The 50,826-nt window shown below is 36.9% G+C and overlaps 1 protein-coding gene and 1 long non-coding RNA gene across 2 annotated transcripts; one reads left to right on the top strand and one right to left on the bottom strand.

Moving 5' to 3' along the window:
* Positions 1 to 5,829: 5,829 nt before the first annotated feature.
* LOC119778168 (integrin alpha-2-like) lies at positions 5,830 to 40,745 on the bottom strand. Its single transcript, XM_038277302.1, has 30 exons — positions 40,642 to 40,745; positions 38,921 to 39,044; positions 32,230 to 32,330; positions 31,736 to 31,827; positions 31,039 to 31,153; positions 27,904 to 28,031; positions 27,646 to 27,794; positions 27,388 to 27,538; positions 25,388 to 25,553; positions 25,179 to 25,255; positions 24,889 to 25,027; positions 21,790 to 21,935; positions 21,570 to 21,713; positions 21,288 to 21,485; positions 19,481 to 19,611; positions 18,331 to 18,494; positions 15,964 to 16,115; positions 15,750 to 15,860; positions 15,371 to 15,456; positions 13,782 to 13,920; positions 11,252 to 11,335; positions 11,081 to 11,157; positions 10,921 to 11,004; positions 10,731 to 10,833; positions 10,530 to 10,640; positions 10,286 to 10,393; positions 8,719 to 8,832; positions 8,518 to 8,607; positions 8,283 to 8,399; positions 5,830 to 6,915 (listed from the first exon to the last, which is right to left on the bottom strand). Exons 1-30 carry the CDS (start codon positions 40,685 to 40,687, stop codon positions 6,832 to 6,834), a joined length of 3,531 nt encoding a protein of 1,176 aa, XP_038133230.1. The 5' UTR covers positions 40,688 to 40,745; the 3' UTR covers positions 5,830 to 6,831.
* Positions 40,678 to 43,301, top strand: LOC119778169. The gene is made up of 3 exons (XR_005280026.1): positions 40,678 to 40,795; positions 42,868 to 43,124; positions 43,192 to 43,301. It is a non-coding gene; the product is annotated as an uncharacterized LOC119778169 (long non-coding RNA).
* The last annotated feature ends 7,525 nt before the right edge of the window (positions 43,302 to 50,826 follow it).

Genomic DNA, 50,826 nt, shown 5'->3' with positions numbered 1-50,826 from the left:
TTTAGTGGACTTGCACTTGGATTTATTGTGGGTGATACCACTGAGGCTTACAGCAACAGGATTAGCTTAAATCTAAATTATTACAAGTTATTTGAAGCTTGTTTTTCTTTTATGTCATGTCCCTCTAAAAGCCTTTTTGTCACCTTTTTCCCATTCCCCGACTACAGATTTTTGAATCTTTACTGGTTTTAGCAGATGTATTGAACATTCAGATATGGTAAAACTACTACTGTGATTGGTGATTCAGTTTCCACTCCTTTCAATGGTGCAGGTGACCACATAATCTCTGTATAACTGATCCTTTCTGTTTGCCTACAAGAAGCCAATGTTTAATGTTTTGCTTTGACCATCAATCAAATGTGAAGAAAATTAAGTTGTTAAGAAAGATTTACAACAACACTGAGAGGATAACAGCTTTTAAATTTAGTAGTTCAATAGTTCATCAGAACTTTTAACCTTCATCAGTGGTAGCGTTCTGGTTTGGGTTTCTTCTTGTTAAAGAGGAGTTTGTCTTTCCACCTTTCCTGCAAAGTCAACACCACAATGCAAGAGCCTATCCACTCCCTGGATATGGTCATCTTGAAAGGAAAATGCTGCAGGCCAACGACTCAATGCAATCTAATGGGTTTTACTGCAAAATAAATTTTTTTTTAACAAATCTGCACAATAAACTAAAATTAACTACACTGTTTTAACTTGAACAGTTTGGAATTTATGCACTTGGACTCTTAGACTGAACTGACTTGGAAATACATAACCCATTTCAACCCATAAGGCCATTTCTCGTGTTCATTATCAGAATCTCTAAAAGAATTAGAGATTTTGGTTATCTCTAAAAATCTTTTGATGAACAAAAACTGATAGTCCTTTTTAAGGCATTTTGACATGTTTTTATCTATATTTGCTTCATGAAAGGGTTTTAAGTTTAAATGTGTGAATCTAGGTCCAGAAGTGTTGCACATATTTCATGCAAAGTGAGGGGCTCTTCACATTAATTTCAATATCAAGTAAAGAAGAACACTTGATTGCTCTCCAGGATTTTACTAATACCTTTAACCACAAGCACATAAGCAAGACTACTGTTGGGAATTATCTTGTTGAGGCACAGAGAGAGCTTATTTGATCAGCGTAGCTGTGGGAAGTAACTTTATTTCCTGCTGATTTACTTGAATGGAATCATGGAAATAGAGAATAGCACTTGGCCTAGAGATTAAAACCTAGAGGAGCATAATCACTGACTCAGCTGAATTTGGTTGATCCTTAATAGTGGTAAAACATAGCATCATAAACAACTATGAAGAAAATGTGTTTATTGTAAAAAGAAAAGCCCAGATATTTACATTAATATTCCCTGTTGACGAAGACCCATTTATCCTTTATCCTGATTTTTACAGGTGGACCTTTTCTACAGACGGACACAATATTAATTTATGCCTGTTTAGAGGAGCACAGGAGAAACTAAGAAGCAATACTAATGCTTAATGACATATTGATATAAAAGGTTGTAGCAGTAATAGAAATCTAAAAAAACAAAAAACCCAACCCAACACATATTTTGGCTGCTGTTTGCTATACTTATTGGCTGCATTTGCTTCTAGGTGGACTTACTGGATCATTGTTGTGATGCTTAAGACACGTCTGCTTCACGTTACAGAGGTATGGTTGGGAAATATATATGCTTAATCTGAAGTTGGGCTTATACTCCATTCCTACTGATAAATGAATTAGCTTAATTTCCCATCAGTTCTTTACATTTGGACATGACATTTTTCTTGTTCCTTCGTTAACAAAGAAGGATGCAGTTTAGCCCCTCTGACCTCCTGCGTGAGACTCTAAGGCCATGGTTGTACCTCAGGAAAATTATCAAAAGATCAAATCAAGTGTTGTGGACTTTATTAAAATCAGTTGGATAGACCTGAGCTCAAATTTTAAATATTTGTCATGTGATGGAATTTAAAACCATTACAATGAGTTTAAAAGTCCTATAAAACTATAAAAGTTGTTTTTTCCCCAATGGTCTGAAACTTGTTTCGCAGTAACAGTCCTCTGAACCCAGCATTGTTACTAAGCCAGACTAACCAATTTTGAGTAAAAGTCATTTTAACCAGAAAAGCTTTATAAAAGTTTGAATTTCTTAACCTTGATAAAATTTTTGTTCACTCACACAAATGACTCATGATATTAAAGTCTTTGTAATATTGAAGGTTTTTAAATGCTTTCTAATGTCCTTACACATCTTTACCCTGTCATAAACGGAGTAGCATATAACAAATGTAATGGCTATTTTTTTTTAGCCCCACATTAAAAGGCAATTCCCAAAACTTGCAGATTGTATAGTTAATTTATGCCCCATGATTATCTAGCGGCCCTTTAAGCACCTTCTGGAACTGCCTCAGTGAAATTTGGCTTTTGAACAGAAATCATGAAAAACATATAAGCAAATGGAAGATCAAAGTTACCTGAGCATAAATCAAGTTGTAACTGCACTGAAAGTTAGGCGCTCCTAGTCCTAGTCTAATACCACCTACTGTTAATTTTCCACAAAAAAAAACAACTAAATATTTAAAGTTGTATGGTTGCAATCCATTGCAAACTTGTAGGGGATCCATTGAGGGGTGCTGCACTTCTCTGGTCTTGGCTGAAACTTTTTTTCTTCATCTCTATCTTAAAGCCACGTGTTTGACTCACTGTTCCTCAGTTCTCAGACATAATGTATGATACGCCATGTTAAATGTGAGGCAAGAAAAACGACTGTCAAACCCTAAAACAGCTGATAACTGCATATTTAAATATATGACATGAAAGGATGAACTTCATAACAGATCTGGAAATCCGCCGTTCCATTATTGCGTTTACATTTCGACAGTCTTTTCCAGCGGTGACAAGTTCCTAATGTGTTCCTAAAAAAAGAGGGGTATAGATCCTCTTAACCAACTACTTTTGATGGAAAAGAGTACTGGCTCTACACTCAACTTCCTCTGGGGGAATCAACCACCTCCTTACTCTGTTCCCTGTGGAGGGGAGTCATGTCTCATTACTGAGCTTTGCAAGTTTGCTTAGATCTTTATTAAGGATGACTGACAAAAGAAGTGTCAACATTACTGAAGATGAAGTCCAGATCTGCCCAGCCATCCTGTTTCACCCCATTTTTGGTCTGGTAAAAGACAGCAATATACTTAATCTCTTCTGCTTGTAGGAGAAATTCACATTAATCATCTGCAAAAAAGATGAAACCTATTGTGTTAACAATAAGTTAGTTCATTTCCTGAAAGCAATCTTTATCTTAGAAGCCTTAGAGTAAGAAAAATGTGGATTAACTTTGGGAAAGTACAAATGAAGGTCAACGTAAAAGAAAATCATGGAATAACATCTCTGATTTACATTTATACTGCAGCAATTCAGCAGCAATCATTCCACTGTAGTGGGGGCCGTTTTCTTGGCCCCATAGCTGCCAGTCATGTGAAGAAAACCCCAGAAGGATGAACTCGCCAAAGTGCTCAAAAACATTTGCTGTATCTCATTTCATCAAGTATTTCCTCATCGCTCCCTGTACACCTATACATAGAAGCTAACAGCTGTTTCACAACACTGCACCGTGTGAGTAATTGTGAAACATTGCAGCTTAGCAGTTTATCAAACTCTGCATACCCCCTCTGATGAGGAGACACTCCAAACCCAAGCTCCTACAGAAATATGCTATTTATTAGAGACAAATGGCATATTCCATTTGCCTAGGTCCAAAGAAATTAATGGTAAAGACTGCTGGTTGCGGGTGCTGACTTTATGAGAAGGAAAACAGTCAGAAACACATTCCAGGCGTGTCAAGGGAGAGAATAACCCTTACAGTAGGAGAACATGGTAATCAATTTTAAAGAAATTGTTAGTTTAAGATAGAAATGTCAACACGGTGTTCCTAGAAGACACACGGCTTCTAAAGAGGATATTCCAATGATAAACAGCAGAGGCATAAATTACACTGGAGAAAAATGGCAATATATTATTTAAAAAGTGTATAAAGTTACATGGATCAGTGGTTTCTTAAGTGAAACTACTGCCTGTTTTTTGCTGCCACCTTGTTTCAAAACCCTGCAAATACAAATACAAGCATACATATAGTATACATACACTATATTGCCAAAAGTATTTGCTCACCTGCCTTGACTCACATATGAGCTTAAGTGACATCCCGTTCCTAATCCATAGGGTTCAATATGACGTCGGTCCACCCTTTGCAGCTAGAACAGCTTCAACTCTTCTGGGAAGGCTGTCGACAAGGTTTAGGAGTGTGTTTATGGGAATTTTTGACCATTCTTCCAGAAGCGCATTTGTGAGGTCGCACACTGATGTTGGACGAGAAGGCCTGGCTCTCAGTCTCCGCTCTAATTCATCCCAAAGGTGTTCTATCGGGTTGAGGTCAGGACTCTGTGCAGGCCAGTCAAGTTCATCCACACCAGACTCTGTCATCCATGTCTTTATGGACCTTGCTTTGTGCACTGGTGCACAGTCATGTTGGAAGAGGAAGGGGCCAGCTCCAAACTGTTCCCACAAAGTTGGGAGCATGGAATTGTCCAAAATGTCTTGGTATGCTGAAGCATTCAGAGTTCCTTTCACTGGAACTAAGGGGCCAAGCCCAGCTCCTGAAAAACAACCCCACACCATAATCCCCCCTCCACCAAACTTTACACTTGGCACAATGCAGTCAGACAAGTACCGTTCTCCTGGCAACCGCCAAACCCAGACCCGTCCATCAGATTGCCAGATGGAGAAGCGCGATTCGTCACTCCAGAGAACGCGTCTCCACTGCTCTAGAGTCCAGTGGCGGCGTGCTTTACACCACCGCATCCGACGCTTTGCATTGCACTTGGTGATGTATGGCTTGGATGCAGCTGCTCGACCATGGAAACCCATTCCATGAAGCTCTCTGCGCACTGTTCTTGAGCTAATCTGAAGGCCACATGAAGTTTGGAGGTCTGTAGTGATTGACTCTGCAGAAAGTTGGCGACCTCTTCGCACTATGCGCGTCAGCATCCGCTGACCCCGCTCCGTCAGTTTACGTGGCCTACCACTTCGTGGCTGAGTTGCTGTCGTTCCCAAACACTTCCATTTTCTTATAATACAGCTGACAGTTGACTGTGGAATATTTAGGAGCGAGGAAATTTCACGACTGGATTTGTTGCACAGGTGGCATCCTATCACAGTTCCACGCTGGAATTCACTGAGCTCCTGAGAGCGACCCATTCTTTCACAAATGTTTGTAAAAACAGTCTGCATGCCTAGGTGCTTGAATTTATACACCTGTGGCCATGGAAGTGATTGGAACACCTGATTCCAATAATTTGGACGGGTGAGCAAATACTTTTGGCAATATAGTGTATATGTATATGTAAGCACAACACACACACATACCAATATATATGTAAAAATCATTTATTTCACTTTCTCAATTCACAATGTGAAACATAGATGTATTACACGGAATCTGAATTTTTCAAATGTTAATGGTTTTTGTTTTTTTTGCTTACAGTTCATAAAAACAAAATGTTTGGGATTAGAACATTAAATCATAAAAATGAAAAAGGAATTCAATAAAAAAAAAAACAACACCTAATAAAAAATATGGGCTAGCTTTACACAAATTTGTACCGTTTTCATACCAGTAAAATAATTTTACAAGTATAGCCATCTAAAAAAAAAAAAACATTACAGATAATATACACCTGAAGCTTTAAGCTTCGATATACACAGTTTGCATGGAGAGGAGTGAAACACGAAGTGTAGATGATGCAGAGCTCAGCGCTGCAACAATAGAAGGGATTACTTTTTAATAACTATATTATTAAAATATTTTTTGACTACTTTAATAATCAGTAGCTTTATTAACTTAGTTAAAAAATATTATCAAGACTCATCAACAAATAGATAAGTTATACCACTGATGATTAAAAAACAAGTACCACAAGTATGACCAATAGCAGTATGTTGAGCTCCAAATCTGCATTTACGAAAGAAATAATAAAGTTAGCTCTTAAAGTACAAAAAGTAAAAATAAATATAGGTATGACATAAAGGGTGTGCTCATTATAAAGTTCTAAAATAAACCGTCTTTTGTAGCAGAAGCTTGAATCTTAAACTGAATGTGTTAGAAAAATACAACTGCTACTCTCAGTCCAAATGTAATTTTTTCAAGGAACTGTTATTAAGACTCAGTGGTTAACTCATTCTGGGGAATAAAAATATGATGTGACACAGGCTCATTCCTCTTCTCTTGAAAACGAAAAGACGATATAAATGCAATTAGATTCATTTATTTAAAGGCTTAGTTTTTTGTATTTTTATTCTCAGTCTTGCTTATTAAACCAATAATCTTAGAAATTTAATACAAAAGTAACCCTGAGAGTCAGATGTTAAGTTTTATTCCCAGATATAACCAAACTTTGACAAACGTATAGAAAAATAAGTAAGAAAACAAACAATAAAAATCATAAATAAGAAGCAGCTACAGTGTAAAACCCCAGATGCCTTATTGTAAAATTCACCCACAGCCCTCAAAAATGGACTGTAATACTTATACTGGGAAAAAAAAACTGTGAACGCTTTATCAGAATCAGTGCATAGTTATTAATGATTGCTATAGTTCACAAAGGAAAGTAAAATACCAAATAGACCTCTGTAAAAGAAAAAAAAAACTGAATCTCATTCATCCCTAAACTTTCAAGCTTCTGTTTCCTTAAAGTGCCTGAGATCCAGTGACTGAGTTGTGATCTAACTGCACTCAAGATGTGTCAAACAACACCTGATCTGTGCAGAGAGAGAAGGCTGAGGGGTTTCTCTTTACAGAACTTCGTCAGCATGGTTCTGTCTGTCCTCACCGTCCTCCTTCTGAAGCTGCTGGTACTTTCTTTTGAAAAATCCAAACTAGAGAGTAAAAACATGGAGATTAATTACTTTCTTTAAACTTAACTCAGTAAAAATGCACTTTATTTCAGTTTTAGTACCAAGCCTCGTGAAACAGTATATTATATATATATATATATAATATATATATATATATATATAAAGCGACAGCAACATCAAGAAGAAAGAACACGAGAAGCTTGAGAAATACCAAGGGCTGAAAGAGGAGCTAGAAAAGATGTGGAAAGTAAGAGCATATATATATATATATATATATATATATATATATATATATATATATATATATATATATATATATATATATATATATATATATATATATATATATATATATATATATATTATAATTTGCCTCAACTGTATTATATTTATTATAGCTATTATGGATATAGGTAATCAAGGAACATTATATGCAGAGATGGCAAAAGTACTCATTTTCTGTACTTGAGAAAAAGTACAGATAGTTGTGTTAAAAAATACTCTGGTAAAAGTGGAAGTACTGATTAAACTTCTTTACTCAAGTAAAAGTAACAAAGTACAGGCTTGTAAATTTACTTAAAGTATAAAAGTAAAAGTAGAAACCACTTTTTTCATGCCGTTGCCTACATTTTAAATGGATGTCTGCCAATAGGACTAGATCTCCGTTGTTTTCATTTTCAATCATCTCGTCGTCCATACTACTATGCTAACGCCACCGCCACCAAGCTGCAATGATTTGCCGCGAATGAATACCGCCAAATATTTCGATTCATCTTGTAGTGGTGCGTCAAATGCAACAGATTCCCATCCAATTAAATTGAATTTGGTATTGATGACGTGAAAAATAATAACGGTAACTCCATTGAAATGATTCAAAACTAAAGTAAGGAGCCAATTTTTTTAAATGTAAGGAGTAGAAAGTACAGATATTTGTGTAAAAATGTAAGGAGTAGAAGTAAAAAGACAGTATAAAAATAAGTAGTAAAGTAAAGTAAAAATATCAGAAAAATCTACTTGAGTACAGTAACGAAGTATTTGTACTTCGTTACTTCCCATCTCTGATTATATTAGTAGCTCCCAATAAGAAGTACATGTCTAAAAATTGTTTTATCCTTGATCATTTAGCAAAATGTAGTTCTAAAAAAACAAAAAAACACTCCAACACTAAAGTAAATTTCTGAAATTACTTTTAGAAAGCCCTGAAAAGAAGTTTGAGATTACTTGAAGAGCTAATTAGCAGCTCTTGGCCATTAGGTGTAAAGAACACTGCGAATTGTGGAATGTCACTTTTTTATTTGTTTAGAGAATTATTTTGCAGAAATATGCACTGTTCTATGAATACTAATTTGTTTCATACCATCTTAAATAAAATGAAAATGAGTGTTTACCTTATAAAGCAGTCCAACAGCCAGAGCCAGCAGCACTAGTCCACCTATGACGCTACCTACTATGACACCAACTGGAACATCAGCTTTCCCTCCAGGTTTGCTGAATGTCACCCCCACCTGTACACAGAGGGTTTTTATAAGGTCTCTCTAATTTGATCTAACAGACTGTGGGCAAATAAGCAACACTTGATACCACGTCTCTTTGACAATGGATAACATGAAATTTTGAACTTACATCGAGATGCTTGTGCTTGATCATAAGCAGATCTGGGTTGGAGGTCTCCACATCCAGGCTGGAGGTCAGTACAGTGCTCTGATAGGAAGCCTGTCATGGCAAAAATAATGGGTTACAGAGGTCAGTAAAATGTTAGTTAACAGAAATGTAATAAAATCAAATTAATTTAAAAATGGTAGACAAAAAAGACAGAAGTTTTACCGTTATAAATGTCCCGTTCCAAATTCTTGTTTTAACCTTTACTAGATAATCTCTGTTGATTTCTATGTCTTTGAGGATGCACTGTATTTTCTCACATTTTGCACTTTTACAGTCCTGTCAGGTAAGAAAAAAAAGAAAATAAATATAAGTAAAATATTTAAATAAATGGAATAACAATGAGGACTAAATTGGGCCAATTTGGAAACATTTACAAGCAAAAAACAACAAACAGAATCCTGCAAGCCAAATATTGAGATAATAAGCAGATTGTTATTGTAGCACCCTCTAGTGGTAAAGTTGCCAGGAAAAAAAAAATTGACTACATTTTCTTTTTAAATTCAAACAAGTCAAGCTGTGTCTTCTGGTAACATTTTTACACTGCAGTAAATTTTGATTTGATACATCCCATCTCAGCCGGTGTTTACTTTCAGATTAAGATTTACAGTCCCTAAGAACATGTCTGGCTTTCATACAGCTAGAGACTGAATTGATTGCGATTACGTGTTTTTTTTTTTTTTTTTTTAAGGCTTTACCTTGATTTGGCCACTCAAATATCACTGTACTTTGATCTGAACCACTCGAATGTAAAGCAGGCCTTTTTTTTTTTGCCCTATATTTGGCTTTATCCTTTCAAAAACTCCAACCTTCCTATACCGGCTGACAAACAATCCCCTCCACAGCATGATGCTGCCACCATCCGGTTTCATTGTAAAAGTGGTTTATTCAGGGTGATGTTTGTTTGATCAGTAAAAGCAGAGCCATTTATGGCCTACTTTCAACAAATCAATTATTTTTTTTTTTTTGTTCACTAATATCAATTAGGAAACATGTTACCCATCAGAAAAGAGCTAGATTTTTACTAGATTTTATAGTAGTGGATTCAATCAAATCAATGGGAAATAAAGTTAAAAAACACTTTTTCCCTTTGTTTATAACTATACACTAAGACTGCTAGAAACGGTTATTTTACTAGTCAATTAATTTGTTAATTTTTTTCTGTTCAATTGATTAATAACCAGACAGCAGAAGACCTTTTTAGAGAATTAAAGCAGGTGAAACACATTTTTTCCCACTCCAGGAGTAGTGGGTACAGTAGAGAATATTAACAGATTAATTTTTTTTCCTATTTTTAAAACTATGGTATAATTACCCTCTAAGCGGGTCACTCTGTCAGCTTAAGGCATGTTTTAGAGTCTCTACACTCCAGTTAACCATGAATCGATTACTAAATTAGTTGATGCTTATTTCAATAAGTCATTAATCACAATTAATTATTCAATTGTTTTAGTCCTATCATGCATTTTTTTTTGCCTTTTAAAAAAAAATCCCAATAGAACAAATTGATGCTTGTTGATATAAGCTGATCAAATGCGGACACTAATACTTTTGTACACAAGAATTGAGGAAAAACTTCTATTTATGGAAGAGATGTTCTATTCCTGTACAACTAATCAGAAAAGAAGGCAGATTTAGACTTAGGTAGAAAACACAACCATAATTTTTTTTAACTACAACTTTGAGACAGCATAAGCATTGAGAGAAATATATAAAAGATGAAATGACTTACCAGTTTCTTTATACCTCCGAGACTCTCATCTGAGAAGGTAACCGGATGGTTTTTCACACCAATCTGCAGAGGATCCACTTGCCTGGTGTCACAGCTGAAAGATCCTCCCTGTATGCGAAGATGGTATAGTTATCAAACTCTATCAAAATACATAAGTACAAAAAATATATAGATTTTTGTATACATTACTTTAATAATATTGAAATCACTAAAATTTTCTTAATTGTAGAATCATAGCACTCACAGGTTGTGTCTCCACGCTTGTTAGATACAGGAGATGATTACCACCCTTTGTTTCTATTGGCAGATTTATATTAAGATAAAGGAGGCTGACAGGGAAAAGACCTGTTGAGACCTTTGAACACAGTTTGCATTAGTTGCTAAATTAATACAATAAAAAAAAATGAGACAATATAACTTTGTAAGGTGGATCTGGTAAATTCACCTTGACTGAAAAATTAAACTCTGGGCCAATGTCATCCAGAGTTTTCACCGTTGTGACCACTTCACTGGTTGAGTTTGCCACATAAAAGTTGATATTTGACCACCTGCAGAACAAAATGAAAGAAAAATAAAATGCTTCATGCTACCGTTCTCTAAATCCATAATACACTGAGAAAAAAATACAGCCTTACCAGGATATTGCCACCCCTGTGTCATATCGCACAGGGAAGGATATATGAACAGTATTGTCAGAAGGATTTTCCTCCTTGCCATCACTGCAAAATATACACACATCTCATCATTAGCTTATAGAAAGTCATTTAAAGATTAAAAGGCTTTCAATCTTTGTACCTCTTGGCCTCAAATGTCACTTCTGCCTTTTCTTGCAGATTATCAAAACTGTAATCAAATGTGAGCTTAAATTTAACCTGTAATGAGATAACATGGTGTTAATCTTTGATGTTTGAGAAATTTAAACTGATGCAAAATACAACCAGATAGTAAAACAGTAATAATATTTACCTCCTGGTCTTTCTTTAATACTGGATATCCCACCTGACAGCTGACTGTATCTTTCGGTGTTGATGTGCATTTGACTCCATCTATCTGGAAATAGACGGTCCATTACCAGAATATAAGGGATACACTTTTACAGAACGTGACTACTAGTTTAATTAATGCAAAGTTGATTTCAGTTGTTTTGCTCTTATCAGTATAAACATGATTAAACAACTAGTCACTTATGATTAGTGAGTAAACTTAAACACTCAATCATTAGAGAGCGAAGGTTTTCGAGCTGAATGATACAAAATGTTTAGGAATGATTTGATATCAATCCTATATAGATATTAAAGCTGCACCCTAAAAGAAAATTCAACGCCATCATTGTGGTCTAAAGCGATAATATCTGTTATTCCAAAACCAGGTAAAAACAAGGACTGCTGTGCTAATTATGGTCCAATTTCAGTTTTAAACATGACATTAAATTAAATACATCAATTATTTCCAAAAGAATAAATACATTTGTATCAGAGTTAATTGATGAAGATCAGAAAGGGTTTATACATGGACGCCAAACACATGATAAAATTTGAAAAACTCTACATGAAACAGAGAGGGCACAGAGAGAGAAAAGGAGAAGAGTTTTGCTCAGTATAGATGCAGAAAAGGCTTTAAACTATTTTACTCTGAACTTTTTGTATCAAGTCTTGGGAAAAACAGGGTTTAATGATCAATCAATTGGAATAGTTCAAACGTTTTACGGTCAGCCAACTGCTAGAATTAAAATAAATGGAAATCTTACAGATAAAATCAGTCTACAAAGATCCACTAGACAGGGATGTGGGCTCTCTCCTACACTCTCCTCAGTTTTTATCGAATCTCTGGTGCAAGCAGTATGACAAAGTCAGGAAATAAAAGCAGTTTTTAATAATGGAGTAGAACATAAAAAAGGGCTTTTTTGCTGATGATGTGATTGTATTCCTGGAAGAACCAAACACTTTATGACCTAAATTTATTCATCTCTAGGATTATTTTAAACATATGTGTCTGGATATAAAATAAACATGTCAAAAACCCAAATTCTAAGATTCAATTAAGTATCTTTAGAAAGTATAAAAACAGCCTCCAAATTTAATTGGAAATTGGAATAAATCAAATACCTAGGTGTTGAAATAACACAAGACCTTTTTTGATATTAATAATAAAAACTACATACAAGTCCAATATACAAAAGGATATCACAAGATCGGCCAGATTATCATTAGATTTTAGCTGAATGATTGAAATGAAAAAATGAAAATATAACCCAGATATTTATATCTATTCCAAGCATTGCCAGTAGAGGTCACTCAAATACAATTTGTAACTTGGCATAGAATAATATCCAGATTTATTTGGAAATGTAAGACACCTCGGGGAAAGTATGGAACTCTTTAGCGACCCAAAAAGGAAGGAGGGATGACATTACCAAATTTAAGAGACTATTATTATGCAGCACAACTTAAATATGAATATTGTCAGTGTAATCCAAATTATAAAGGTAAATGGAAAGCTATTGAAACAGGATCTATGAAACAACCAATTCAAAACCTCATTGGAGACAAAGACGCATATGAACAAAATAAAAGCTGCCTAATAATAATAATAATAATAATACATTTTATTTAACAGCGCCTTTCTTGACACTCAAGGTCACTTTACAAATAATACAAAAAAATAAATAAAAAGAGATGAAAATACAAAATACAGATACAGGAACATAAAAAACAAAAAAACAAAAAAACAATCTAGATCTAACAATTATACATACATTTAGTGTATGGCATCAAATGCTCAAGAGATATAATCTTCAAAAACATGCAGCAAAATCAAAATGAAAAAAATTTATACCAACTACATTAGACTACAGTTTTAAATACTGGATAACTAAGGGAGTCACAGCCTGGTGTGTTCTGGAGAACAATAGAAGGTTAGAAAGCTTCCAAAGTTTGACACAAAAATACCAATTAGGCAGTCATGATTTTTTTTCATTAACTACAAATGAGAGACTATTATAGAAGAGAAACTCAGGTGGGTCCCTCCATGGAAGAGAGCAAGAATTAGGATAATCTCTGCATTATATGAAGCCATGTACAATGATAAGCACACAACCCAAAAAGTGAAATCAAAAAGGGAAAGGAATTTAACACGAAGATTGATTTATGGATTGGCTAGACATGTGGAAATTCCATCCTACAACTACAAGGTTTCTGACATGGAAAGAATTCGCCTGGAAATTCCTTTAAGATTTTTTATTACACCAAAATTAAAAAGCAAACAATTAAATAAGCAACATGAATGCTGGAGAGAATGTAGAGAGACAGATGTTGATCATTCACACATTTTTTGGAAATGCCTGGAACCTCTAGAGTTTTGGAAAAATGGACACTGTTCAAGCAAAGTAATAAACAATTATGTATACCCAGGTTAATGTTGTAAATGTTCGCTTTTAAAAGTTCAATAAAATATCAGTAACAAAAAATTTAAACACTCAAAAATGTTAAATACTTACAGGAGACACAGAGGAGTAGTAGAGGTTGCTGGAGAAGGTGGCTGTGACCTGTGTGTTGTACGCATTCTCTTTTTCATTCTTCACAACAACTTCGAATTTTAGTTCTCGATTATTCGCGCTAACCTGAAACGGATTAGAGCTACAACAGAAGAGAAAAGAACACTTTACTCAGTATTACTGTGAAGTTGGATTGCAAAGAAAAATGTTCCTTTTATTTTACAAGGATAATTTATTTTAACTGACCTAGCTTTGCACCACACTCAAAATGCTATATAGAAGCGGATATAGCTATTGTATTTCTAAAAGCTTTGGTACGGCTTACTTTATTTATTGATCTTCTTTGATGTGAGTTTAGTAACTTAATATGCATATTTTGAAGTTTAAAAGTCTGACCAGACCACTTTATATGTTCATTTAGTGGCACTTGAAACAATAATTAACAACAGTCATTCTTCAGATTTCACGTTTGCAGCTGCAGAAACCTTCAACAGTTCAAGTTTAGTTTTTTTGACTGATTTTGAATTTATTGGCCGGTTTCTTTGTTGTTCTGACCAGATTATCTGGATACTTTTTCCGCTGAAAGATTCAGTAGCAATCATTGTTTCCAGGCACTTTTTTATTGCTTGTTTTACGTCAGTCACCATGAGTGAGTAGTTTCATCAAAGGAAAGTGTATTTTCCAACAAAGTCCCAATTGCACTCAAAAAATCCACCACATATATTTTGTAACAGTAGAAGAAACTAGACAAGCGTTTTGTTACCCTTCCTTCCAAGATGAGCGTTTGGAATGCGAGTCAAATTAAATCAATGACATAAGATGGCACTCTTTTTCCATAAAACCGAGTAGTGCATGGTGCTCAATGCATGTGGATAAAATTTGCACATCAATTTTTATCACAGTAGTTTGTTTATACAGTTTTAACTCGGACTGTATCTTTGACTAATTAAAAAAAACGCCAATTTTTTTTGTTACAATTTGCTGAGATAAAGGTTTTTGCGCTGATCCATTCATTTACATATACATGAATATGTGAGACATTATGCAGCAGCAATTTATTTTTATTATTAAGTCCATTTTCCACATCTTTCCTGGGGCTGAAGGTAACTGTGGAGGGTGTTTGCATGTCCACAATGTTCTATGACATCTTGACACTTAATAAATGGTTCACACTTGTTGCTCTGTCAGAAAATTATAGGGCTTTAAGGTTAATACTAGAAGAGATGTTGCGATTTGCACCTGAGGAAGATGCAAACACAGTGTTTTAACACATGACTCATCCTTACAGTCAGCAGTTTAAATGGAAACATCTGCTGCATGACAATCATGATGGAACAGGGAAAAATTACACATAGATCTTCACAAAACATCTCTTATTATTACTGAAATTGTTGCTTCACCAGCTCTGGTTGGGTAAAATCTGATCATTTTCAGTTTGAGACAAGTTAATAAACAAGCAAATAAATACTCTAAACAATAGAATATTCTCAGGTATGCAGTACGGGTAGATAAGGAGTGAAATATGGAGGAGATCAGCACAACAGTACTGTCATTTTTCTTTGTACTGGGATGCAATGAGCTGTTATTCTTACCTGGATACCTGACTGTCTGTTTTTACACTGAGCTTCAGATCATTAACACACACTTCATCAGAGCCACAGTCTTTTGTGAAAGGAATCTGAAACAGCAAAGGTTTGAAACATTAATTGGCAGATGATAGGTTTGAACATTTATTTCTAAGAAACCTATGGCTTTCTTATTTGGTGCACTTTCATTTCTATTTTCTGAATACATAAAAGACACAGGACATGCTTGACTAAGTGAAAAAGGACATTAAATGCTGCACAGGACAAGGTGTTTTTTGCACTGTAAGTACATCAAATATGGACTTTATCCAAAAAAAAAAAAAAAAAAAAGGATTTATTATTACAGAAGATTTTTTTTATCATTGTTTTTTTTAACTTTACTTACAAAGAATTCAAAGGCTTTTGGAGAGATGTTGTCGAGAACAGGGTTCCTGTTTGGATCTTCTTGCTTAACTTCCACTTTTAGACTCAGAGAGTTTAGAAAGTCTGGTGTTTCCTGTTTGTTCGATTAAAAAAAAGAGCAGTGTAGGTCTGAGTCTGCACAAATTAGTCCGAAAGAAACAAAACAGACTCAAAAAGACACAACTGTGAATCCTTACCTGAACATAAACCTCTCGATCTACACATTGGACCGAAGATGATATGTTTGCATACTCTTTCAGGTAGCGCTCATTGTTACTTTTAAAAAGTCCTCTTGAAGCCACCCTTGAATCACTCAAGTCAGCATCCAGAGTCAATGTATAGGATATGTCTAAAATTAAAACAAAATGTTTTAATTGAATTTTTGCCAAACTACAATCAACATCTAAATATCTGTTATTCTACGAGTTGCTTAAACATTAGAAAACAGTGTAAGCAACTTAACAATTGTTAAAATAATAAAGATTCAAACATATAATTTCTTAATTATTTGCAGATTCTAATGTTTGAACCAAATAAAAAATGAAAACTCGTGACAATTTTAACATCTACTACACATATTGCATACAATCTAGCAAATATTATAGTTTTTTATTATTTTATTTGCAGATGATCAGTAAAGATATTAACCAGTATTATTGTAAACGGACGCCTCTGCTGCAAACAGATATTTACATACCAGATAGAAAGGATACTCATCTATTTATATTTGACACAAAATCACCAAAAATATTGAACATTTTTAGGTCAGTAAAGTTCCCCTAAATTAGTTTATCTTATAATCGCCAGTATAAAGAAAACATTTCCCCCCCACTTTCCTTAAAGTCAGAAGTAAGATAAAGAAGTCAGATTGAGGGTCTGCAGCTCTGTCCTTTTCTACAGGTTTTCAGAAGATTGAAACCTTGGTTCAGTCCTGAAGGATTTTTTTTTTTTTTAGGTTATCATAAAAGTGTTGCGAATATTGAAGTCATTTTCCATTTAGCCCTAACTGTATCTTCTTGGCTAAGAACTTGTTGCTTATCTTTGCTTAGATGCAGCTTTGCATCTGATATTGAAAACCTTGTATCTTGCTTAATGTTGCCATGCTGTTCCTTCCTCTTGATACCATCTCTTTAGATAAGTGCCCCACTTACTTTTGCACCATATGGTGATGCAGCTACTCCCTTACTTCATGGCTGAAGTACCTAATCAAATAGTTTAGCCAAAATAGGATAAAATTGGAAGACAGTAAGAGCTTCACTCAGTTTTTTGAAGGTATTTCCACACCTATCCCTGAGGTTTTGTAAATTCTGTTAGCTAGGGGCAGAGCATTCTGTAACACTGATGTATTTAAGCAGCCTGGAGGGTCCGTCCTTCTAAGCCCGTTCTAAGTCAGAGGCAAATCAAATAGCCATCTCTCGTTTTCTCCACCAATCTAGAAGAATCAAACAAGACTCCAACTATCTAAACGTTTAAGCGTGTTTGGTGCTTAATTAAAAAGTTTTATTTTCAGCTAATCAGCTCCCCTCATCTTTCTTAAAAAAAAAAGTTTTTCTTTTCTTTTTTTTTCAGATCTCAGGGCATAGCTTAAGAAATTCTAGATTTTTTCCCTTAGTGTGTTTTAAAGATGCTTTTGGTGTAATGGCCTCTCCCATTTAAATCAACCCTCACCCATACACTGAACGACAAAAATGTGTCATTTTGATCTTGGACTGGCGACCTGTCCAGGGTGTACCCCGCCTCTCGCCCATTGACTACTGGAGATAGGCACCAGCACCCCTCGCGACCCCAATTGGGACAAGCGTGTAAGATAATGGATGGATGGATGGATGGATGGATATTTTGACCTTGTTTTGAGGATGGACATACACTTAGCAACAACATATGGTTGCCTCTGGAACACAGGACCATCTTCAACGGTACCAGGCCTGGATATTTCTGTGATGTTTACATTCCTTTCAACAGATAAATCTGACAGTTTCAGGCTTGTGGAATAGGGATATAACACAAATTCAGATTTGTGTTTTTTTGCCTAAATTCTTTTGCTGCTCAGGTGATGTCACACAAATTGTGTGATTTGGGATTTTTTAGTTTCATTCTGTGATGATGTTTGCACTCAGCTTTGGTTTAGGTGATGGGGGAAAAAAATAATTTGCACCTGCTTGGAAAGTGGATTGGAAGTGTTTAAAAGTTCTCAGCATTTTTTTAAACTATATTGCTCTTTAACTTTTCACAGATGTCTTCCATGTTACACATCATTCCATATTTACTCCACTTAGTTTTTCAAATCTGGCTCCAAAATCTAAGATTTTCTTCCTCTTCACCTAATTTATGACCCTTGGATATGTGATTTCATTGGCTGCCCACAAAATTTGACTAAAATACATAGCTTCAGTTTTCATTTCACAATAACAAAAAAGTTAGAGTAAAACCAGCACTGACTGTGCAACAAAAAAATGAGGAAGAGTAGATCTGATTAAACCTACATCCCTTTCATTCTCTTTTGTCACAGTCTCTAGGCTTCTTCAGATCTATTGGTTAAAGTAGATATCAGGATTGTGTCTTACCTACAGGTCCCACGGGAGTCTTAGGCCTGAATGAAGCGCTAAAACAGACCTTTGCATGGAAACAAAAATGCTTGCGCCCATTAACGTCACAGTCTTTGTTTAAAATGCTGATTCTATCCGGTTGGAAGGTGGCTGTAGCCTTAACAATTGCCACCCCTCTGGACCTGTGAAATCAAAGATTTATTATTAATATATGTCACCTTTTTGTCATGATCACGACAGACAGACAGACAGACAGATAGGCAGACTTTCCCTACTCATTATGGACAGAATCGAAAAATAAAAAGTCCAAACATCTGAGTAAAGAATTGTGGCTTGGTTGATGTTTTTTTTAAACAACCCACTCATTTCCTGTATTAACTGTACCTGTGTGAAATCGTAACCTTCTAGAAACACTCAATCAGGCAGACTCCAACCTCTCCACTACGGTCAAGACTAGCGAGCTGTGTGAGGATATCAGGAATAAAATAGAAGACCTGGACAAAGTTGGGATGGATTACAGAAAAAATTCTGAGTACAGGTGAGTAAAGGTGAGTGGTTAAATGGCAACTGCTGGTGCCATTAAAAGGAAAGATAAGTTTTAAATGACGCAGATGAAGTGTCATTCTTTCAATGCACACAAGGTCCCTCTGCTCAAGTCAGCACATGTCCAGGCCTGTGTGAAGTTGGCAGATGACAATCTGGATTATCCAAAGGGGGAGTTATGTTGTCTGAGTAAGTCAGTAAAGATAGGTCATGGCTGGGTTTTCCAGCATGACAATGACATGAAGCACAAAGGTAGAGCAACCAAGAGTGTCTCTGTATCTGTATTCTCTGCATTTCCAGCCAGTCTCCAGACCTGAGCCCAGCCCAAAGTCCTTATAGCCAAGTGACATTGAGTGTTTCTGTACAAAATATAAAGTTTTGTTTTTCCTTATGTATCAAATACTTGACATGATATAAAATGCAAAATAATCACTTAAAGATTATTTAATGGGATTACAGGATTACCTCTGTAGATCCCGTCACAGTTTAAGAGCACCTATAATTCAAAATAAAAGAGTTCTACTGCACAGGCTTTGCAAGGGGGAAAACCTGCAACATCGGCAGCGTACCCAATACTTGTTCCCCCAACTGTATATCTATAGATACACAAACATGTACAACTCACCAGAGCTGGACAACTTTTCCATGAGCACCAATGGAGATGTCAGGAATGGTATCACCATTCAGGTCTTTGTAGCTATCTAACGATCTTCCGAAATATTGAATACCACGATCCAAATCATAGCCTGGGATTCTCTGTGAAGCAATAGGCACATTTAAACCAAAAATGATCATCGCCCTGGTAAAATTAGTTTTATAGTTATTTTCAGTCAAAAAAACAAACAATAAAGCAGAATAACTGCCTAGGATTCAAAGTAAAAAGGGTCGGGTCCCCTAAGCATCACACACTGATTTTTATACAAGCAAAAGCAATATAATCTAAATAAATTCACATGGACTGGAGGTAAACCACCTGTTTCTAAATTCAAAGTAAGGAACAGTGTCAGTAGAGACCAGCACCAATTTAAATTTCAGAGAAACCTGTGGTAAACAGAACCACTTCTTGCACACATGAGAAGGGTGGAGCTGATGGAGCAGGCAGAACAGAAATGAAAAATGGACATGAAACTAAACATTATTCTGCCAAACTTTAATCCTGGAGCTTCAGGTGTTGAAAGTTGACCAGAACAGGTTCACAATTATAAACTGATTTGAGTTTTTATTTTCCCTCCCAATCGTCTCTCTTGGATCACTGCTAGGGATCAGGTATTAGCCTCAGAACAGCATTGAATTAATAAAAAGAGCTCTAAAATAAAATGATGACTGAATCCAACTAAAATTAGGTCCCAGATGCTTTGTTTTACATCTTTACAGAAAAATAGGTAGACTCTTAGTTTACTTTAGAAGAGTGTTTCCCAACTGGGGGTACGTGCATTGCAAGGGGAACATGGAAATAATTTATTTATTACATAGTAAAATAAAATAGGGCTGGGATCTGTTTTGCTTTAGAGGACCAAAAAACAAACAAAAAAAACAAGCTTTTTTCAACCAAAAAGAACGTTTTTCTTAAATGATTGAGTCCACCTTCAGCTGTGACACACATCCAAACCAAGCAGAGGAACAGACTGGATGTGGAGAACAGCCTGGTATCAGCTGTTTTTCACACTGAGCTATTGGAGCTCATCAAAGCAGCTCAGGTGTTTTGATAAAAACAAAGTGAAACTAGAAAACTCAGCCTAAGCATAATTTTTGTCCTGTATTTTGTTCCAAATTCAATGAGTGTAAATGTTATTATAGGAGAGTTACTCTGAGAAGCTCAAGCTTTATAAATACAGGTTTATAATATTTTATTTAGTATTTATTTGGATTCCTAACTAACTTCTTGGCAAAATATGTATGATGTATTTTTTATTTCAGATGAAAAGCATAAAATTATAAGAATTAAATCAAATCAAATTCAAAGAGTAAGTAAAACGCTCTTTAGTTTATAATCAGTTACGGTATTTTACATTCCACTTTTGAATAATCATCAGTACTTTTGACTGAGAAAGGTACTAATGGTAAGTTTTGTGTCACCCTTTAGGTTATTTAAATTAATGGTAATTTAGTTTTAGTCAGACTCTTGTTTAGAAATATAAATCATTTCTTCCAACTGATTTTTGATCAAATTTTAAATGCAGGTTATGGCGCACACACGACCCATGTATGGAGGCCTTAGTCCTCGATGCGGGCGACCGGGTTTTAAATCTGGCCTGTGGTCCTTTCCCGCATGTCTCTCCCCCTCTCTCATACCCCCTTTCCTGTCAGTCTACTGTCCAAATAAATTAGCCACTAGTGCTGTAAAAACAAAAAAAGAAACATGGCCTATCAGCGAATCATATTGTTTTAGAGACATACAGTCTATTCTAATGTTTCTTAGTTTGGTGTTGTACCTGTGAGAACTCTTTTATTAGGCCCGTCTTATAGCCATTGTAGATGTAAATAACGCCCCTGTCCTCCATTGGGGCTCCAACCACAACATCACTGTTGCCATCCAGGTCAAGGTCAGGAATGACAGAGATAGCCATTCCAAAACGTGCATCTTCATTTCCAGAAGGACCGATGAGGAAACCCTGCTCATCCAGAATTCCCTTTACAGGAAAAGGCAGACAATGTGAGACTGATGGCCGAGGATGAGATAAAACAAAAATGTGGTGAAGAAAATGTTTTCTTACCTTGGTGACAGAGAATATGTAGACCTTTCCTTCCTCTCTCTTCAACTCGTTCATGTACATGGGAGCTCCAACCAGAAGCAAATCTGTCACCCCGTCATTGTCCACATCCACTGAGCACAAAACGCTTCCAAAGTATGACCCAATCTGTAACAAGTTCAGATATTTACCATCCTGCTGTAAACTGCCTCTACTGGTTAAAAACATCATCAATATTGACTACCTGTTTCCCTCTTTCTGAATCCACAACCACAACTTGCTTCTGGGCATTCATGGTGTAGACAATCACTTGTCCAGAGTGGTTGGAGCGAGGTGCTCCAGCTACAAAGTACTCTGTTGGCCCATCAGTCAGGGTGGTGACTGCATAACCTGTTCAGGAGCACAAATAATAAACACATATATAGAGCGCTTAATATGACTTAGACAACATTTATCATCATTTTGTATGCAAAGAGTGTACACAAAACGAAATTTCGTTTTGTACAGCTCTCATAACATTTCAATTTTTCGTAAAGTGCAGCAGTGATCAGATGCAAGCATTCATTTTTTACATTTATTTATTTACTTTGGTTGATTACATTGGGAGTAAGCTGCAAGTTATTATTGATGATGCAAAAATTAATTACCTGAGTAACTGTAATAGATGATTAAACTACAAATGTCATGTAAGGATGCCAGTCGAAATGTTCTGATCAGATTCAACAGGATCGGAATGAGATTGTAAAGCAAATAACTACATTTACATGGACACAATGTCCCCACTGCCATATACACTCACCGGCCACTTTATTAGGCACACCTGTTCAACTGCTCGTTAACACTTAATTTCTAAGCAGCCAATCACATGGCGGCAACTCAGTGCATTTAGGCATGTAGACATGGTCAAGACAATCTCCTGCAGTTCAAACCGAGCATCAGTATGGGGAAGAAAGGTGATTTGAGTGACTTTGAACGTGGCATGATTGTTGGTGCCAGAAGGGCTGGTCTGAGTATTTCAGAAACTGCTGATCTACTGGGATTTTCACGCACAACCATCTCTAGGGTTTACAGAGAATGGTCCGAAAAAGAAAAAACATCCAGTGAGTGGCAGTTCTGTGGGCAGAAATGCCTTGTTGATGCCAGAGGTCAGAGGAGAATGGCCAGACTGGTTCGAGCTGATAGAAGGGCAACAGTGACTCAAATAACCACCCGTTACAACCAAGGTGGACAGAAGAGCATCTCTGAACGCACAGTACGTCGAACTTTGAGGCAGATGGGCTACAGCAGCAGAAGACCACACCGGGTGCCATACCTTTCAGCTGAGAACAGGAAACTGAGGCTACAATTTGCACCAGCTCATTGAAATTGGACATTAGAAGATTGGAAAAACGTTGCCTGGTCTGATGAGTCGATTTCTGCTGCGACATTCGGATGGTAGGGTCAGAATTTGGCGCCTACAACATGAAAGCATGGATCCATCCTGCCTTGTATCAACGGTTCAGGCTGGTGGTGGTGGCGTCATGGTGTGGGGAATATTTTCTTGGCACTCTTTGGGCCCCTTGGTACCAACTGAGCATCGTTGCAACGCCACAGCCTACCTGAATATTGCTGCTGACCATGTCCATCCCTTTATGACCACAATGTACCCAACTTCTGATGGCTACTTTCAGCAGGATAATGCGCCATGTCATAAAGCTGGAATCATCTCAGACTGGTTTCTTGAACATGACAATGAGTTCACTGTACTCAAATGGCCTCCACAGTCACCAGATCTCAATCCAATAGAGCATCTTTGGGATGTGGTGGAACGGGAGATTCGCATCATGGATGTGCAGCCGACAAATCTGCGGCAACTGTGTGATGCCATCATGTCAATATGGACCAAACTCTCTGAGGAATGCTTCCAGCACCTTGTTGAATCTATGCCACGAAGAACTGAGGCAGTTCTGAAGGCAAAAGGGGGTCCAACCCGTTACTTGCATGGGGTACCTAATAAAGTGGCCGGTGAGTGTATGTATGACACATTTTTAGTGTGATCGGCCGTTTCGTTCCTATTACTTATACATAGATAAACAGTATCATTCTATATTTTTTGTTAAATCTGAGTATATTTCAATCCAATAATACAATTTTCTGCATGTAAACAAAGCTAAGGAGAGCAGCAGTTTATGCCAAATGACAATCTTATCAACACGCCTGTAAAGGGTTTTCAGGGTCAACTTATTCTTAGTGAGGCAAGCTGAGCTGAGTGTGCATGTGCACCCAGCATCAATGTGATATATTCTCGCTTTGATTGATTAGATGTTAGATTATAACAATTTACATGTTACAAATCTTTCGTCCCATCCGCCATTTTATTCCATTACTTATGTGTATGCAATGGTACAATCTGATTATTTTGTGCATGTAAACATAGCTAAAGACACCTTTCCAGTAAACTACTATGCCAGCGTTGTCCCTGTTCTCTATGAAACAGAAGTTGTTTACATGGACATAAATATTGTAAATCAATTGCCGATTGAAACAGAAATTCATCATGTCCGCACACCAAATAGAATATGGTTGGATTAAGCTCAGTCTGAATAAAATTGTTTCGGGTTGAGAGGGATAGTTTAAGCACATCTATTATCCACTTTCTGTCCACCTGTCATTTAGGCAAGGGCAAACTGAACTGATGGCGCCTGTGTGTGGAGGATGGGGCAGCAGAGGAATGCCTTCACCTAAAATCTTCAGAGTTTGCCTCCTAGATGGAGGGCAGGAGAACAGAATTAAGAGTATATTTACGGTAATTAGTTCTTCTGCTGCCTAACTATATTCACGGTCTGGCTCCAAACTGTGGCTTAAGTTCAATTCCCGTCCTTTTTGTTTTTTTAATCTATATTTTTGATTTTGTTGGTTCGTCTGGACTTTTTCCCACTTTTCTCACAAAAAGTTTTTGTGTAAAGCATTATTTTTCTTCATAAGATCTTCTTGATATATGCTTTCAATGATTATTGAAGTTATGTATAATACTTAAAGTTTCTTTCATTATTTTATGTTTATCCAATTAGTAGACACAGTTTGTGTAGAGTGTAGTCCATTTTCTTTACTTTATTGTTCTTTTAGTCCAGTGTGTATATGTATGATTTAATTTGGCTACTTTGTTCGCTGCTAGCGCAACAGAACATTCTTATATTAGACTGAATATTTAGCACTTTAATCTTCCATCCACTTTACATGGGCACCAACCAAATTACTCGTTAAACTGCTAACCAACTCAGCATCCGTATAATGTGAACATTAGAAAACACAATCATACTATCAAGCAAATATTTACAGTTTTGGGACAATGTATACACCATACCCAGCAGTGAGCTATGATTTCTCTCTTGAAGTACTCCCTCAAAGGCAGAGAAAGGGAAAATGGTTGCTTTAGATCCTTTTTGATGGACGACAGTCCCACTCCAGGCATAAGCTCCTACTGCACCAAGCATCATCACAGCCTAGAAGAGCAAGGAGCCCAGTTCATACTGTACAAACTTTAAGAAAACCATTCTTGTAGGGATTATCTTACAAGAGAACTGAGATTCTGTGATGTACAACCATTAACAATTACTTTATACATTTTTTTCTGCTACTGTGTTGTTTCTGTACCTGCTGTTTGGCGTAGTGTGCACTAAATCCAACCTGAGACATTTCCATTTTAAAGTTATCCTCCCCTTTTCCAGTACCTAAGGGGAAGAAAGCATTATAAAGCACAAGTTAAAAACAGCAGCACTGATCAACGACAGCCATTATGAAGTGTATTTTGCATTTATTGTTGCTCTAAGTGAAAGTGAAAACAATACAGGAACAATATGCACCCTCTATGTTGAAGATCCGATTTCCTAAACTCCCGGCAATTGTGGAAAGGACTGCTTCCTCTGACACATTGAAGAAGTATTTCTCTTTTGGCGTGCTGGCTATGGATTTGATTTCCTCGATAAGGTTTGTTGTATCTAAGTTATTTCTGGAGTAGTAACCCAACACCTGTGGCAAACAAACATGAAGAGTAAACATGGACATATTAATATGAAATAAATAATGTATATAAAAAAAGTAAAATATCACAAAACATTAGAAAGTTGTCTTTGTCTACTGATTGACTCTTTACCACCCTTTCTCGATAGCCACAGTCAGATTTATGGTAGGTTATGCTCTAACCAGCTGAATTTATAGCTGATTTCCCCCAATACAGTGCAAAAAATGTCATAACTTGATGACACTTTATTGTGCCTTTTGCAGAGTCACTTAAAGAATTTTGAGATGAGGGAAGAGATGCCCCTCCCAATCAATTTACAGGTTCTTTGATGGATGTTCTCTGCCACCCTTTAATATTCTATTTTGAGTTCATTTTACAAACATGCTACGATATTTAAGTCAAGTCATTTTTTCCCCTGTTTTACTTAATTGTATAAAGATTGTCTGTAATCCCGCTGCATTTTTCCCCCGGCACAGACCTTTTTTTCCCTCCATCCTTCTTTTTTTTTTTTTGAAAGTGGAGCCTTACATTTTAAATAATTTTGCATCTGAATTTAATGTTTTAACAAGAATAAAATATAAATAATATCATGTATGAATTAAATGAAAATTTATATTTCATAGATTTTCTTTTATAAAGATTATAAAATAAGGATACTGGTAAGAAGACAACAAAGTGACATTAAAAGGTTTGTAGACTAGAAAAAGTCAAAAGAAGTGTCATTCTTATTAACATAATTTGATGGAGATAAGACAAATTAATCTTTAACTATTTAAAATAGGTTGAATAATAAAAAATAATACACAATGTAATTTGCAATTTATGCACAATGCAAACCGCAAAGTTTGGATAACTAGTTTTAATTCCAACATCAACTTTTCTTTTGACTTTTTTTTTCTTTTTTTTTTTTTTTAAGAAAACGTAAAATCAGTGACTTTTAGTTAACAGACAAAACATTCATTTCTGTTCATATTTTTCCAAATTTGTCTTAGCTTATTCTACATATAAATATTATTTTTAGGCTTTTTACACAAATTTAGTAAAGATGCAGAGACATTTTGGTTTCTATTGAATTGTAGTTTGTGTAAAGATTTATAAAAACCATTATCTGGTCATACTTGAAGGAATTTGCCCATTAATATTGAGAGTCAATAAATACACAAGTATGACTCCTGACTTTTATTCATGCTTTAACTCTTTTTGTGCTTTGAGACCACTTTTTCTCCATTTATACAGCACCTGTAGCCTTACCAGTGAAATAACTTTTAGTTTTATTTTCCACCTGTAGCTCAGCCTTCCATGTGGGTGCCTAAACTGCTGCAGGACTTTGTACACAAACCCTTTCGTGCTAAACAGAACAAACTTAAAAATTACATACCCTAATGTATTTATGTCCAGAAGTTTCATGAGATTTCCCATCTGACAGTTAAATGTTCTGCATGAAACTGGTTTGTGAAGTATGCTGCTCCTGTCATTTGGCTGGAGAAAATACACTAACCTAAAGTTGTCATGTGATTTGTGGGTTCTCTCCGACAATTATAAAAAAAATTACCATGTGAACCAGCGTTAAGAGATTACTTTGCATAAAAAATAAATATAATGGGATTTGTTATAACAATGTTTGCATTTTGTTTTACAGTGTTTTCTGTTTATTCCTTCAAAGTGATACTATTTGATTTAAAGAAACTAAAACAGTAGTGTATTAGTATTAGAGAAACTCAGTCACTCAAAGTATCAAGTTATTATTGGTTGTAAGTTTAGACTAGGGGTTTTAATGAACCCATGGGCCCTTACCTCTTCAGACAGGTATAAAGGGATACATAAATAAAAATAATGTCATACCGCAATACCAAATCGGGTGATGCCTTGCTTTTCACACAAAGCGATGATTTCATCTTTTTTGTCCTTATCGTGTGACTCCCCATCAGTAACAACCACCAGAACTTTAGCAGCACCAGGTCGACCCCCATTAGCTTGAGTGAAACCTTGCTCACTGAGGTAAGGATAGAAACATAGGACATAATTAAGCAAAATAACACTTTAACTGTAGACAGACTGTACATCAATTTTAAAAGGATACACTTTTATTGTAAAACCAACCTGGCGAACTGGATCGCTTGGAAGGTATTGGTAAGTGTACCATACTTCTGTTGGATTTGGGATGCTGCATAACTCATCTCATTTTTGTTTGTGTACTGATTCAGTTTAAATTCGATCCTTGGGTCAACACCATACTGTATGACGCTCATCTGGGGAATGAAGGAAAAACTAGCATGAAGAAGAGCACTAAAATAGAGTAGTGTGCAGAAAAGGAGGTCCAAACTTGGTAAAAGTTTTTGGTGTAAATGTGTTAGTCACCTGTGTACTCTGAGGCCCAATATCTAATGAAGGTATTAATTTGAGCAGGAAATCTGTCATTGGTTTCCATGGAAAAATGCTGTTTGAGCCATCCAAAACAATCACAATGTCCATTGGCCCTCCACATGCTGTAAAAATCAGAGGGAGTGTCAGAGCAACATATTTAAAAAAGCAAAACAAGCAACATCTTAAACAAAGTCTTTTTCACTGTTGGACCAAATATAAATATTGCCCCTTCTGATCTATTGCTCCAAAAAGCGAAGTTCTGCCTGCAGCCTTGCTTTCACTGAGAACACTTCATTGAACATGATCTCAGTTTTGAAAATTATTCAATTTGCTTTTCAAAAGCAGGAATCATTGTAAGAATAAGGACAGAAAAAACACCAGAAATATGTAAATTCTGTCTCCCAACAGGATTTTGTATATATGGAGTTGGTGGGAGGAACTCTAGTTAACTATAGATTCACAGTGGACACAGGGAAAGAAAGTGCCTAATTTACTGTACCTTAGAAAATGTGACAACTTACTGTAAGCTAATAAGTGTGTCATACTTACTCACCATCAAAATTAATCAAAACACATGCAAAAAAAAACAATTTCAACACTAAGCAGATAAAAACAATCAACCCCCCACTGAGAAAAAAAAGAGCAAGTTTAACCGAATCACCAATTTACATGCAAAACTCACTGACCCAGCTGATTAAGGGGAATAATGAGCCTCATTTCATGAAGCCAAAAATAAATTTTGTGTTAACCTTAAGGTCATAATCCATGCAAGATGAAATATTCCCACATTGCTCCTCTAATCCATTGTCCCAGGGTCATAGATACATGCGACTTCTGAATGTTTTCGGCTTTTTTCATCTCATATTGGCAACGTGACTATAAGAATTGGATATGGACTCTATTGCCGCTGATGCATGGGCATTTCAGCCGTTCATAAATATTTGGAGCAGATAAAAAAACAAACATCCAGTTCATTTGATTTAATTAGTCAATCCTCCTTTTCTTTATAATAAGTGTGGAAAAAAATTGCTAGTTTTTTCTGTGAGGCAGAAAAGAAATTAGATGAATAAGTTCAAACACCATGGGCCGAATCTAAAAAAGATATTCTCAGTACTATTGGCAATAATTAGTTATCTTATGGTTTGTATTCATGTGATAAACAAGAACTTCTTTAAAAAGCCACCTCTTTACACACTCTTTGAAAAAATACTTTTTTTTTTTTTTTTTATATGACAAGGTTTTTTAACTTTTACTTTTTCTAAAACTCAGCATACAGTAAAACTATGACACAATGCACACCAACAAAATAGGTTGATAGTAGGTCCTGATGCACGGGATGGTCAGCCTGTCTCGTAGCACCTCCTAGCTTCACAGTGGAGTGGACCAGAGCCTTATGTAAACTAGGACTACCTGTCTTTGAATCTGGTATGCTATAATCAGATGCCTAAAAAATGTCATATCCTAATGACATTTTGGCATCAAGCCAACTGTGCCTTTGCATTCTTGGCATTCTGTGAGCCCCATGGAGTTCACTCGCAAGTTTCTGCATGCATAGTTAAGCATACCTACTCCCTACATTTCTCATAACAAATGCCTGGATTTCAAACAATGCCATGGCATCATCAGACTTTGCTTTCTAGCTTTACAAAAACATAAGACACAAAGTTTAGTTTGGCATGTTGCACTGTTTCTTCTCCTACAGCACGCCCACCTGTCAGTGAGGGGAGAGCAGCAGAGGCCATGGGGGTGCTGTGACCAGTGTCGCTGCCAGCTATTTTTGATGAAGCCGCCTTGTCAGCTCGGTGTTACATGTAAACCTGTTTGGTATGAATATTATCTTGGTGAGAAATACATTCCTATTTCGTACTATTCCAATGAGCTGACTTTCACAGAAGCATGTCAATGTGAGTATGAGGGGGCCTTGCTGTTCCGCATATCATTCACCTAACCTCACAGCTGTCTCAGGTCCTTCTTATACAAGCCAATCATATAATGCAGGCAATATTAATTCACCTGCTTTTTAGACAGATGTTTATCACAAATGGGAAAGAGTTGAAGAGCTATTAAAAATAGTAATGTCATGCTGGATCATCATTCCGCTTCATTCTGTCTCTCACTCTGCATAATTTGTTAGTTCAGTCTCTAACACTATGCTCACTCTGCATTTTAGCAGCTTCATCTTGTCTGTTCCTGCCTGGCTGTGACTCCATCCTGGAGAGAAATATCATCTGTGCTGTCACCATCAACACCTTTGTTTATAGATATTGGAGATCGGCTTGTTTTTCAGTGTAGTCCTGTTTCTCTGACTGTGACTGGCTGGATTTGCTCTCTTTCATTCTCTGACATAAGAGCTGGCTCTGAACTCGTCTGCCTGGCTGTGCATTTCCTGGACAGGGCCGGCCGTGGAGCTGGTTCACAGTTGCCTTTTGTATCTCTGCTTCTGTCTCCTTGAACCCCACTTGGCCTCGGCAGATGGCCGCTCACACTGAGTCTGGTTCTGCTGGAGGTTTCTTCCTGTTAAAAGGGAGTTTTTTTCCTCTACACTGTCGCAACAAGCATTATTTGTGTGAGGGATTGTCTTTGAGCCAATGAGTTGATGCAATCAGTATGATCTGGTTGAAAATTTGCTCTGTAAAGTGCCTTGAGATGACATGTGTTGTGAATTGGAGCTATTTAAATAAACTGAATTGAATTTAAATTGAAATGGATGATGCTCCCTACTTTTTAACACTATACAATGGCCTATGATTTTGCCGTTTACATTACAAACAGTAAAGTAGCCTAGTTTATACAGTTTATCTGAAAAAAGTTGATTTTAGGGCCACAACTTTTAGATCAGAGTTCAGATTTCAATGGTTAAAAAAAGTATTTTCTTTAATAGCAGATGCTTTTCCAAAAGTTTTGTTCAAATGCCTCTGTAAAATAAATAATTTGTTGGCTGGTGTTGCTGTCGGTACTAAGTTGTAGAATTCAAGCCGTAACAACTAAAACAACAGCAAAATATGTGAAGTGAATACTTTCTGAGTCTCCCTTCCTCAAATCAAAAATCAAAATACTTGTAGTCATTTACAAATTAGGTGAATAGTTAGATGAATAATACACTTAAAAAAAAGGGGAAACATATCTTACTCTGAACAGCAGGAGAGAAGGCAGGCTGTGGCTGAAAGAGTGCACTGAGTTTCGAACAAATTCCTGGATAAAAGTTCTGATCGCCACACCGCTGTCCCCAAAGAGGACCACACATCTGCAGCAGGGAAGAAGAAACAAGACACATTTTTTTCCTTATCACAGATAAGTGCCAGTTATTTAGATATATGTGGGAAAGTCAAGCTTAATTTATTGAGCACACGTTCAAAGATTGAGGTTAAAAAGTGCTTAAAAAGGAGTGACCAAAAAAATATAGAAGCTTTCTACGGTTTAGAAAACAAACCACAATTTAATGATGAAGAAAACAAAACAGAAGTGTAGTAGGTGACCACAAAAAACACCTGAATTAATTAACTCAGACTGCAGAAAGAGGTGTTTATTTGATTTAAATCAGAAATAATGTACAGGAATGTTCTTTGTTGTGCCAGCTGTCAAAAGGTATAGACTTGTATCTTTGCAAAGTGTAATGGCGATGATGCATCAATCATTTTTAATGTTCTTAACTAGCTAGATATAACTTCCTGTTCTTTGGTTTTGGCAATGTTGTTTCCTTCATTTAGATTATTCTCAACCATTCAAGATTGATATAACTTCATGTCCTTAGAATCTATTTGCCACATTTCCCAAGCTTAGAAATCACAAGAAAAAAAAAACAAAGGGAAATTTTGGGAAAACTTACCAAAAATTCATTTCCCGTAGGGATGCGGGCTAGAGTCAAACCGAGAGACATGTTGGCATTCACATTTGCAACTTCTGGGATGCTGACGTCATCTTAAAAATAAACAAATAAATAAATAAATGAATAAAAAGGACAAATTAGAATTAATTATTTTGTTTGTTTCTACTCTGCATTTCACGCAAAGAAAGCTTTAGGTTGCTTTAAGAGCACCAAGACCAGCTTCTCCATTTAGACCAGGGGTGTCAAACTGGTTCCAGAAGGGGTCGTGTTGCTGCAGGTTTTCTTTCCAACAGAGCAAAAGCACAAAGTGATCCCAATCTGAACATGATGATTTGATGAGATGACTGGAGTCTGGTGTGCTATTGCTTGGATGGTAAGAAAACCTGCCGCCACACAGCCCTTTCTGACTCACTTTGACAACCCTGATTTAGAATTTTTAGTACACGGCCAATGTTTGGCAGAGAGAATATAGGTAAACAAAAGCTGGATTTTACCTTGAAGCTCAAGCTTATCACAGCTGTCGCTGGGTCCCGTGACCTGACACTTGTAAACATCCCCCTTCCTGTTGTTACTCCAAGGAGCACCAACTAGCAGCCTGTAAAGAGGAGGATTGTTAATGTCCAAAAAATTTGCTCTGTTGTGTTTGCAAGTAAAATCTGACAAAAAAAATGGGAACAAATCAAAATAAAAATATGGATTACAATGTAGACAACATTTGCAATCTGAATATATTTAACCTGCAACAGTTTTTCCCCACTACCATCAGACTCCTGAACTGTAGAAAAAAACTCTAAATCAAGCCACATACTTTGCATCCCACTGATAACACCAAACCAAAAAGCACTCAACTAAAAGAAAAAAGAAAATGATTTTCCACTGCGTTTTTGCATCATATATATTTGTCTCTGCACTGCTCTGAACTTTCATATCAACGCATTATGCACCATGTTTTTCTTCCGCGCCGTTTCCTTTTTTTGTTTGTTTTTTTTAAACAGTGTCCTGTCTGGCTAAAAGAGAGCCCGACAGATTTTACTTTCACAAGTGGAGCAGTATGGCTATCACCATATTGTTCCGCTTGATTTATGCAAATAAATAGCTTTATTAATTTTATGCAGGGAGCATTGCAGATTTTATGAACACTGCAATGTAAGTAGACAGAAAATGAAAAACAGAAAACAGGAGAAAAGATGAAAGAAAGAGGAGATAAAAGGAAGATAACGATAAAACGTCTTCAGTCTGCTTCATCACCTTTAAAGACATTACGTTTCATCACCAACTCTGCCTTCAGGACTCATCATTGTGAACTGTATGCTCTGGTTTCATGGCCCTCTCTAAGCCTCAGAAGACAACATCATTGGCTTACTTTCATTTACAAGGCCATCCTGGGTAAACTCCCTCCATACCTGTGTCACCTCATGTATGTAGCTATCAGTGGTTACAACTCACGCTCTTCAAGTCGTGTTCTTTACACTATTCCCAGGATCAACACAGATCTTGGCAAAACATAATTTTTCTATGCAGCACCATGGTCGTGGCACAATATTCAAAACTCCCTGCAATTATGGACTCTTATTCCGCTACAGCATTTTAAATCACTATTGAAAACCGCTTGCACAGAGAATTGTAACTGGTATTCTAAAGTCTAGTTTATGATTGATTTTATTATGTTGTCCTGTGTTCTTATATGTCTTGCTGTACTGCTGCCTCTTGGCCAGGTCTCCCTCGAAAAAGAGATTTTATCTCAAGGGTCTTCCTGGTAAAATAAAAGTTAAATAAATAAAAAAAAAAACGTAAAAAGAACAGCACAACCAACGGATATAGTATAAGAGATACAATAAAGTAACACCTTGATACTGTTGCTGAAGTATAAGTAGTATTATTCAGTCTGACATGTTTACTGTGGTAGCTAAAGATAATAATATGGGTTTTCAGTAAAGAAGTTAATCTCTGAATACCTGGAGTTAAGCACCTGTAGTTGTTTGTCACACTGTTTACCTTTGATCACTGCTGCATTTTATGAAATCGAAATACTCATTTCACTGCTAAGCTGCTGCTTATTTACTGCCTGAAAGCTTTACAAAATTACATTTCTTTTTTTATAAACTCTTTGTGTACAAAATGACAATAAAAGTTCTCTTAGTCTAAGTCTTAGTACATATAAACAGGCTATTTTTATAAGGTAAATGTGGCTAAACCAATATTTATGAATCTGCTTTATTTTGAAACTAACCAGTTTTGCATCACTAAGAGTGGGAGTGCACATATCTATGGGCTGGTGCAATTTAGACCCTTTCCAATAAGGTACTTATGGTATTTATGTATAATTTATATAGCAAAGATTAAAAAAAATTAGAGTTAGTTTATTGTTAGGCTTTTCATTTTAGTCAAGCTTAGGCTTTTAATACAGATTAAGATGAGCTGATAGTGGACGGATGTTCGGGCATGAGTTCTTGTAGCTTCTTTAATGAACAGGAACTGGGGGGTGGAGGAAAGTTGGAACACATTGTTCCTGTGAGTGCATACAAAAGCACGTAGAAATGCCCGTCGGAAACAACTGTTGTTCAAAGATAGGATCCTTCATGGAAAAAACATACTTCATTCATCATTGATTCATTCAGGAAGAAGTTACAGGAAGTGAGTCCAGTTGATTTAAAAGCTACAGCCTCCCAAAGAAGGGGGCTCTTAGACTTTGGACTGCATGTGGATTGTATTAATCTGTAAGAGCCTCAGCACTTAGGCCCCGTCCACACGAAGACGAACCCTGGCCTAAACGCACAAATTTTTCACCAAACCAGCCTCTCATCCACACGAAGCCGGCGTTTCGGGGGTCTGTAAACGATCTTTTTTTTATTCAGCCTTCAGAGTGGGAAGATTTCGAAACGCCGTTTTAGCGTTTCCATCTTTACGCTCTAACCGCATATTTTTTTTTACACGCATGCTTCATAGCGTCGCCTCTAAACACGCATGCGCGACCAGTATCACAACAACAATGGCGCCGTTGCTGCTAATGCTACTCACCCTGCTGTCGGGCTTACAACAGAATCTTCTTCTTCTGGAATATCACCAGGAAGAACAGAGCAATATCGACGACATAGTTCAGCACCTGAATTTGACTTAACCACGAAAATGGACCCGCAGGGCAATCGTGTATAAATATTAGTGCGCATGCCCAACATTTCGTCGCTTATTTTTGCTTTGGCACCACAGCGCCACTTACAGGCCTGGCATACATTTTGCAGCGTTTTCATGCATTTGTGTGGACGCTCACATTTATTTTACGTCTCCGTCTTTACGGCAAACGTTTTGGAAAATATCAGCGTTTCGTGTTCGTTTTGACTTCGTGTGGACGGGGCCTTATTCTGTCACTCCAACTTGTAAACTTTAAGTGTTAAAATCTTAATCTATTCTTACGTGCTTCTTTCATTGTTTTAATTTGAAAAGTTGGAGTTAATTGAGGGTGAACAAACCATTACATTATTAAACATCTACCCTGTTTAACTGACTGGATGAAAAAAATGTGGTATGCAAGCATTGAGTTGAAATAGCTATATCAGAATAATTGTTATTAGAAAATAATGGGTGTAACACTTCAATCATTTCGATGCATTTTTCATTCCATCAATGTTTTTTTTTTAATCTGTGGTCAACTATTGGTTAATTATGATGTATTTTGCAATCTACTTCACTGCCTTTAAAACATCAGCATAACATGTTGATTTAGAATTTGCGTTCTGAGCAAGATTCCAACATGACAGCATCAGATGTTTTGCAGGAGAGTCGTGATCTTCTCTCAATCCCAAGCTGTCAGTAAAAAAAGTCTTATTTGTCTGAAGGAGTACCGTGATATGACGTAAATATATGGGAGGGACTTTGTAGGTGTATTTAATGTCTCAGTTCAATCATCATATAAGTCAGGGGCTATAAATAAAGCCGAACAAGCATTAATACATTTAGTTGCACAAATAACTTACAATAAGAGCATTTCTCTACATATGAAACTAGATGAAGAAAAGAAACCCTAAAACAGGATTCTTTTAATATTAGACATCTGGAAACATTCCACATGATGTGTTATATGAAGATCTAGTGGGTGACTCAGAGACGCTGGTTTTCCCTGAGTTATGCAAACAGGGCACTCCTCCAGACAGTGAATTGCTCTGGAAGGGTGACTGTACAGACTGGGAGTGTAAACATTACTAGTCTATGAAGTTTTGTTACTGTTTTACTAAATGTTTTACATTAGTAATATGAACTGTAGGAGGCTTTAAAAACAGCAGCAGCTAAGCGCCATAAGAAAAGGAGTCTTTATAGACCCTTTTTTTTAATCACATCCTTTAAATTCTGAAGACTACTATGGGTGCTTTTATACATTCAGATAAATACAAGTTGGTGATGTTGTTGCCTTTTATGCATCTGATTAAGATGTAAATTAATTTCGAGACACATCTGGGTGTATGTATTTTAAGGTTATATTTAAAAATGTGTAGCTGATTTTATCTGCCATAGGGAAATTCTTAATCATTCAGTCACGATACCATGAAGATAATTGTGGACCTCCCAAAGTAAGTTTTCCTTCTGTCTTAAGCACAAGGTGCCACATGCATCTGTTAATTACATGACATGAAAGTATTAACACCATTTGATTAACCCACCATCATACAGTTCATTAGATGGTTTCTGCTCATGTGTTTTGGTGTTTAAAGATCCTTTTAACTGCAGAGCAAAAGCACATGACCTTGTGAGAATGAGAAAAGTCCTATATACATATGGACTGAAAGGCCAATCAACGAGGAAGAAGCCATTACTCCAAAAGCTACGTTGAAAGCCAGACTGCATCTTGTAAGACCACACAAAGCGGAAGAATAAAGCTTTTGGAGACATGATTTGTAATCTGATGAAATTGAAATTGAACAATTCAACCACGATGACCATTGTTACATATAGAGGAAAAAGGAGAAGCTTGCGAATGTAAGAACACCATGTGAGGTATTAACACTAGGGCCCCGTCCAAAAGAAGCCGAACCCTGGCCTAAACGCACAAATTTTTCACCAAACCAGCCTCTCATCCATACGAAGCCGGCGTTTCGGGGGTCTGTAAACAATCTTTTTTTTTATTCAGCCTTCAGAGTGGGAAGATTTTGAAACGCCGTTTTCGCGTTTCCATCTTTAAGCTCTAACCGCATTTTTTTTTTTTTTACACGCATGCGTCATAGCGTCGCCTGTAAACACGCATGCGCGACACAGTATCACAACAACAATGGCGCCGTACTGTGTTGAATGGTTGCTGCTCATGCTACTCACCCTGCTGTCGGGCTTACAACAGAATCTTCTTCTTCTGGAATATCTCCAGGAAGAACAGAGCAATATCGACGACATACGGTAGTTCAGCACCTGAATTTGACTGAACCACGAAAATGGACCCGCATGGCAACCATGTATAAATATTAGTGCGCATGCCCAACATTTCGTCGCCTATTTTTGCTTTGGCACCACAGCGCCACTTACAGGCCTGGCATACATTTTGCAGCGTTTTCGTGCATTCGTGTGGACGCTCACATTTATTTTACGTCTCCGTCTTTACGACAAACGTTCTGGAAAATATTAGCGTTTCGTGTTCGTTTTGACTTCGTGTGGACGGGGCCTATATGTTCCAGAGAATTCCAGTTTTCCTGCAAGCCCCCCTCCCCTCTTCAAATTTGTGTATTCACTCTACCTTGCTAAGTGTCCTTGTTGTAATGCAAATAACCTGTGATGTGACCAGCCCTTCTACATGAGACGATAAGCCTGAAACAAACTGGCATCAGAACAGGAGCATGCTCCAAACACTTTTCATTACCTTCCCCTGCAACATTAGACCTTTTTGCAGGAATATCCTAATAATTCATATCTAAATATTTTACTTAGGCAAACCTATTGAACAACCAGCTATCATACGGGTCCTAGTTCCTGAGCTCAGAACAAATCATAACCATGCTTTTCCAACAAGGCAAGGCAGAGCCTATTTATATTGTCCATTCACCAACAGACTCATTTATATTGCAAAGCTCACTATGTGAAAGAAACGTAGAGAATAATTGTATTTTGTCTTGTCTCGCCTTTTCATGTCATTCAACATTTCAGCTTAGAGAATGACAAACGGTATGATTTCAGTATTGGAGTAACATTAATTTCACCCAAGGAAAAGAACTACATATGAAGCATTTGTGACAGGTATACTTTGTGCAGTGCACACAACGCTCAGTGCTGTGGTTCATGTTGCAGAGATTGTACACCTGGCCTGCTTGTAATAACAATGAAAAAATCTCAAAAAATAGAGTTTAGCACATTTTCCCAAAGTAAGAGTCTGTGTGCTGTGCCTGCTCTATTTATCGCCACAGAAATTCTGTAAATTACTCAACTCCTTGAAAAAGCTCCTTTACAACACAAAGGGAGGCAGCTTAAACAAGGAAACCCCAGCACACCAGGTGAAGTCACCAAACCACATTCTTACATTTGCATTTGATTTGCAAATGGCGCTCACTCCACCAGAGGAGAGCCGTTAACACCTTTGGGGAGATACTCGATACAAACTAGGTGCAGACTAAACACTGTATGGGAGACTGCTGTCCTTTAAAAAAAATAGATGGCATGTTGATGAAATGGCATGGGGTGGTAATAATGTAGCTAAATCTGACCGTTGGTCACAAATTCCTCTTTAAAATTAATAATGCATAAAAAAAAAAAAAAAATATATATATTTTTTTTTTTCAGGTAAAACACTCATGTGGTCATAATTGGTTGTAAAAGGACAGAAGCAAATAAGGATCACAATAAGCTATTTATGATTGTCAGAACTTGCTTGTCGGCAGCTGAGTGTCAATGGCATCCATAAACAGCATCCACATTACTCTGCAAGCAGCAACAGGCTTTGATTTGCAAACTGATGAATTTGATGTTTCAGCATTAACTTGCAGTCTTTATTAAAAGCAGGTGAGTGTGGACGCATTGCACTGCAGAATTGGACCTTGCAAATGTGCATGGTTTGGTTTCTACTGTATGTATTCATAAGTGGCACCATTGTCACCCTTTCTACTGTTTTGATCACATTAAATGAACTTCCATTAAAAATCTTTAAGAAGCCAAACTTTACGACAAAGATAGAAACCTTTATAGATTATCTTCACAGGTAAGGAGTAAGATTCCTACCACTTGTCCAGGTAGTTTGGAGCTTGTTGAACTGTATATCCAAACTGCTCTGAAGCTGGGCCAGTGAAAATCTTAGCTCCTGAGGTCCCGACATTAAAGGACTGCAATTGGCTGATCTTGTAAGCTGGTGGAGGGGATAGAAGAGGAGACTGTTAGGATTCTTACAGTTATAATGTCTTTCAAAAATATTCATAGTCTTTACATCTTTTTAGAACATTTTATAACAAAATATTTTTTTTTAACACACATAATTGCAACTTAAGTAAAAGGGGAATGATTCATGTTTTAATATAAATGCCTCACAAGATAATACCCCCATATTAAAACTGTTGTACAAATCCACAACTCAAGTGGTAGGAACTTCCATCTATTGCCCTGGAAGAATATCGAAGAATAGTGAGAATAAGCTATTGTTTCATTTGTTTTTCTATGCAAACAGTGGTCTATAAAGACACGCAACATGATGTTGGCACCATCATGCTACTAAAATGTTTTTTTTTTTTTTACTTTCTCAAATTTGGTGTAAAGATTGTATAAGAGCAAAAAATAAAACACAAATAATGAAGGAAAACGATAAAAGCCAGTAAAAGAGGTTCAGCAGCTGGTAAAAATGGTTCAAAATGATGTGTCCTGGCCCATATCTGTCCATTCTCACTGTTCTTTAGCTATTCTGCTAAGAGTGGGCAAAATGTGCAAAGCTGTATGGTTCAAGATAAAAAAAAAAAAAAAAGAAATATCTAGTGCCCTCTTCAGACTTCTATTTGGGGGGAATACTATAATATTCATTTTTCATTTTCCTTTCCTATCATATAAAATCTCACATGCAATCGTATAAATAACGTTATGTGAAAAAGCTGATCAAGAACATAACAGTCTGTTTATCTGCTTTATCTAATCTATTCTTAGATCTACATTTCACACAAAAAGCCACCACTTCCTCCCCTTTAGTCAGGTGTTGGTGAATCGTGCATGGGAGCAAAAAAGAAGAAAAAATAATACAGTCTGACTCATGAGGGCAGGAGAAGAGATTGCAAGAGCAGCAACAGCTAACTCTTAATCATAATCAATCTTAATTAGAAGAATCACAAAGGCTTCCCAACAGCCTAATGTGGAAATAGGCAGATCCTGCAAAATCATGGAGACAAGCCTACACAGGCAGAGCTCAGCCATCAACATGCAATCCCCTCCTCAATAAGTGAGACAAGGAATGTGGATATTGGACTCTGGAGAAGCTACACAGGCAGCAATATCCGGCCACGCCTGTTTTACCTGCACAACCCAGGCGCTCCAAACATCTCAATGTGCATGTTCTATTCTATCTGAATGTGATTAAAATACTGTTCTTACGAGAATATTGTCTGCCGGAATGAAGTTTTAACAAACAACTTTTATCCAATAACTGCGAGACGAACTGCGTTTTACTAAACAACACAAAGAAAGTTTAATGATGGGACTTTTCTCCGCTCAAAGTTGGTAAAAACGTTTACAAATGAAATTCACACCAATTCTCAATACAATGCGAATAATTCTTAGTGAAAAAAAAAAACAAATCTAAACGTCTACATTTTAATAACATGTAACAAAGGTAACTGTCAAGAAACCTTAATAGAATAATAATTTTAATGGTATACAAACTTGTAAATAGATTCTCATATGGAGCCTCGATCCGCAATAAGTTATTTAAAAAGTCAAAAGTGAAGAAAAATACATTTTATACTTACAGATAACCACTATAGCAAAGAAAAGTTTCCTCCAGACGTGGTCCATCCTGATTCTTGCTTCATGTGTTTATGGCGTGTCCAAACCAAGTCTCGGTGCGCGTCAGTCTGGGCTCAAAAGCGGTGACGCAACGGATATGTTTCCTTATAAGGACTGGTGAGTTGAACTTGGTTCTTTTTTCCTACCTACGGCTACAAACTTTTATAATTGAAGTTTCTGCCTAGAGAAAAGGTTACTCGTGCAGCACAAACAGAATGGGTACATTCCGACAGATCAGATAAGTGTTTGCATTAAAGGTTTGGACACCATGTTCACCATTAATTGTTGTATTATCATATCTGTTTATTGATAATATTTCCTTATAAGTCTTGTTGAAAAAAAAAAAAAAAGCGCTTAATAGCATATCAGTTTCTAACACCAGTCTGAGGAAGTTGGTGTGAATTTCTGGTATTTCTAGGTCATCCTTCAGCCAGATAAAGACACTTTGGTTGTTAACTAAGCCTAATACAAGGCAACCTTGTATTAAACAAACTGAGGATTACTTAAGAAGAAAGAAACATTCAGATTTTGACCTAAGGACCTTGATTACCAGACACACAGGTGGAGCAGGGGTGGAGCTAGAAGGGGGGGCAGGGGTGGCCATGGCCACCCTTAGCCAATCATTGGCCACCCCAACATTTTTCCCTCTAATACAGATGGTAGCAGCAGTAATACTCTCAAGGGGAATGTTCAAACTTATTAAACATTTACATTTTTTCAGATATTAACAATTACTTTACAACAGAAACACTGTGGTTGATTAGGCACATCAATATACTAACATTAAAGATGATAAATACAGAATTGACGCTCTTTTCAGGACTAAATTTTGTGTTATTTGGGGTAAAAAGAAAATGATATGTCTCTGTAAGTTATCTAGGAGTCTTCAATTAAATAATAGATAAACAACTACTTTAATAATAACTAAAAAAATAATGTAATGATGATATTACTATGTTTAAATATACATTTTTTGCAGAATGATTATTGATAAAAGTAAGTAATTACAATGTAAAATATCTTCGCCCCAGAAATCAAACCTGAAAGAATTTTGTCCACTATACCTTTTACCATGGATGTTTAAATATATATGTGTTTGAACAGTGTAGATTGACCCTGAGGTTCTGGTGCCTTTCAGACACCCCTCAATGTACATTGGTTATTGACTGGCCACATTGACTGGTACTTTTTTGATATCTCAAATGCATCTGGAGATCTGGGAGGCTTCTTGCTGTCTGCTGACATTCAAATAATGGAGGTCCCCATCGCCCGAGGCAGAAAGGTCCATAAAAGTCCACAAAAAACGTGTCAATATTCCTCCATACTGCTCGTCCAATGTATTCCAAGTGTCCTGAGTGGGTAGCATCCATAATCTACTCGAAACGAAGTCATTTAGAATGTTTTTAGAGCATAAACAGTAGTGTATAGGATTTCCTAAAAGCGCGCGCCTGCGAGTTCACGACTCTACGGAAACTGCGGCAGACCAAACCAGATGAAAGTGCGCATTCAGCGTCTGCTCTGCCGATAATGCAAGCGTAGAAGAAGAAATGTGCTCCAACTCTGAGAGAGACTAACCTCCTGGCTCACGGCAGAAAATAAACGGGTGAAAAGCGGAACTTCTTCTTCTACGCTTGCATTATCGGCAGAGCACACGCTGAATGTGCACTTTCATCTGGTTTGGTCTGCCGCGGTTTCCGTAGAGTCGTGAACTCGCAGGCGCGCGCTTTTAGGAAATCCTATACACTACTGTTTAGGCTCTAAAAACATTCTAAATGACTTCGTTTCGAGTAGATTATGGACGCTACCCACTCAGGACACTTGGAATACATTGGACGAGCAGTATGGAGGAATGTTGACACATTTTTTGTGGACTTTTATGGACCTTTCTGCCTCGGGCGATGGGGACCTCCATTATTTGAATGTCAGCAGACAGCAAGAAGCCTCCCAGATCTCCAGATGCATTTGAGATATCAAAAAAGTACTCCAGAGTGTTGTTCAGCATGGGGGTGAGTAGAAAATGAAGGCTAATCATGTTTTGGGTGTACTATTCCTTTAAGGAGGCAGAGGGCTTCACTCCAGTGCCAGAGTGTTTGCCAGTAACGGTTAGCAAGCCTGAGCCAACCTGCCTGTCTGTGATTTCTGACTTTGTGAACCAAACCTGATCCCGTTTTCTCCTCTCTGCTTCCCAGGTTGATCCTGCCTGAATACCTGAAACTCGGGAGAGTTTCTCTGCCGGTGATCTGTCTGCTCGTTCTCAGTAGAACTCTGGAGAGCTGTCTCTGTCAAGTATCTGGCTGCCCGCTCGCAGAAGATTACTGGAAGGAAACTCAATCTGTGATCTGCCTGCACTCTGTAAGCTCTGCCTCCGCCTCTGCCCTCAGCCTGTCGACAACCTCTGGACCCTCAAGGTTCCCTTCCTCTGCAACTTTGCTCCACTCCTGAACAGGTACTGACCTGAACACTCTCAACCTGCAAAACACCTGGACCTCCACTAATCTCTCTGTCCTCCTCAGCAGTGAACCCACTCGTGACCAGTCAAGCCCCCTCTTGGATCTGATCAAACTGTGTACATTTATTGAACCCCCTCGTGACCAGTCAAGTCCCCTCCTGGATCTGATCCAACTTTGTTCATTTATTGTAAATAAATCTTTGAACTTTTCTTCTGCCTCCGAGTGTTCTGCATGTGGTTTAGACACCTTAATCCGAACATGACACTCATGTTAGACTACTGATGTCTAAAGGTGTCTTTAGGTCACATCTTTTTAAAGGAGTCTTTAAGACATTTCTCAATTAGATAAAGATCTGGACTTTTTACTTTTTACTGTATGTATAGCCAGTAGTCATGTAGAGGGGGTTCTCTCAACCTCCCTCTACATGATAGAATCGTGGTCGATTTTATGATGATGAGCATTCAGGTCAAAAGCCCTTTGTTCTAGTTCCTTTACAAAAAATATTGTAATGGGGCTAGTGGTCTTTTGCTGTCTTTGCTTGCCCTAATCTCAATACTGTCATAGCAACACTAAGAGCTCACCAAACAAAATGGGTAAACCGACTTGATATTGTTTAAACAATGTGTTCAAATCATGTGCGTCTGTTGTTTTCCAAGTGCCAAATGTAATTTTCACAATCCTAGGTGGGAATGATTATGGCAATGTTGTGATTTCTTTCATATACAGAATTTTATACCCTGCATGTTAAAAAACAAACAGACTTAAGCAACAGATTTGAAACCATGCCGATTTTGGAGCTGAAGTAAAACAAGCCTTAGAATAATGTATGCATGAAACACATGCATGGAGAAATACCAACTGTTATATCCCTGTCACTGGAAAAAACAACTGATGCAAGACCTTTCATTAAACAGAACTGGGGCGGTGAAATGTATCTCTCAATTAGTGGTGCCGGTTCAAAATTATAATTTGGAAAGAACACTAACTGGGGTGTGTTGCTCAACAGATACAGTGACCACAGCCTACATTGTATAATATAGCAGTGACTTATGAGTAAACAACAGTTTTAACATTGTCTGGAAATTATTCTTTAGCGGATTTCTCAAATGAATACCAGTAGCTTTTTGATTCCCGACAGACTAAGAAGGGGTTTTAGGTTTTTTTGTGTTTTTCTGTCGGCTTCAGAGGAAGTCTTAAAATAGTCTCCATGACATCACTCTGGCCTGAGTTTTAAACAGAATGCTTTCATTGTACATAGACTGTGGTTGTGGTATTTGAAAGATGTGGTCATTTATCGAGCATGGGGTGTCTAATGAAGAATGGTCCTTTAAAATAATTCTCATCCTTCCCTCCCCTTTCTCACAGACAAATCAAGAGCTAAACACCCTTTTAATTTAAGGATCCGGGCCTTTTACACTGCAGTTACCAAAAGTGTGTCTTCTGCTCTAACTTAAAGGGTCTTGAACATGGGCGTAGGTTTGCATAGGGACCATGTCCCTACCAAAATTTTGAACCATCCTAATTGTCCCTACCAATAATTGGATGTGAGCAACATGTTTATAATTTACAGCAGTAGTTGTTGCAGGAGTGCCTTCTTTTCCTCTCGCTGCTCCTCTGCCTGGTCTCTCCTGTCCCTTTCATGTAGCAGCGGATGAAACTGTGCTGCGCTGTTTAACTCAACTCTCATTGGTTGTTCTGCCTTAAGTTCCGCCTTCTCTCTCTCTGATTGGCTGTTTTCTAGTCCGCGTGTGCTTGGAGCACAACATTGAAAATTTATTCACACTAGAATGCAGCGGTTACTACAATCAATATTAGGCTACAAAACTAGTCCCAATAAAAAAATGAATATCATGTGCACTAAAAAACAAAAACCTTTTTTTTTTTTTTTTATAAAACGAAATATCTGAGTCAGCCAGGAGTTCTGAAGACTGCTGGAAAAATGGGCAAATAAAGGCTGTAAGCCATCAACATTTCTGATTCTTAGCAACAGCCAATTAAGAAAGAAAATGTGAGGGTTTCCTTTTTACCGATATTTAGTTGATATTACTGTTTTCATTTTTTTGTTTTTATTTTTACAATTTTGATATAACTTATCTAAGTGGGTTGCTCTGTGGTTTCCCACACACATTTTACATTTATATTACTGTATGTTTTAAAGTCTCTATACTCCAGTTAATGATGAATCATCTACTAAATTAGTTGACGATTATTGAAATAATCAATATGATTAATTTTTTTTCAGCCCCAGATGAAGTACATGAATGGGCTACACAGAGTAACTACAGCCCAGATGTTCAACTTTTATAGTGAAGTTAATATCTTAATGTATTATTTTGCTTGATACAGAGAGAGCATAGTAGGTACAAATATTTGAGTGGGGTTTAACTCTGCACAATTCTATATCTTCAAAAGAAAATACTGTATTTACCTTCTCTCTTAGTCGTTCAAATGAAACCGTTTTCAAAGTGGAAAACAGTCCTAATTCCACATTCTTCAGAGCCGGTGATGCTTCAAACATTGATAAACAGCATCTAATGAGTGTAGAGCTTATAACATTTTTATTAATGTAGCAAAATGTTGCTTTTCTCTTTTAACAATGAATTCCTCTTATCAGTACGGATGCTCACATCGAGCATAAAAAAGGGCATGCATATTGCATAGCACCAATGACACCAGACCAATAGTGTCCCTACCAAAGTTCAAATCAAACCTACGCCCTTGGTCTTGAAACACTGCAGTCATGAATTTTAAGCAGTTTTATCCCTAAACTGTTTGTGTAGTGTTGGGGAGAAGTTTAAAGAAGTTTTTTATGTTATTAAACAAAAAACCCATACTAATTCATCATATGAAGAAGTATGACACAGCTAAAAAATCAACACCAAAAATGTTTGTAACCTTAAAGCTGAAGTCTGTAAGTTTTTAAAAATCACTTTTTTGTCATATTGGCTAAAACTGTCCCTATGCCCAGACAGCAGTACATGTGATATGTAACCTGTGAAAAAAACTGCTTCAATTGGTACCGCCTACTGCCTGTATTTCAATCTGGAAAGAATAATTCGGGACGAGTCAAAACAACCAATCACAGCCAGAGGAGCGTCTGATGGAGTGTCAATCACAGCTCACGCACGCTGAACACCAGATTGGTGTCACAAACAAACAGAGGTGGTAGTTCTTAATTGTCTGGTACAATCTAATGATGGTAGTTCTTAATAGTTTAGTTTAGAGTCATTCTTTAGACTGAGTACAGGAGTTTAGATCATAACTTATTAAACTGATCATAATATAACAAACTGATTATCTCAGACTCTATGTCTGAGATAATCAGAGATTTGTATCAGAGATTGAGCTAATTAGCAAAAGGAAAAGGCAAATATTTCTGTTTCTTGATGTGAAAAGCTGGTAGATACAAACCAACTGTTCTGCTCCTCTTTACTTTGACTAAGGAAAAGGACTTGAATTTAATCAAACCACAGCATCTAAAAGTCTGCCTTGTTGCCTCTTTAATTGTCTGTCAAATTTAATAACATTTGTTCCATTATGTCAGACTTTGTCTCTGCTGCCAATTGAATTCTACTTTTGGACAGTGCTGAAGGTTTTTTACTTGGAGTTGTCTTTTTAGGTCAGTGAAGTGACTACTGAATATTTAAGAAGATTACATCATTTTCCAGATGCTCCCTTTTCTAGCAGGCCACATCAAGTCTCAGATCGCAAACAGCTCAGTGTACTATGAGCTTAGAGAAGCTTTTCAACCCACCGCATGTACTAAAACCTTTCATCAGAAAGACAAGTGTCTTATATAAACAAAAGCAAGGATATGTAAACCCGTCTTTCTTCAGTTCATTCACCTGTTGTCTTTGTTTGACTAAATCACTTAGTGAAATGATTGAATTCTGTTAAATTCAAAGTTGCTTAGTTTAGTTACAGTGGGGCAAATATATAATTGATTCCCTGATGTTTTAAAGAAATAAAATGTTTCAAACATTGTTATTAAGTTATTATTATTATTAATCATTATTATACTGAGTGAGGTAGGCTTTTTATTGTTCAAAAGAAATTAGAATTTAATGGAAGTTTTTTTGTTTTGTTTTTTTGTTGCACAACTGCCAGATGATTGTTTTAACAGGTCAGCAGATTTACAAAAATATCAGGATGGATTTTAGCTCAATCTTTACGGAAGTCTCTAAATTTTTCTTAACATGTTTTAGTGTGCTTTTTGGAAATTCAAAGCTTCAGCCACTTCTACAGATTTGCTCTGTCTCTTCTTATAGATGGATTCACAGTTGTGTCTCAAGTTGAGTTGCTTGTCCAGGTTTATACAAACGTATTTATGCTCTGCCACCTTCTCCCTCGATGTTGACAGCCTTTGCCTTGTTCACGGCATCTTCTGAAATCTACAATCACCCCCCTCATTTATTCACATTCAGGACAAAATAATTGTTTCCACACCATCCCACAAAGCGGTCCATCAGCTTCCTGTACTCAACTTCTTGTCCATCTTTGATGCACCCAATGACAGCAGTCATCAAGATGACATGACTCTTGTACTGGAAGTGAGAAATGTAAAAAGCAATGGTGAAAATCATCTGTGGTTCTACTCTGCTGTTGTCTGCCTGGTTAGACAATTGATCCCTCAATCTCTCAAACTGGTAGACTTTTATCCAGGTAATTCCACCTAAGTTTCCTGGAGGTTCTGACAAAGTAAAGATGTGCATAAACTGTACAATATTTTCTATCGATGGACTACAGCTGAACCTGTATGATGATACTGAAGGGTTTAAAAGTTTACACTTCAAGATATCTGTTCTTGCATAGAATGCCCTAATGTTCTGATGCAATCTGTCCGCTCATGCTCTATGTCCAATAACTGCACATCAGACTCAGTGATGTAGAGAGTTGGTGCTGATCTGAATTGTTTATCAGCAAGTAAAGGCAGAGATGAACAGGAATTACCTTGTTTGCTCATGCACACTATGTAAGGTTGAGGTAAATCAGCTCATAACTGCTTAAACAACAGGATACAATCATGCTCACCTCAAGAGCGGCAACTCAATTTCAAACATGTTTGATTTTTATCCCACTGTAAGAATTCCAATTGTGAGTTGGTTGTGTGAGACTAATTGCTAGATGTTACCTTCTGTATACTATGAGGGTAAAACGCCACACAATCCAAAAAAATAATTTGCCATACTGAATGGTGCTAAATGCACTGGAGAAATCAAAGAACATTTTTCTCACAGTGCTTTTTGCCTTGTCTAAATCATGGGGTTTGTTGAAGCTCGTGTATGATGATATCTTCAACTCCAACTCCACGGAAATAACTAGTGGTCAGGTGGACCAACAGGAGACTCTCTGGGACTTTCATGGTGGTCAGGGCATCAGGTCTATATTGAGGACCCAGTCTTCTTTGGTACTGGAACAAGGCAGGAGGTCTTCCACATCACTGGAACTGTCTCCAGGGTCAGGCTACAGTTGAAGATGTGATTTATAGCCCCACAGTGCTGCTCTGCACAGGTCTTCAGACTCTGGGGCTGGCACCATCTAGACTTGGGGACTCATTGCGATTTAGTCTCTCCAGTTGCCTCTTCACTTGACTGCAACAGACAGACAGGTGGAAGGCAGAGCAGACAGCACCATTTTCTGATTTGTCTGAGAAAAAAGTCCACAGAAGCAGGAGAGTGCATGGCAAAGGTTGAAGATGAATCCCTTCATTTGCGTCAGAAAATCCTTGAGTCAAAGGACTGTGGGCAGGATAGAAGGATGTTGAGGTTGTTCTTAAACTGAACCTATTGTTCAGCTCACTGGCTCCATCCAGACTTTCCTGGCTGATCCTCCCGTTAAAAGTCTTGCAGATCCTCCCTCTGCATGTCTTGACTATAAAAATAATAAGAAATGAAATTAGTTAGCAATAAATAAATGTCGCAGAAACATTTGTATTAAAAGTGAAATGTAAGTTCTGAATAATAGATAGAAATAAGTTACATCATTCTGTATATATTGCACATTTTCACTTTTAAGCATATCAAAATTATACAAATTGAACACATAAAAAAATGTTGTTTATTTTTACTTTTTTGTGTCAAACATAAACACACTCAATCTTTCACAGATAAAATCTAGCTTCTTCAGAAGGGGGTTATAATAATTTTACTAAAAGGCAAGGGGAAAATAAACAATAATAACTTTTATTAAACACATCTTTCATAATAACTGTTAATATTCTGTCTCTAAAACATTTCTTTTTCTGAAACAAAGATTAAAAAAGGAAATTAGCAGAATATTAAATGCTTCCTTCTTCCTACTGAATAAAAAAAAGAGCACATATTAATTAACTAGCATATAGTTCTGTCAGATAGCCGAATGTATATTACAAGAGGGAAGGTTTACATCAAAAGTAGGCTAAAGTTATTTCTGCTGTTCAACTGGGATTCTATTTAGTCTGGTACAATCAAGTTCAGGATGTGAATCATGATAGAATCTCTGTTTCCATAGAATTGCAAAGCTGAGTAAAACAAACCCTCTTCTCGAAAACAAACAGCAGGGCGGCAGAAAAAGACAGAGAAGGAAAATCCCCTTTTAACACAAAGCAGTACAAGATGCAGGATACACACCTCTCTGATCCAATATATTCCGACATGAGAGGACAAAAGAAGGATACAAACAAACCACATAGTTTCAAGTCAGTGCTACCTGATAACAACAGAAAGGAGTAACACTTTATAATAACGTAAACATCATTTGATTAATTAGGAGAGAACGCTAAAAGATCTAATAAGGAGCTAATGGGTAGTCTAGCCCAGCCTTATTATGGAACTACTGTATACAGGTAGTTATATGGGAAACACAAAGTAAATAAACTGATGTGTAATTTTACCAAGGAAACTAAGACTGTGTCTGAACGTGTTCCCTAAACCAGATTATGAGTGTTTGATAGTCTTGTGGACTCAATTTTTTTTACAATGCACCTTTAAAAGTGAGGTCACTAGACGGCCAGATATTACCTAGAATGCTTTGCAGTAGCTGTCCTTGCAAAGGATCATGGGAGTTTTGGGGCTTGAGAGAGAACAAAAATGGCGCATGTTTTGGGTGAGGAACCAGTCAAGTGACCAACTGGGAGCAAAAAGTAGCGGTCATCTCTCTGAACGGTTAGTTAAATGGGTGCACTATAAAGTCCACAATACAGTCCCCACTCTATACAGGGATTAAGGGGTTAGGGTGGACATTCAGGCACAACCTAAAGGGTAGTTAACCAGTCCTTATTACAGGAAAACTGGTTTGTAAGCACAAAATTAGAGTAGAAATTCTCTGGTTCTGAATAAACCCTAAACATGTGAAGTCATAGCTTATGAAGAACTACTTTACTGAGTACAAAATTATTGCTTAGTAAATATTTAATGGCCTTTGTTGAGTCAAGCATTATATCAAGTAGCTACTATACAGCTAATAATAACCTGACCATTGTATAATGTTTTTGTGTACCCTAAAGTAAAGTGAAACATCATACCAATTGCTTACAGAGGAGCTAATTATTACTTAATCAATACCTGTACATTAATTAATATTTTTGTGTACTCTTAGGTTAAGCAAAACTTGTTCCTAATTAGTTACTCCGTGGTTCCCAGGTAACTAAACAGTAGTCCCATAATAAGGCTAAGCTCAGTGTTCCCTTGTGTTCTCTGGTAGAGAGGTTTCAAAGGTTAA

Source organism: Cyprinodon tularosa, unplaced genomic scaffold (genome assembly GCF_016077235.1).
Source record: "Cyprinodon tularosa strain WSP-4 unplaced genomic scaffold, ASM1607723v1 ctg130, whole genome shotgun sequence".
Classification (NCBI taxonomy): domain Eukaryota; kingdom Metazoa; phylum Chordata; class Actinopteri; order Cyprinodontiformes; family Cyprinodontidae; genus Cyprinodon; species Cyprinodon tularosa.
This window is presented reverse-complemented; position numbering and strand designations above follow the sequence as displayed.

Excerpts from the sequence above, each read along its gene's own strand:
- LOC119778168 (XM_038277302.1), bottom strand. The coding sequence starts at position 40,687 with ATGGACCACGTCTGGAGGAAACTTTTCTTTGCTATAGTGGTTATCT. Across the intron at positions 25,554-27,387 it reads TCACCCGATTTGGTATTGCG|GTGTTGGGTTACTACTCCAG; the intron begins GTATGACATTAT and ends TGTTTGCCACAG. Across the intron at positions 19,612-21,287 it reads TAATAAAAGAGTTCTCACAG|AGAATCCCAGGCTATGATTT; the intron begins GTACAACACCAA and ends ATTGCTTCACAG.